Source organism: Phymastichus coffea, unplaced genomic scaffold, assembly GCF_024137745.1.
Source record: "Phymastichus coffea isolate CEN01 unplaced genomic scaffold, Cenicafe_Pcof_1.1 PCOF00039, whole genome shotgun sequence".
Taxonomy (NCBI): Eukaryota; Metazoa; Arthropoda; class Insecta; order Hymenoptera; family Eulophidae; genus Phymastichus; species Phymastichus coffea.
This window is the reverse complement of record NW_026706850.1, coordinates 469,982-536,004: the sequence shown is the minus strand read 5'-3', so window position 1 is coordinate 536,004 and position 66,023 is coordinate 469,982. Positions and strand designations below refer to the sequence as shown.

Genomic DNA, 66,023 nt, shown 5'->3' with positions numbered 1-66,023 from the left:
GCGACGAAAGCGAAATCCCAGGCGAGAAGAAAGAAACGCGTCGCGCCCGCACTTTCGATTGCGCAACGAGGAGAGAACTCTGTGCGCGCACCTCGAACGCTCATCCCCGCGCGTATCTCACGCGGCGCGCGGTGTCGCAACGCGCACGGTCACAATGCTTTCGGACGAATCATCGCGGGTCGACTCGCTGCGAGAGCGCTTTCGAAACGCCGACGCGCAGCTTCTCGCGCGCGCCCGTCGCAGCCGCGGACCGAGCGGACGCGGATCGTTCCGACGTCGATCCGAAAACGGAGACGAGCAGTTCCGCCTTCGTGCGCGTTCCCGGCAATTACGCCCGGCCGCGGCACGCGCAAAAACGGATCGAGACCTGTACGAGTCAGTTGTAAAAGTATCGAGAATTCAATCGAACGGTGTAATTGACCGTAAATCTTCAAGTCCAACTAAAAATAATATCGGAGAAATCACTCAAGGATTTTACTATCGAATGCAATATACTGGAGCTGCGGATATTATAGAAAGTTTGAGAAGCTTTTTCTTTCCTTCGTTGTCGGATAAATTTTTATTCGCGATAAATCGTAAAACGAAGTAAGTTCGCTTAATCAGCTCGATATTTCTTTGGGGGGAAGTGTTGTCGACCTTCTCTCTAGCTTCGGCATTGGCTTTGGCTTTATCAATCGACGCGAGATCCGCGAGAGCTTGGTCAGCGAGCTTTCGAAGGAGGCTTGCGACGGACAATTTGCCGCGCGCAGTCGACCGACGAGAGCTGGCGCTCGCGACTGCGCGGCGACGACACCGCGGCGCACAATGCGCGCGATATCGCCGATCAATTAATAAACCATAGCGCGCAATTACGTAAAGGCAGCACCTGCGCGCCTCTTTCCCACGGGCTCGTCGCGGGCACGTCGTCTCCCCCAGCGAGATCGCGCACGTGTTGCTCGCGCGCCGCGTTTCGTCACTCGCGTGGTCCGTGCACGCAGCCGCTTTTTGTCTCGGCCTTTATCGCCCCACCGATCTAATTGAAAACCGCTCGATCGGCCAGAGGATTCTCTCGTGTACTCTCTCGCATTGTGTTCGACTTGTCAAACGTCGCGATCGGCATCGCTCGGCTTGTCCGTTGCTCAATGCGCACGAGCTTCTATCGTCGCGCTCGGGCGCAACAGCCGACGTTTTGCAATACGTGAAATTTATAACCGCGATTGCATAGCCCGCGGACATGCGGCGATTTGCGTACGCGCGCTCATATGCGACGCACGTTGCTCGGACGAACAGCGGCGGATAACGAAGCGGCAGACCCGCGACGCCGCGACGATAGAGATCGGAGAAAGTGACGATTCAGCGGCGCTCGTGTCGCGTTCATCGGCAACATCATGCTCGAGCCCAAAGCGACGCGGACGCCGGACGGGACTCGTGTCTCGTGGCGGACGAGATGGACTTTTCGAGCGAGTTATTGCGGGTGAAACCGTCTCCCGTGCGGCTCGCACGGGAATCAACGTCGTTCTCTCTTTCTCTCCTTTCCGCGCGGTTAATTTCCTGCGACACGAGAGTTTGTTATTTTTTTTTCCCGAGCGCGGGCTAATGCCCCTCCAAGTTTCGTCATCAGCTTAAGGCCGTACGAGTTGGCCGCTGCAAATTGGACTTTTCAAAAGAGCGCGCTTTTCCTAATGACCAGCGCGAGGCTCTCCCTTCCACTTTGCTCGATCGACCGACCTGGCAAACGTAATTTACGTTAATGATGTGTCGTAGCCTTGTTTTGGATTTTCGTCGTATTGTTCATTTTTGTGCACCGTGGACACGAAAATTATCCGCCGAGGGAAGAATTTACCGCTCTTGCGCGAACCGAATTTCACGGTAAGCTCGAAGGGCTCGTCAATGATAAACGTAATTTTTACAAATGAATTTAAAAACAGAAAGTCAAGTTTCATGTGTGTTTAAGAGATTTATCTTAAATTGAATTACTCAAAACTATAAAATCTCACTGGTAAAATTCCTATATTTCTAATAGTTGATCATGAAATTAACTCAAGCGAGAAAACTAAAACAATCTCGTTTTATAAATTCCTCTAATAAATTCGAAATAAAATTAACAGTCCGACGACAGTTAAATGATTGGAAATCGTAAAATACGAGGCCCGCAGACAAAGATGAGCCGAAAAAAAGGCAACAACAGCTCGACGCGGCTTTCGCGTTCTCCTAAAAAGACAATTAAGGCGTACGCCGTATATCGACGAAAGATTTCACTTTGTCCAAGCGGTAGAATTTCTTTTTGCCTCGTGTACCACTTTGAAAGTATCAAAATTTACGAGTCGGCTAATACTACGCGCGCGAACCCGTCTGTGAAATTCTGCGACGTAAATTTTCTTTTACGGAATAATTTCGGTCGTTCGGTTGACGGCACCTGTCAAAGAAACACACATCGCGTTGTGCAAATGCAGTGCGCGTAACTCTAGTCGTTGGTTTTGAATGCTCGAGAACGTTACAACTGCTTTGAAAGCGCGTTCGCTCTCCCGAAATGAGAAGCTCCGGTCTATCGATCGGAAATATTCGTCGACGAACGCGATATCCACTCTTCCGGTGGCTGTGCGCACGCAGTAGCAATTAGTCGATTGCTCGGCGCAAACTTGACCCCTTGACCCACGCGAATCCACATGGGCGAGGAAAGAAGAAGAGCCGCGACAGGTAGACAAAGGCCCAGCCCGCGACTTTCTCCTCGCGATCCGCGGTCCGCTCTAGTCGCCTCTCGGGCGTCGTCTGAAAAGAGCAACAGCAGTCGATCGCGAGGCGTCATCGACCGAAGATCGCGCGCGCGCGCGCGCGGCCGTGTCGACGACCTTGCCTCTGAGCCATACGGACGCGTGTCAGCGCTCGGGATTCCACGAAAATAACCGCGTCCCGTCGAGGCGGCGGCGCGGCTCTCTCCGCGTTTTTCCGCGCGCTCGCCGCGGAGCCTCCGGGGCGCGGGTAAAAGCGCTGCACGGGCGTCGCCGCGGCGCCGAGCTTGGGCTTGGACCGACTCGGCAGGCCGCGCGGCGACGCGCGCAATCGCGGGGGAAGCGTCGCTATAGCCAGAAGAATGAACATTCCTGCGCTGCCGCTCGTCGAACGCAGCCGTTCAAACGAGCCGAGCCTTGCGACATTTCTCTCGGCGGCGAGAGCTTGCGCAAGCTTCGTCGACGCGGGCATCGCCTTTTGTTCGCTCCTCCGCGAGGCGCACGCGAGCAGGCGAGAGCGGGATTTATCGCTCGCGACTTTGCAAAAGCCGCCGAGATTGTTTTTCTTTTTTTTTCTTTCCAGCGGGCCGAGGACAAGTGCCGGCTTGCGCCAAGCGACCGGCTTTCGTCATTCCGGCGATGACCCGAGCATTTCGGTCCACTCGAAGCGACACTCGCGCGGGCACGTCGAGCGACCCGCGCGCTACTCTAACGACAAACGCGACTACAATTCTAAGCGTATCGCGCTTCCTCAAACTTTCTTTTTCCAGGAGAGTCATATCCATGTTAATCTCGATACGGGCGTATTCCGCAAAACTAACGTGTATTACGTGACCTTTTATATCACTGCTCGACTGAAAAGCGACGCGAGCGACTTGGCTCGCGAGCCTAAGTAAATGCGCCATCGCCGCGAGAAAGTTATGGATTCGAGATTAATAAGCGTATTGTTACAACAAATTGTCCGCTATAATGAAGTCACTTTCCTCTCTATATATCCCGTGACCGCTTCTAATTCAATTACAAAAAGAAAAAAAAAAAAATTGCCCGAGAGGCCAATTTCACGCTAATCGCGAAGGGGAGAAAAAAAAGTTCGACTTTCCACGTTATTAATTCGCGATTCGCATGCCTAAACGCTTCACTTCCTTTATGGAAATAACAACAACAACAAAAAGGCGCTTTGTTGTTTTTTTTTTCTTCCGTTTATATCGGATACATCCGTATCTCAAATCAATGAAATCTCACTTTCGCTCGCTCGCCAACGACGTCGCTCGATTTTTCTCGACCGAAGCTTATAAAAATAATCCTCGGCGCGCGCGCGCGCGCGAGCGTTGGGCGGGTCGTTATTAGTCGTTATTATGCGGCGCGCAAGAACGAAAGTTCGTAGCGCGCCCACAATTGCGACTAACGGGCTCTTCGGGACGGAATGCCTCCTTTGACAAAATCGCAGTGAAATCCGCGAGAGAGGCCCGGCGCGGAGCCACGGCTTTTCGTTACATGAATTAATTCACCCGAGGAAAAAGCATTTCACCTCGATAGCGCACTTCGCTCTGCCTGCTGTTGTTGTGTGTGCGTGTGTTTTTTTTTCTTCTCTTTTTCTTCTGCTCGCCGAAGCGGCGCGGCAAAGTGTTACATCATTATCCGGTATTCCAGATGACCCAATTACGATCACAGTTACTCGGCGCCTCCTCGCTCAAGTTTGAAAAATCGAACGTCGCGCGTTAACAAAGCGCGCGCGGCGTCGCCTCTTCCGCTTGCGAAATCAAAGAGCCGGCTTCGCTGTCCGTCCTACGTATAGGAAATTCAGCCTGCCGTGTGTGGCTGTCGATCGTCGATTGGTGCACTCCCGAGCGCAACAAATCGCGTCGGGCGCGTCAGGCCGAGTGGATGTGTCGCGAGAGAGCGTCACACGGCGAGCGCAACGGATTCCAATCTGTTCATCGGCGATTCCGCGCGCAGCGGCTCATTTGGCGCGGAGTGAAAAGCCCATCAGCTGCTGCTGTTGCCGCTGCCGTCGCCGCGTGCGTGCGTATACCGTTCGCCGCTGGCCCACATAACACACCTCGCTCGACTTTCCAACGTGTACACACGTGCATACCTGCGCGGCCTTTTCGGGGTCGACCTCTCTCGCTCTTTCTCCCTCTCTCTCTCTCTGGGTCAAGGATCGTCGGCAATTTTAACAAACCCACTGAGCGAGACGGTTTCGGTGACACTTTGCACTGGCCGCGGTCTGCCCACCTCACGCGCGACACGCGACTAGTTTGTTCGGCAAAACCATTAGCTTGTACTTGCCTCGCCATCTCCTTGCAACCTGTAACCCAAAGCGCTGGTTGTTGACATCGTTTTGCATTATTTATGTCGATGACTCACCGCTCTTTTTTTGTCTTTATTTATGATTTTCAATTATGGCAATAGAAATCGCGGGATAGTCAACAAGGCGTACGTGAGAGGATACAAGGCTTCCCTGAAAGAGAAAAAAAATTACTCTTGCTTTTTTTTTTCTTGTTTTTTTTAACTAATTTTTCGTCATCTCGTCGGCTTAAATATTTCAAATTCGAAAAGTCACGTGAATTAGCGACTTTCTCGTCTAGGATTTGAAGAAACCAGAACAAACAAAAGTAATGAGATACAGGTTGTAAAGAAACGAGAGATTTCTGCGAAAATTATTGCTATTTTATTCTGTGTTTTTATTGACTTGCATTTAATGACAGAGGAAATATCGAATAACTATATACTTTGTCAAAAATGTATCAACATGCATAAATTGTGACGACGCATCTAGTAAACATTAAACGCGAAAGCTATTTAAATTGGTGTCGATAGCCATTGAAATTCAATGACAAAATTTGAAAATGTGCCACTTTTGTTTGCTCGTGGCGTAATACATTGTAATAACCTTCGAATGCCCATCAAAGGCTCCACTAAATTTATCAATCGGAATGAATACTACGAGATTTCCTCGCTGTACTTTGAGAAGCGCGCCGCCGTCGTTCTCTGCACGAACCCACAAACGCGTCAGCACTTAAAATTCCAGCCGCAAACCAAAACCAACACACGCCCAACGAACAAAGAGAGCAAAAGAGAGAGAGAGAGAGAGAGAGAGAGAGAGAGAAAGAGAGAGAGAGATATCGACAGCGGAAAAAAAATGGCACGCGTTTCTCATCAACACACGGCGGAAACGACAGCGGCTTCGCATATCGCGCTCGCGATTAAAATCTCGCGGATTTTTCGTTCGCTTTGACGCACCATGCCATTGTCGATGCGTATAGGAAACGAAGGAAAATGACATACGACCGCGGCGGCGCGCTCCCAGAATTGTCTCGCCATCCGCTTTTGCTTTCACCGAACCCGCGGCGCGGGTTAATAATCGGCTTCGGCGCGTATCGCCGGGATGCATCTCGCGAGTTGTCGCGGCGCCTCTTCCTCGGCCGCGTCCATGCGGGGAGACGCCGAGCGCGTTACGCGCCCTCGAAGGGAAAGTCCGCATTGTCTCGCGCGCCGGGGCCGGGCGGCCGTTTACGTGGCTCCGGGCCGCGTTCGTCGGACGGAGGTCGCGAACTGCGAAAATCTACGGAGCTTATCGCGGATCAAGGTCGCCACGCGATGAGGCATCCTCGCGCATCGGCAGGATGATTTCACCGAGTGAAAAGCGTCGAAATTTATGCGCGCGGCGGCGGCGGCGGCGGCGGCGGCGGCGGTCGACGTCCATATCGTCGTGAAATTTTTAGAAAACGTGGGTGCCCCCAGCGTGAAAATTTATTAACGCTGCTCGCAACGCGCTCGCCGACCGCCAAGATCGTGCGAAGCGTGACTGGCGGTCTGCGAGGAGAGAATCTAATAGCCAATGCGAATCTACATTCACGGCCCCGAAGAAGAATTCGTGTCAGCGACAATGACCACTGTCATTATATTTACCGTTGTGCAGCCGCGCGCGGACAGCGCGATATTAGCCCGTAAGATACAGAGACGCAGGGGAAAAGCTGATTGGAAGTCAGTGCGCGAGCGAGTTTGCCGAGTTATTAATTATGAATTGCGCGTTGCCTCTAATTATTCCGTTCTCTCTCCTTTCTCGGATAACTTTGTCAACCGCAATGTCATTGTCAATTGATCATTCCGCGATCGCCTGGCATTCCTTGCGTGTGACCCCTCGAATGAATATCGCGAAAAAAAAGTCTCGTATACCTAGCAGTGCAAATGTATACCATTTACTCGCAACCCGTCTGTCATTTTACGATGCTTATATTGTAGTACACGTCCAAAGTGCTTATTATTTCAATCATATGAATATATGGTAAGTTCATTTATTCAGTCACTATACCTACATTTATTATAGCAACTTTTACGGTAATACTTGTGAATAGATAGTTGAATTTTACCATAGCTGTCTATTGCGATAAAAACAATTTATTAAATTGGACGCCGATAAATATAGGACTTATAAAATAAAGCTTGTTTTTAAAATTAACAGATTTATTTCAGGACAAGTTTTTTTACATGAACATTTTCTAACAATAATAACAACACCAAAAGGATTAAACTATCACACGACTGCTATTGTCGAGTACATCGCTCGCTCATAGTAATTTAGAATGAAATGAATTCGGCGAGGTACGTATCATTCCCTACTTTGCCTACTTATGCTAAATAGCTTTCTCTCTTGATCATCAGAGCGGCGCACCGTTGCCGCCAACGATTTCAAATTATAAATTGATGATTAATTTTCTCACATAACAGTAGATTATTAATATCAACTTAGCCTTGGTTGTCAATTCTCACGTGCTACGGACTTATACCAATACATTCCCGCGGGTCAGGTACGTAATATACTATTTTACCCAGCGAGGCTAAAATTAATATATGTAAGCCATTTAATTTAGGATTAACCAATTTACATGTTAACTAAATTAGAATATTTCAGGTAACATGACGTATGATAATCGATGATAAAGCGCAAAATCCTCTTTTCAGCAGTAAGTACACGTTATCGTTGTTAAATAAAATTTTTGGATTATTTTTCTTGAAGGACCTAAGATTAGTAAATTATTATTAAAAATAAAAATGGATCTCAATCTACGGTTTTTTTGAGCCGACATAGACTTTGATATCTTAATGTAAGTATTTATGACTTTATTTCAAATGTAATTGCAAAAAATATAAACATACGTTATTTTAATCTTTTATATTTGCCGTTAAATTTTTTTTACCCGTAAACGAAACGTTGAAAAGAAAAAATTAGAGCGAACACTCCAAAATCAAAATGCGTCTCACCATGAGTTAAAATATTTTTTTTTAAATTGTTGAAATAATTTTGACAACAGTATTAATTGCCCTATTTGTCCCTCATATCGGTGATCATTTCCGATTTTCGATTTATCAACGGAAAATGTATGAAAATCACGATTTTCCTCAGTATATCAACAGGCTCGTTTACTCTAATAATTATTGCTAAATTTTTGTGTTTGATAGCTCAAAATTAAGGTTTTAATTTCCCTCGACAGCCCGTCAAATCGCATTTTCTATTTGTTGCACAATTTTCAAATTAAAATTATTAATGATTTTCGTGTCGCGAGTGGCGGGAAAAGGGTGTCAGTTGTTATTTCAGTATTCCATTTCCAGAAAGGGCCGTATAGTCAATTTCCCTTACAATCGAAGGGGCTACTTTTACAGTCCTATCAGAAATTACCATAATTACCAATTTAATGGAGTAGCGATAAAATTCAAACAAACTTTTATTTATTTTGTTAATAATCCATTCATCAATTATTAAATAACTCGGAAACTAAAAGAAAATTGTTTGGAGGACAAAAGGAAATTTATATACATTTAGGTTTAGAAGACAGGTGATCGTGGGAAATACATGTTTATTTATAACACATAGGAATCTTTGGTTTTTAAACATATATTATTTTTATCTTTTAAAATTCGCACACTCACACTTGTCTTTATGGAATCTCAATTAAACTTGCGGCTCACAATTTGTTTTGTTTTTTTATAACAGAATTAGTAGTAATAATCGTTAAGTATCCTCTTGATTTCTGTTGCAAATTGAGAAGTATCAAAATATTTTTTATGTATATATTTCCACCCAAAAAATTCGTTTTAGTTATTGTTGCAACGCTTTTTGTTTCTCTCCTTATTAAAAATACCCCTGAAAATGCATGCGAGAATACAACTATTATTTGATAATTTGTTGAATTGATGTAACATGTTAATTATAGATTGATATAACGTGATCGCTACGTGTTACTATTGCAAACAATACAACTTTTTTATGATAATTTATACTTTCAGAGATACTTTTTTAGTACTTTTCTTGCCTGTTAGAGCAATTAGATTTCTAATTAGGAAAGAACATGATTACTCATTTAAGGCCGTTTTATTTGGGTTACATCTGTCACAATGACAAATCCATTGTTGTAGTACGATTTTTTGATTTGAGATTACACTTTTACGCTCATTCAAGAGAGATATCAAGTTTCTTTTTTGCGGAAGGAAGAACATTATTGAAAATAACAGATGAGCGAGTTTTTTTTAATTTTCCTGCATTTCGCATGCCAATGTTTCCAGTGACATTAATTTCTTTTATATCTTCTTCGATCATCCACATCTACAACTTGTATCAACTTTCAAGTTGTTAGTTTCTTTTTTTATCAGTAATAACATTTACACCCCATTTTTAAAATAAGCTGTTTCATATTATAGGTACACTTAGGTATATTTTTTTACATGTATAAGCTCATTATAGTATAGAAATTGCGTCCTCTTGATCGAGTAGCGCAATTCGTCTATTCTATAGTTACGATTGATAATTACAATGTAATATTTAATTACAACTCACGATTAACATATCGTTGAAACATTCAATCCCTGTTTTTAACTTAGTCTATGGAGTTCTGACTAGTATGCAATGCCATTTTCATTTTTTTAATAAATAAATTCTTGCTAAGCTTATTTATTAAAAAGTATATAATGCTACATATGCGTTCATCACTAGAGTCGATTCTTCTTGATCGAGTAGTGATTCGTTAAGTACACAATGAACGAGTTTTTATAGAATAATGAAGAATCGTGAAAAAGCTACTAAAACGATTGTAAAAATAAATTTCACGTTTTTTTCTTCAAAATGTTCGATGTTTTTGGAATTAAGCTCTATCTCTAATTTTAATAATTAGTACCTTTGAATTCATGCAGATGTACATAAAGATACATACATCTCAAGAGTGCGCTTCGTACTTGAATTTAATCTTTCAAGTGTACTCACATGCAGTTAATATTGAGTGCCTATGCGCAGATATATAGTAAATATACAAAAAATAAAATTAAGTTTTTTCTGCGTTGAAAAAAAATTGTTTTTTTCCGCCTACTATTTATGAACAGCTCTAAACAAAATACATTTAACATGTATTATGAATTATGATTTAAACCTATCTTACAGTACGATGTTTTTTTTTAATGAGTACTTTTACGGTTTTTTTTTGACAATTAATTATAGCGTTCAGTCACTATCTTTCCATGATACAACAATTTTAACAACTGTATGCCTCAATATTTACAAAAACGTAAGAATTGTTTTTTGTACTTAACAAATTTTCTTTCTCTTATAAGAATCTTTTTGTTTTGAAATTTGTATTCCATTGCATTTATGATAAAAAATATCGATGCTTCGAGATTTATCGTTAATTTTTTATCTTAAAACATTTATATCATCTAGTTATACTCTTTTTCTAATTATGTAGGAATATTTTGATAAGTCATCGACAGGGCGGATTTGACGGTATTTCTGTAGATTCGCAAGAAGTTCTATGAATTTTTAGAACACAAGATTGAAAAAACAAGAATATCAAACTTATAACTTATTCAATAATTTTCAATTTTACCAGTAAAAAAACGTTCACACATCAATTATGAAAAACGAAACAATTTTTTTCATAAATTAAAATATTAAAAAATTTAAGTAATTTCACAACAAAACAAGCAATTATATTAATATAAATATACCAGTTATTAGGATGGACTTTTATTTTGAACCTGATCTATCAATGGTCCCAGTCTTGTGAAAAACTCAGAAAATCAAAACGCTGTAGTAACTTCCTATTATACCGAAAAAATGTGATGCGTATTTACGAAAAAATACGCGTAAGGCTTTTTAGTGTGATCGTTTATGTACTTTTACTTGTTATATCACATAAATTGATTAAGTAGCGTTATTTTTTAACGGATATCTAGTTGGTGGTGTGAGCGAAGTGTAGAAACGTTGGCTTTTGTTCGCACTTTTTGTCATAAAAAACGTTTGCGTTCAGGTGAGACTAGCTTGCATCAATAAATAGGCCTGTTTCGCAAAAATTTGTGCTAAAAATACACTTTGTCCAACAACTGTTCATCCTCGTCTACTAATTCTTTGAGCGTGTGTTACAGGGTTGGTTAGCTCATCTTCATTCGTTTCGATGGGTTCATGTTTGACGCATCTCCGTTTGATTCAAATGTATTCATCATGGAACCATTCTGGCTCTTCTAGAACAAAAAAAAAAAATGTCATTGATGCCACACAAAAATTTAAATAGTCGTAATATTTATCCATTGGCAAATTTGTTTAGTTAAAGCAATCATAATAAAAAAGAAAATGTCTTACATCTCCCATAACAGCTATCGGCGTGGTACCCGTAGAAAGGGCAACTTGATGTTCAATCAGATAAAACATGTATTCATCATAGAGTAATCGAATCAGATGAAATGAGCCAAAGCTTGCGGCACTGCGTAGTGTCAAATCCCTAATAACCATCGAACTGTAGAAAGACCACTTGAGCAGGAACTGTCGTGCTGCTTTAGCAAATGTTTGTTTGCCCTCGTAAGGCTGAAGCACCTGCGTTACTACTCCTTTCAACCAAACGGCCCATTGTTCCAACGAGTTTTGTTGTTGAAGTGTTACTTTGAAATCAGCTTCAAGGCGCTGTACAACTGCATAGTCGCATTGGCAAACCCAGGATGCCTGCAAATATTTGTTTTTTAGATTTTAAATTAAAAACTTGTAGCCTTTATTGGAAAAACTAATAAACATTAAATTACCTGCTCCTGTACATTATGGAAATCAACTCGATTAAGATCAGCCAGCATTTGATTAATCTGACTGTTGTTCTGCAATACGGCTCTTGCTGCTTGCGCCAAGTGGTTAAGGGATGTGTATCGTCGCAGAGTTTGAGCAAACGCTGATACAGCAGTTAACTATATCACAGAAGAAAATTATAAATAAAAACTTTTGTCAAGTTAATTTACATAATAAAGTAATTACAGAGTTAATTTCATTACCTTTATCTGCATCATTTCTTCAGGACAGTCATTCATGGCAGACGTCAACCACGATTCCAACCCTTTAGCAAAATTCCTAATGGATTGAGTTAAAGGACCTAAACAAGTACGATATTATAGAATACGTTTACAAATTGTTAATTAGTCTTTTTGTGAAATACTAACTTGGTATAGGCCTTAAAACGTCAGGCATAAGCACTTCAACGAGATTCTGATAAAACGTATAGTCGACTCTCCTGATAAAGTCTTGAACTTCAGGGCACTTGCACAATTGATAAAGTTTAGTTCTGTTGAACGGAAAAATATTCAATTATCATAAATGAATACACTTTCAATAATTACCAATTAAAAAATGATATTTACTTTGAGAGATACTTTTCCTCCTCGCACTCATCCCCGTTATTATTATCCTGACTACGCCAGAATTCACGCCATAAACTTTCAATCGTAGCAAATTCAAAGTTCAGTACAGCGTCGAGAAAAGCTTCGCAATGCTCTCTATAGATACTCCTAAAAGTATCGATATCTTCAAGAGTACAGTCTTCGTGAAGAGACCCGTGAACGATAATTTCGGGGAATTCAGGTATCGCGCAGCTTGCTTCACCGAGATATTGGTGATACTGCGGTGACGTTGCGTTCGGTGAAACGTTCGCTGCGTTGTTGTTCATTTGTGTATTGTTAGACTCATAAACTGTTTCCGACTGTTTTTGATTGACGAACTTGACTCGTTTGTTCGTTTGTGAATTTGATGTTGGCTGCTGTCGTGACGTGCCGTCCTCGTTTAAATGTACTAGTGGAGAGCTTGGTTTAACTCGGATACCATAGTAATGGTATTTTGAGTTACCGCTATTAATAAAAATTAATTATCATTGCATATAAACATCCGAGGAGATTTTTGTAGAAATGAGATAAAGTATTTACCGAGTTCCAAGACGTCTTGTGCGTAGACCCAAAAATACAGAGCGAATGAGTTTACCAAAACTAGCTGCATTCACCGGATCCAATTTGTTATCGGAACAGTGACGGAGATAGTGATTATAGAGCGTCGAACGTGGCAAAGACACTCCATCAGCTGTCTCGTAGTTTTCCAACAGCCATTGCACCTATATATCAGTCGGATAGATCTTTTCATTTTTTCGAAATGCATCACTCTATTGAATGTATGAACACTTGTGCATTATCAAAGAAAAAACCGTGCAAAAAAACTATTGTGTCGTAAGCTGAGTAACTTAATGAGATATATTTTCTTTGTATTCTTTAATTTCAATAATTATATTATTATTTCTCGAAATTAAGATGCGATTTAATTATAAGTTGTGATAAACTAGCAGTGTTTCAAAAGTAAATTCTCAATTATCAAAAGTATTCGTGAATGGATTTTTATTTTAAAACCCTAATAAACCCTCGTGTGCAATAAAAATATCTACTACAAAAACAACGAAATCTTGTACGTTTACTTACCTGAAAGTAAATTAAAAACCAAAATAATGTCATCTCTCCATACATCAAAATCAATAAAAAGTATTGAATGACGAGTGAAGAATAATGAAAAAAAGAAGAAAAAGCAGTGCAACCCCAAGCAAATGAAAGAAAACATACGTATACATGGCATGCTGAACAATGAACACAAAGAGAGATTGAGATAGCATGTGTTAGTGCGTACAAAGCAGAACGACGAATTGGTTATGTGGCTTACGGTGGCCTGGGACACCCTAGTCGCGTGGGTCATGTTAGCCGCGGCGGTGGCCGCATCCTCGACCGTCGACTGCGTCGGCTGAGCTTGCGGCTGTGGCGCACTCGCCGAATTGCCACTTATCAAGTACGCACCGCCACCACCACTCACCACTGCTTCCTATATATCCATTTCACGTCAAAAAAAAAAGAAGCAACAACTCATCCAACGTATCCGTCACTTTATCTTTTGTATTGTTAAAAGCACCCTCGTTGATCTCGCGCGCGGCTCCCTTTTAGTAATTGCTTTTCAATTACGGATCTTCGTCATATTGAATTAGGCTTGAAATCGATGGATTGGTTGAAGCAGAAACATTGAGATTCGGTAAACCGGTGGATAACATCGTTTTAAAGTGTTATACATACAGTTAAAAGTGTTAAATAGAAAGCCATGCTCGAAAGAGCAGTGTTTTAGTACATCGTTACTTCGTGTTACATACGAAACTTAATTATTTTTCAATATTGAAAGTTATTTCTTTTCTTTGATTAGTACAGATTTTTCCGTGAGTTTACTTAATGGTGGTATATACTTACGGCACTTTCAGTTTGAGGACTTGCGCGAGCTGCTGCAGCTGATATTAATGTATGAGTTGGGTCGCCTTCAACGACGCTTTGCTGGATCAGGTAGGTCCCGTTGCCTTGTGACAACAATTGACCCGTTGTAGTTGAGCCTGTGACCTGCATCAACTAATTAATGCGAAAAGAACAAATAAAAAATATCGTATATAAAACTTCAAAAACTTACTTGTGCATAAGTGACTGGGGTGGAGGCTGAAGTGTAATATTGGTTCGAGGCGGGAGTGTACATTGTTCCCGCCTCACCCACAGCATACACTGGATATGTCCTAAAATTAAAAAAATTGACATTAAATCATTCCTTATACTAAACAGAACAAAATAACGTTTATAAATAAGACTCACATCTGTCCATTCGTCGGTATATACGTGGATCCATCTCCCTCGACATACTGTACAAAGGTAGGATGAGCGACCGACTCGGACCCCACAGCGTCGGCGTCTCCTGGTACTAGAACAAAAACACATCTCGCATTACACTACAATCTTCGTTCAACGCTCACTCGCGTTATCATCATGTAAAAGGTATTGAAATACGTACATCAATCAACAAATATTATAACACATACACATACAAAAAAAAAACACGAACGCAATTTTGGTTTACAATCGTTTGACAATCAGGTTATTCATAAACATAAAACACCATTATGCATGTTGAATGTAACCCTCACCTACAGCAGTTGTGAGGGACGCGTATGTCGAAGGCTCGTTGGTGCCTATAGTAAATTCAGTATTGTGCAGTGAGAAAAGTACGTTTTTGCAAACTCTTAACTAAAGATTGTGGTTTAAACAATATAAACTAAAATTGATTTTACAACAATAAATATAAATTACCTGTAACAGTGATGTAATGAGGCGAACCACTAACTATTGTGCCAGTAGAGGTAGATGCAGCATCAGAATCTACTAGAGTGTGCTGACCTGAATGTGTAGTATTAACAACTACTTGTGCTGTTACGTGTGCTTGTGTACTAGAAGATCCATTTGATGAATCTCCTGTAGCATCCAGAGAATCTTGCACTAGTAACTGCAAAAAGAAAAACAAGTTTGTTTAGTAACAATGCAAAAATAAGTTATCTTGACTGACTTACATTCGATTGAGATGGAAAAATATTGGCAAAGTGTGTGTTTCTAAAGCCAGTATTATACTTTGATGCCATAATAATAAAGCAACCATAGCTTATCACACTCTCAAAAGGCAGATGTTTAGTTCAGACTTATCAAGTTTACCAGACAACACTATGAGATATAGGCACTGTAACTATTGATTTTTCTTTCATATCTCACTTTTAAGCAATTAAAAACGTGAAACTAGTCCACTATCTTTTTACAAATTTGAGAATTGAACAGTTGAAATTTCATCGTTCACTAATAACACTGACTTGAAAGAGAAACAATGGCAACCAAAGGGAAGAAAAAATGGAACAATCTTAATAGAAATTCACCTGAATAGGCTGTAAGCTATTAGGACTGGATGGATCACTGGTAACAACAGTGATCAGTTGTTGAGTACAAGTGGATTGTGACTGAGCAGCGCTTGCACTGCCATTAGAATTAGAAGTAGTGACAACTACGACACTTGGCTTTTCAACCCCCACTGCTGTACTGCCCCCACCAGTATTGCCAGCCCCAGTGGATGCTGCTAGAGCGTACTGGGCTCCTGTGGTAGTCATGGCAATAACTCCCTCACCAGTTTCAGCTTCCAACGTATCACCGCCACTTCTGCCTCTCCGTTTCTGCCGGGATGCCTCTGCAATTCAAATACAGAATTTACTAATACACTTGGCTCGATACGTGCCACACTAAAATGCCAATAATCCTTCCACTTTTGCTGCTGTTACCCCTCATTTCTCTTTGTTCTATACTTGTTCATTCTGTTATCCTATGTAGATTGCTAGCACACGAATGTGTGCATACAGTAAGATGATTAGTTGTTGATTTATAAGGTAGTCAAACTGTTGTAGTATGATTACATTGTATGGTCACGTATCAACTTACAAAGTAGGTACTCTAAGCAGATTTATTGATTGCCAACATTTGTATCCACAAGCCTTTCATACACACAGTGCTCACCCTCTGAGCATTCAAAGTACAAATCTATTGACACTTTGATAGACTCCAAGATGAGACGTAAATGGTTACATTAATTGTCAATTGAAAATAACGCGTGTGCTCGTATGATTGTGTGCCATATAAGAGTAGAGAGTGTACACATAACCAAGCTCTCGATCTCTTTGTCTCCTGTAGCCAAGCTTTAGCAAATCCGCGTTCATGATAATGTGATTCGCCTAATAGCGAGCATAATCGACAGCTGTGTAGCAGAAGAGAGCGGAAAGAAGTATCGAGTATCTCCGTAGCAGAAGACGAAGCTTGCCGACATCGACGAGTTATGCTTCTGCTCGTTCTCTCGTTCTCTCGTTCTCTCGTTCTCTCGTTCTCTCGTTCTCTCTCTCTCACTCTCACTCTCTTTCTTTCTCTCGCTTTCTGCAGGTGCAGTGCGTTTGTATTGGTGTGTGGCAGGTACCGAACGGCTTAAGAATAGAGGGTTGAAAAGATAAAAGGGGGACGGATTTGTGAGGGCGGTATATATCGCAATTAGATGGTATTACCGGCCACCTGAGTGATTCATGCGAATTAATTGCAGAGCAAGAGGCGCAGACTATATACGTATATAGTTTTTTGCATCTCTGTCTCTGTCTCTGTCTCTCTCTTTCTCTCTCTTAATATGAAAGCGAGCGGCAAGGGAGAAAGTGGCACATCTGGGGTGTTGCCCAGGTGACTCCGCCAACACCTGTACACCTATCGAGAGAGGAAAGAGAGAGAGAGAGAGAGAGAGAGAGAGAGAGAGAGAGAGAGAGAGAGAGAGAGAGAGAGAGAGAGAGAGAGAGAGAGAGAGAGAGAGAGAGAGAGAGAGAGAGAGAGAGAGAGAGAGAGAGAGAGAGAGAGAGAGAGAAAGAGAGACGAGGGATGAACGAAAGGTTGTTGTGCGAGTTCCTTTTCAACTTATATGCTGGGATATATAACCAATTTGCCGAAGAATCTGATATGTCGTAACATATACGATACTAGCGCGTATTACAGGGGTGGCTTATTTTGTGCGCAAGATATTCGTTAGTGTACGATGCGATGGGGGATATGAAGTATGTAGTTTTGCAATAATGAAGTGCACGATTTAATGTATTATTGTGAAGGTTAAAAGGATCGAAGAGGAAATTTGAATATTTTTACTTTTTTGGTAGGGCTCCGGTTGTTTTTCATTCTAATAATAATACGTTTTCGAACGCGAGAACATATTCCGTTGTTGCGCAATAACTAACTTCCAAGTTGACCATTGAATATGCTGAAAGCTACCTTCATTTGCATTCGCTTTAGTATGTTAATCGCCCAACGCATTTTTCGTATGTTTTCTTCGAGAGACGCTTTGGAAAAATTCCGCGTATGATTATTAGGATCATAATTCACGTAAATCAAAACGACAAAAAAATGAATGAATGTAAAGCTACGATTAATATGGGGGAAAGGTAAGATTCATCGTAATGACGACGTCTCGAAACTGAAACGGATTCTCCAATTGGCTGCGAGCCCACCTATCTAAATTAAAAAGCACCGGTCTCACGCTCGCCCGGCGGCAACAGAAGTAGAAGTCCGCAAGTACGCCCCTCGCAAAAGAAAAGGACAATACACGCGTCAGAGCGTACGCGTCTTCGACTCACCACCCCGGTGTCTTCCGAGCCGCTGCACCCTTCGCGGCACGCAACAACCGATCGGCGAAGCGACGAGAGCGCGACTGCGGGGCCCCAGAGCCGCGGCTTTCCCGACAGTCGCGGGGGAAAACGGTCGCCCGCTGGCAAGGTGCGCGCCGAGCGGGCACACATGGTGCAACGGAACACACCTGGTTCGTCACGCTCGGTGCACCCTTCGCCTACGCGCACGGCGGTCGCGCGGCTGCCACGTGTCGCGCGTGCATTATGTGCCCACACCTTCGCGCTCTTTTCTTTCCTGCCGCGCGCGTGCGACCGTTATAAGTCCATTTTAATTAAAGCCCGCGAGTCTGCTCGAGATTCAGCTTGCTCGCCCAAGCGGAAGATTGCTCGGATTATTACATTTCGCGTGGGATCGACCGCGCGAAATATTTCGAAGCGCGTTTCTCTTTCTCGAAAGCGCGCCAAACAGGGGTCCCGTATCTGCGGAGATAATGCGACGCGCACGCTTATTACTTCTCCGCGTTAACGCTCGGGGTCGGCGAGAGGAAGCTGCAAAAAGCTCGCTCGCTGATATGGAAAACTGTACGTTTCGCAATTTAATGTTGGCGGTCGCGGCGTTATCGAAAGAAAAACGTTCGGAGATGCGCGCCAACGCAGGAATTCCACGATTTGTCGATGATCGACGAGTTGATTCTGTCACAATGTTCATATCAGAAGTGAAGGCCGTACCGTTGCAGTTGATGCAAGCTTGTTGAGGAAACTGGATATTTTCCCCGACGCTTTTACTGATTAACGTACGAACGCAAACGAGGTGATTGAACTTAAATGACTGGCGATGACAACGAAGTTTGTTTTTTGTTTTTCGTCTGTTGAGAAAACAAAGAACAGATGAGCCGATATGGATCTTTAACAATTGCACGTGCACAAAGTGAAAATCAAGTTGTCTCAGCATGCAAGCTTCCCATTCGCTGCGCAATGTTTACGTGTGAACAAAAGAAGCAGATCGAATTACAGCCGCGCGCGTAGCTCTGAACATTCTTTCCCCGGCCGACTGTCCGTACGTACACACAACAAACGCAAACTCGAGCCTATCCCCGCGTGACCATCCGAGGGGAAACGAGCGCAGGAAGCAGACGAGGAATCGGATCGCAGCGATTTCGCGAGCGAAGCCCTTTGGCAAGCTACGAGCAGCCGGCAGACGTGCACGAGACGAAAAGCAACAACTCACCTGCAGCAGCCGGTGTGCGTACGAAGAACGCAACGACGACACGACGCGCTCGTAGAGCTTGCACTCGGAGAGCTACGTTGTTGTTCCACTCGCAACGAAACGAGAGCGAAAACAAAAAACGAGAGGTGTCGACGACTCGGTGGTCAGCAGCAGCAGGTCTCGGGAAAAAAAGCTATACGTATATCGGCCCGCTGCACTCGCGCGACGTATCTCGCGACACACGTACACACTGGTATTGTCTGCTACGTCGTCTCCTTGGCTACGGCGTCTCGCGTGTTGCCACACTGCTGCTGCTGCTGTCGTATCCCGCCGCAGCCGCTCTCGGCCATCTTTCGCCGCTGCTGCTGCGAACGCGGGGTTATGTCGGCGAGCTCGCGCCGCGCGGTTATTGATTTTTTAACTCCGGCCAAGCTCGTGCGTGTGCGCTGTGTCTACGTGAACTGTGTTGCGAAAGAGTAGTGGGGGTAAATGAACGCCGCCATGCGGTAGACGTATACACAAAGAATCACATCTGATTGACCGGCTGACTTCACTCCGAAATTTGCTTATAGGTTTTCTATTTAAAGCGCGGGGATATTTGCATGTTTTTATGTGATATGCGGTTTTCATTTACTTATTATCCTTTTGCACCGATTGATGAGGATACGCGAAATCGATGAATCGATGAATTGATGATTTTGAGTGCTCGCTTGAATTTTATCGGTTTCTGATTGATTTTACTTCTAATTTTTGTTATACGGCTTGATTGTTTACTATTGATTTAAATGAGATGTATTATTTGTTTTAAAGAAAGATGAAAAGTCTAAAGGTAAATTGGTAATGGTGTTGAATATGAATAAATGTAATTTTTGAAGACATGCTTGAAGTTATCAATCTTCTATAAAGAACAAAGTAGGAATTTTGAGCAAGCTTGCTTAGAATATTAAAGGCCATTTGATGAATTACATGAAAATAAAATCATTATATTTAACAATAATGGTAAAGTCAGTCAGAAATAGTAGTTGTTTAACTTTTAAAACAATGATTTTACAAGAACTTAGAAAACATACAAAAGTAACGTACTGATAGCAAATTAAAACAGTTTAATAATTAACAAAAATGGTATTTTCCAAGCTGTGAAATGTAATTCTTTAGAAAATAATTGATAAATAAACAGTACAATTAATTTTTACGATCAATAAACGAAAAATGCTGATGTAAGGCACACTCACAACAATACGACATTAAAAAGCGAAATAAAATAATGAAAATTATCGTACCGTGATTCTCGAAATCACCATTTTCGAGGAGCGAGTAAGAATCGTCGCTGTGCAGGCGATCAACGGCGGTCGCGTCGCTCTCGGGTGTATTGGGAACGATGAAGATGTGCTCGTCGTTAAGGAACTCTTCGAACGAAGTGTCGTCTTCCTGCCAGTTGCTCATCGGCACTGCGGTGCTCTTGGTCGGAAACGCGCCGCGGACGACACGAAAGAACGATTCTTGGGTATCCAGGAGACGCACCGTTTCCACGGGGAAAAATAGTTTTTATTTCCGCGCCCCCCTGTTCGCTTGACAGTTTGATTCCAGTTTTAGATTCATTTGTTCGCCTGTTTTTGTCGACTTTCTTTTTTTCTTCGTTTTCTCGTCGACAGGTTCAATAATATTGTTCGCCAGAGATGTTTCAAGAAATCATTTTGAGAACGGTGGATGATACTTTGATCGAGCTTTTGTGAATTTTCGGTTTCTTTTAAACACGCACAATTTTTTCGATGTATATAACACCCATGTAATATTCAACTTAAAGCCGCAAATTCAAATATAATTTGCTTCAGGAAGCATATAAGTGCGCGCTCGCATGCACGCACACACACATGTTACGGAATTCGGGCGACTTTCCACTATCTGTCACTGATTTTGCGATTTAAAGTCGATCTATTTGGCCAAGGCGAAACTGACCGGACCTTGCGAAGCGTAGGATGGGAACGATGCATAATGCCATCGATGAATTACATTCGAAGTCAGGTGCGAATACATCTTGATCCCGAGTACAATTGAATATTTATAAATGTGTAAAAAACAAATGTATTCCGATGTGATCGGTATTTATTTCACCTACCCGCAAGCGCGACTGCTTTGATTTTCAACCAGCGCAATTACGTGTTCGAATCTTTTCTAAGCCATTTGGCATTGATTAATAAACGAGGGACAGTCTATACGCTGAAATAATTACTTAATTGCCATGCGAAAGCGAGACCTTTCTACAAGATTTATATACAAACGACTAGATACACTGGAGACCATTTTTAAATTATTATGATTCAGCCAACCTTCATCAAACACAATGTGTACCTGGATTCCGATATTCTGTCCGTGAGAATGATCAATCGCATTGATCCTACAGTTTTATGATACGGAAACGTGATAATCAAGCTGTCATGATGGCAAAACTCAGAAAAAGGCTACAACCGCTTTCAGTGACTTAACTCGTTTGAATTACAAGGCGCGATAGTCTTTTTCTAGACGAAATAATTGGCTACTCAAGTAACGCATCGATCTGCAATTTTTGTGCGATATTTTATGGCCCTTTTTCCTATAAACGTGAAAGAAATTTACTTTACGTTTGGTCATTATTAAATCTTTCACGAGTCGATTATATCGACAAAGTCATTTTTTCAATTGCAATTTTTGAATAATACCTGAATTATATGAGCGCTGTGCATTTCCAATCATTGCGTGTCATGGGTATGATTGGTCAATTCCGTAATTGTTTTCACAATGAAGTTATTTAATCGTGAAAACACTTACGTAGCTTTTGATTGTCATTTACTAACTTGTTCCCAGCGTCATTCATAGTTTTTTTCGAAAGTCTATGATTTTACTTTAAATTACTTTGAACTTTGGCGCCATTTGAGAAAACGGAAGCTTATATATAGACATCGCAAATTCAAATATATTTAACGATTTAACTATATAATATTAAATGATTCAGCATTTCTATTTATAGAATTTGCTAGACATTTATTGTTACCAATTGAAATGACATCTACATAAAAGAAGTAAGTATACAAACATTCGCAAGCTACTTTGACTTGCTCCGTCAAACGTCTCAAGTATAGTCAGTCTTGTGATAAGGAGAGATTCGCAGCGGCGGTGGTGAGCGGTCGCGATTGCCGTGAATGTCAATCGATATATACAAAACATTGTCATATCTCATGGATTAACTTTAAACTCGATTTTGCCAGTAGGTATTAAAAATTACATCTATGCCTTGTTGCAATTAAAATTTGCGCCAATAATTTACCAATCGTTCAATGAATACTCATTCGCGGATTGTGTAATTTAAGGTTGGTCCGAGTAAGAGTGTGAAAAGAGTGCGAGCAGCAACAGTTTGTCAACATGATGACACCCACCGACAATGAAACGGCAGAAGCTGAGCAAAAATTGACTGCCGATTCATCTGCCGTCCTCGAGGTCAGTTTAATGTTGACGATGAAACAACAGGATGAAACCGCCTCCAACTGCAGCACTTCAGTCGAGGGATCTGTGGTAAATGCTTATAACCTTCAATATGCTACTTGTTGTGTTTACATGCATTGCTCATTGATTGAGTGAAAAAGTTAAGATTGTCTACATTCCTTTATTTTTTAAAGGTTGCTTCGCCGTCGATAGAGAGTTTTTCGACTTTTCCAGATCAAGACATGTCTGAGTGCAATACTGACCTAAGAGATTTGCAGGTGAAAGTTGATAATCCGCAGAAGCACGTTGAAACTCTGGAGACTTACATCACATTTAGGATTACCACTAAGGTGATTATTAAGTTTTCCACTGCAGATCTAGAGATCAGATTATTAAATTGACACTTCTATTTATTTTTCAGTCAACAAGATCAGAGTTTGAAGAAGGAGAGTATGTTGTTCGAAGGAGATACAATGACTTTATATGGTTGAGGCAAAAACTGGTGGAAAGTTACCCTGCACATATTATTCCAGTGAGTTATTATGTTTATTATTAGAATGTCATATCCTTTCGCAGAATATTAATAGATAACATATTTACAGCCTATGCCTGGTAAACATTCTCTTCTAGCTCAACTTGATCGATACTCCAAAGAATTCATTATTGCCAGAATGAAGTTATTGCATATATTCCTAAATCGCATTGCAAATCATCCGATTCTTAGTTGTGATAAAAGTTTACAAATTTTTCTTACTGTCAAACCAACTGTAAGTGACAAAATTATAATATGTTCATAAATATTCAATTCGAATTTGATTAATCAAAATTTGATTTTATTTTTCAGGAATTTTTAGTTCATCGAAAAAATCGTAGTTCTGTAATGAACAAAGTGAGTGACTCTATACCAAGTATAACCTCCAGTGTAAATTTAAAACAACGACATTTAGAATTCGAGCAAGCCCGAGATTATTGTACATCTTTAAGTGAAAAATTGATTACTGTAGATAAAATAAGTCGACGTATACAAAAAGAAAGACAAGGTAATCAATGCCTTTCTCATTAATAACTAAAAATTAGATTATCTTTAATGCAGACTTATTTTTTTACTAGATTACTTAATGGAATTGAATCAATTTCATCCAATTTTCACACAATGGGCATCAACAGAGCCAGAATTAGAGACAATTTTGCAAGCCATTGCAAGTGCCATTGAAGGAAATACCTCAGCTCATCAAAAGCTGTTAGACTCAACTGTAAATGATGAAAGAGAATACGTCGCCTACGTTGATGCTGTGAAAGATGCATTAAATCGACGAGATGCCATTCAGATGGATTATGAATTGACAGCCGAAGACCTGAATAAAAGGAGAGCTGAAAGAGAGCAAGTAAGCATAGTTGGCTATAATTGATAAACAACTTTTGGTTTGTAGTTGATAACAAAGTTGTAACTGCTATTTTTTTATTTTACAGATCATTGAATCTAGTAACGGACCAGCACCTCGATGGGATAATTCATTTTGGAAAAGCGAATCGAACACGGAAAAATTAGATAGATTATCTCAAACGATACCTCGTAAGTCGAAAGCTGTTGAAGTATTGCAAGACAGATTAGAATGCGCCAATGAAAATTTACGTAGTGACTTGGAACGATGGAACGCTGAAAAACGAACTGACTTAAAGAATTTACTCATTGCTATGGCTGATCAACAAATTGCTCATTATCAACAATGTACAAATGCCTGGGAAGAAGCATTGTCTATAGTAAAAACAAATGGTAACAATGAAACTGATTCCGCAAGCACGGTAGCTAAAGTACTTGTTTAAGTATTTGTTAAATGTTTTTGTTTTACGCAATACTTTGTTTAACGTTGATGTTTTACAAGTGTATGACAGCTGGTCTTTTGATTGATCATTGTTTGTAAAAAAATGTTAGAGAAGGCTAGCGGTCGTGCGAAAAAGAATTACCATGTATTATAGTAAATGAAAACTCAGAACAGTCATTATAAAAGAAAAATATTTATTTGAAAATCGTTTTTTATCTTCGTACGTACTTTTTTAACACCAGTTCAAATCAATTTATTAAAATTATTGCTATAAATGTACACATTTTATTAACAAATAAACCTTGCTGTGATAATTATATCAGCTAGATGTTATAATTTGCAAGTAATCATTTGGTAGACTGAATTTTAGATGCCAAAGGCAATTATTGTATCACACATACGTACATACTTTATTTTGTTGGGACCAAAATATTTCAGTTCTTTTGGTATAGTTATTGTACCATAAAATTATAAGACAATCCGCGATAAGATTAAAAACCCAATTACAAGTGGTACTTGCCTGATATAGCTATCATGTATTATAAGACACTGTTGATTACGTAAATTAAGCTAAAAAAAGATGAAAAAAGACATTTTTTCATTCACATTTTTATATCTAAACATAATCGCATATGATCTGAGAAATCGACTTTTTAATGAAATAAAAAGATAAAATGTACAAATCACGCTTACAAAAAAACTTTTACAACAAAAATTACTAAAAATTATATAAACTTATGTTAAATTAATAATTTATTAAATCTACTGCATCGGTTACTTAAGAACAATTAGGCAGCGGCGTTATGTAAATTTCGATGAGATTATCAAAGTCCTTCAGTCGCGTTATGGACTCATCTGAAAATAATTAATTAATTGTAACAATGAAATATTTATAACATTTGTTACTATACATTGAACGATAAATAAAAAACTTAAGTTATATGAGCTTCAGACTTTTTATGTACACATACCCGATAAAGTTAATTCGTTGCTTAGGTAACGAATCCGTCGAGCGTAAGGTTGTTGGATTTTTTCTCTCATTTGTGATGCAATGAGTTTCGTTGGATTCCATGAAACAGTTGAGCATTCAATCGACGATTTTTCCATACGTATTGGATCGGGTTTAACTTCTTTCATTTTCAATATGGCCATGATATGGTATAGATTGGTATCAACATTCCATGTGAATTTACAGCCGGCTACATACTGTTTTCTATCGTTAATGCTGAAAAATCAAGTTATATTATTATAAAAATTCATAAGATCATTAAATTATTAGAACACACCTCAACCCTTGACTGGATTGTTCACTGGTTTGAATTTTCATGATGAGTAACAGTGTTACATCGCCGCTAAGTGCACATATATCAATGATTTCTATGTCGTAATCGCTACAGTGCCAATATTTCTTTTTGAATAATTTGCACTGCCAATCAGCGATGTGGTGAGAAAAAGTTTCAATGTCAAAACTCATTTGATGAATGGCGACGAAAGGTATATTCTAAAATTTCAAGGCAATATTTAAATTCCAACTAAAACATTTAATTTAATTATTTGTTTGTTTACAAACTTACCAATTTTTCAGCTTTGGCATTACTTATCATCCCCATCTGTGCGTAATCTGCACCATGAACCTGCATAGGTAGCACGCATTGATAACTTGCGTAACAACCAGTTTCTTCATCTACAAAGAGCATTTATTTTTCAAAAATAAATAGAATTTTCAAATAGCAAATGAATTATACCTTCAACGTCAGTAATAACAGAAGTTCTTTCATCATCTAAATCTATATAACTCCGCTTGAAGTGTGATGTGCACTTAATAATAGGATACTGCAAATTGGCTTTAGGAACCACCGGTGTAACGTTATTTACGCATGGTTTGTTTGTTCGTTCTCGGCAAAGATTAGGCAGCTGATTCTGATTTAGTGGCCTTAGTACATTTTTTTCAGCTAAAAATTAGAAAATATCGCATTTATTTTCAAATATTGATTTCTCAGTTGTTTTTCGATACTTCGTGCGCAAAGTGCGTCTTTTCCGCACGCTCGGTAGAAAACGTGTGTTGAAAATTGCACTTTCCACACGTCGTATCAAAAAATATGTTCGGGAAAGAGTTTCTCGTCTTGTATATCTTTCCACCCTCGCTTCACTCGGGCGTAAACGCCACACGAGACAAGAATCTACTTTCCCGCACTTGTATCGTAATGTACTAATAAACTCACTCATTTCAAGTATTGAAATATCACTATGTACGTGATCCTGTCCATTCAATTCATCGCTTTCGCTGTGTTCCGAATCAAGCCGATGTCTACGTCCATTAGGCAGTGGTGAGGCAACCGGAGAAATCTGATAAATCGTGCATCCACGTAATTTCGATTGATCGCGAATGTGTTTAAAGGGTACAATGTTTTCAGCATCTTCAGTTTCGTCGCAAAACTCATACTTTTTATCGGCAAGTCGTCGTTTACGAAATGAGCTCAACTTTTCACACGTTTCTTGAGCATCGTCCGTAAACTCGTAAGCTTTTTCCGCTTCCAAGCTTACTTTGTGGCTGGCTCGTGTTCTTGGCTGCGGTGAGATAATGTTGGCACGTTTTCGACTGGTCGAATGTCTGAAATGCAGATAATTTATTTGTTTAAAGCTTACATGCAAACATTTAGATTGAGTAAAGATATAATCATTAATTATGAAATTTTGAGATAACAGCCACTCTTTCGACTCAAACTACGATAATTACACTCAATTTTAGCTTACAGGTAGGTTAATAAATCGTTAGATTAGTTACATTTACTTGGCGAGTTTCCATTGTAAATAGCTTAAAATTCTACGTTATATTTTTATAAAGTACATAAAAGTTTAATTCAGCGATGACTATTTACAGATAATTGAATAATTGTTTACCTGAAGGACCTAGTTATTGGTGGCGACATCAAACGTGGCGAACCAGGTGCAACGTTACCTTGGGACGCACCAGGTTGCGGTGAATTTCTGTGACTAGAATCGGAATTCCGGGTCTTGAGAATATCAGAAGGTGGCGTGAGAACGGGTGACGACCACGTGAAAGGTTTCAAATCCAATGGTATTCTCTGAGGTGTTGACCTCGGAGAACATGGTGGATGCTTAACTAATGCTATGATATCACTACTTATACTCAATTCCTGAGACATGTCTTCGCAGAAGTCTTGCAATATTTTGTCCCTAACGGATATTGCTTGTGGTTCGGACTGATGATGATTATTACACTGGCACTGTAATTCTATGCAGTGACATGATTTCTCATAATTACTAGATTTTATGTTATCACAGACGCTGTAGCTTTGATTGCTGCTGCACGAGGTATTTTGAATACTATCGTTATCGACTTTGCACTGGCTCTCGTCATTAAAATCGTATTCTGTCAGTGCGGTTTCGCACTTTGGCGATACGACGGACATACTTTCTGGAGTTAAACCTTTGTCATCTAAACTATCATAGTTCTCTGCTTTTGAGGTTCCCACTTCGTGAACGCTAATATCTAATTGTTCTATGCCAATTGCCGACGAATCTTGTCTCTCTATTGATCTCTGATTTTTTAGTTTAATGTTTTCCAAATCAACCCTCAGAACGTGTAAAAAGTTTCCTGAATTAACTACAATGTGGTTAGCATAATTCAGGCACACAACAGCACGAAATTTCGGATAAGGTGAGATCACTTCATAGGTTGTATGAACTGTGAGGCCATGTTGCAGACAATTGCAACGAACGCAAGTATCCCAGCTAGCTGCTAAATCTGACAGGAAGAAATGCAAGTATATGTGAACACTGAGAATAACGTGTTTACAATTAATAATTTACTAAACTGACCTTCTTCTTCATAAGAAGAGGCTATAACTTGGCAATCTGCACAATTACTAAGAGATGGGACTGTTGTTATAGTGACATAAGCTTTGTCAGTTTGCTGACTTTGTGACTGGAAACTAGAACTATAAATATTCAATTAAATTAAATGCTCAAGATTGAATAAGAAAAATTCAGTGACTTACCAAAGACCATGTATAACTAACTTGTTTCTTTCAGTTGGCCACTGAGCAATAACAATACTAAGCTCTTTAGATATACTATAGTTACCAAATAGGGTAACTTCAGCTACTTTTCTCGCTACTTTGGTAGGTGTGAAAGCCCACCAATGTAAAAAATATTTGAAATAACTTCCTGGAGTGCCTACATCTATTGTGTAAGTATATGATAGTAAAAATCGTCCACACTGTGTGAGCCCCATAACAATATGCCTAAAATACATTTTAAATTAACAATGTAATTTTCAAAAACACTCGAATGATGCAAATTAATTTGTAATTTTTATTACCCTGCTTGGAGAGCAGATTTGGGGAAAATTTGTAATAAAGATAAGTGACGCCATGAAGGTATTGTAGTAAACAGTCTTTCTTCTGGGGCATAGTTGTGTTGGGTTAAGGAGCCTCTTGTCTACCAGTGCAAATAAAAATTTTATCAAAATAATTCTCACTTGACAGAGTAGCTTTATTATTTATTGTTTTATAAAATATTACAGGGATACAAATGAATATTTCCTAGTAATGCCAAAGAAAACAAAATTAATTGTCATTGCAGTTCAACTGAAGAGTTATTGCAAGCTAATTGGGATAATTGACAGTATGAAACTCGAGTCTCAGAAAATAATCTCGAGTAACAAAGGTCCTTGCGAGTGTAAGGACAACGTCCTCTGATTTTTTTTATTTGGAAAATCGATGGAGCTTACCTCGCGGCTAAGAAGTTTCTGCAAAAAATTTCTTTCGACACGACGGTTGATGAGACTTATTCTCTGGCTGTCGACAACGTATTCTGTGGACTTCTCCGAGGAAATATCCGAAAAATATTCACTGGAGCAATCTGAGGTAGTGTCGGAAGACGATGCGTCCGCCATTTTTAAATAACCATCATCTCTGCACCGTGTACGACGATTTTTAACGCGAAAGTCAGTGAACCAAGGGACGACTCAGATGGTAGACTTGCTACTTGGATTTCGAATGTGTGATCAGTATCCGATCAGTATTGAGTCGTGGAAACTGTGTTTCACTACAATACATTTTTTGATTTGTAACGTTCTTTCATTAAAAACACATGTCATAAAAATGCAAATGATTGTTTACTATTTCAACTATTTTAAGTTTTACTACGTAGTACACACATATACATACAAAATATGAAAAATTGTTTATATAAATAATAAATTAATTAATTGACAAATGTTTTTAATGTTTATTAATTTTTAATTTTATTTGTAAAAATTCAATTAACATATATATAATACAATGTAGTTTCGATTTTGAGAAAAAGCAATTATATATTCTTGAATTCGTGATTACAATTAGCTCCTGAAAAGGTGACCAATTTTTCTGAAACTTTTTGAAATTTGGTATAAATGCTATCTATATAGTGGTGAATTGCAGTAGAAACTGTTGAGCTATATAATGAGTAGATTATTTATTTAATATTGTGTGTGTGTGTGTGTTCGTGTGCGCGCGCGCGCGCGCACGTGTGTGTGTGTGTGTGTGTGTGTGTGTGTGTGTGTGTGTGTGTGTGTGTGTGTTACGCGCTAGTGTATGCGTATGCGTGGGGACTGAGTGGGGATGTTGATGCCCTTTTTCTTCGTTCCACCTGATGCAAGGGCCACAAACAGCATTGAGTGAGAGTACCCACGCGACGCTACATCGCCGCTTGGCATTCTGGATCATATCCGATCACCGATTCGTTTGCCTCTTATATTTAGTTATTCTTTATTGTAATAATTTTTACGTTACCTAAAATTCAAATCAGCTGGAGTCACGCGCCATATCTCGACTGATGATATTATAGAGCATAATAAGAGGAAACGGCGAGGGTGCAATAGAAGCGTATGAGAGAACGCGCGGCACTATATCGTATGTGAGTCCCTTGAAACAATCTAAAAAGACTTGTTTCTTTTTTAATTACCTATTTGTAAAAATGGGTCGTCGAAAGAGTAAAAGAAAGCCACCCCCAAAGCGGAAAGCCATAATGCCTCTGGATACGCAGTTCAACTGTCCGTTCTGTAATCACGAGAAGTCGTGTGAGGTTAAAATGTAAGTATATATATATATATATAGACAAATACATACATATATACACATATACGTGCTATTTCGCCGATTCGAGAAATAAACTCTCCCTCCCCTACCTTTCTCATTTTCTCATCATCTCCCCACTCGGGACGCCGCGGCCTTCGAGAGCTGACAAGCATATAGGTTAGCTATTATTTTTGCTATATAGCTAATACTTTTGCACATCCACGACATATCTCGTTCAGGTAAATCTTCTTTAGATGACTTGTTAGACTGTTAATTGTTGTCACAAGGTTAACTCTTCAGGTGTGTTGAGAATTATTTAAGACGGAATCATCATTAAGTATTATTTTTATTAACATTTATTTTATTCCAGGGATAAGGCGCGGAGTACAGCCAAAATTACTTGTCGCGTTTGTCTCGAGGACTTCCAGACAACCATAAACCTACTATCCGAACCTATCGATGTATATAACGATTGGATCGATGCATGTGAAACTGCTAATTAACTTTCAACGAAGATTTGGACTTTGAAGAAAAGTGTCTTTCTTATATTTTTTTCAAATAGTTGACAATGGTTTATATATAGATGTGAACTAAAAACTAAGTGATAATTGTGCAAATCTTCCTTTGCAGTGTTCTAAATGCTTACATTTTAGAGCTGTAGTTACAGAGCACATACTTTATGAAACTATATATATCTATTCAGTATCAACAAAGAGCTTACAATTGTTTTGTGAAAACATAGGATTTGTTAACATGACTTCTTAAATTTTATTCTTGATAGTTGATAAACAAAAGTTTACATACAGCAACATGAAAATGTAAGTGTATTGTTTTTTCTTAAGGGCCAAGTTTATTATAAATAACAGAGAGTTCAAGTATTTTAAAAATGTCTTTTTTGCAAAAAGAAATGATCAAGTCCAAAGCAAACAGTATGCATGATCCATCAAGATTGTCATCAAGACTTTTGCAACACAGAGGTCCAATTCAAAAAAGAGATTATGAACCAGTTTCATGGACAGAGTACTTTAGTGAAAGAAAACCAGTTGATGTGAATGGTGATATTTTTCATGTCTACCAGCAAGGAACCGAAGGACCTTTATTAGTATTATTACATGGAGGTGGTTACAGTGCATTGACATGGTCTCAATTTACAAAATGCATAATTGGCTTAGTAACATGCCAGGTTTTGGCAATTGATATGAGAGGTCATGGTGGTACCACTACTAAAAACGATGATGACTTGTCAATCAATACTTTATCCACTGATGTTGCCAAAATATTAGAAATTGTATCAAATAATCAGCCAGTGATTCTTGTTGGTCATAGCTTGGGTGGCGCTGTTGCAGTCAGATCGGCTCCTCTCATTCCAAACATTGCTGGTGTTGTTGTGATAGATGTAGTGGAAGGAACAGCTATCGATGCTCTTAGATCAATGCAAGGTTTCTTGAGATCCCGCCCTTCATCATTTTCATCCATATCCAAAGCAATTGAGTGGTGCGTTCGCAGTGGCCAAATAAGAAATAATCATTCAGCAAAAGTTTCTGTGCCAGGACAAATAAAAAATGTAGAAACTGAAGTCTTGGGAGCTGATGATTTAGAATCAAAGTCTGAAGCTGAAGATATCAACACAAACTCAGCACCGCTTGGTGGACCAATGGGAGTTATACCAGAAGGTGAATTGAGTACCTCATCTGCACCTACCGATGTCAATACAACCAAGTACACATGGAGGATCAATCTTGCAAAGACAGAAAAATATTGGAACGAATGGTTTGAAGGTTTATCTGCAGCTTTTCTAGATATACTTGCACCAAAAATGCTTTTGCTTGCTGGTGTTGACAGATTAGATAGAGAACTCACTGTTGGCCAAATGCAAGGTAAATTCCAACTGCAAGTTTTAACTGCCTGTGGCCATGCTGTACAAGAAGATTTACCAGACAAGGTAGCAGAAGCTGTGGCTACATTTTTAGTCAGACATAAGTATGCAAAACCTACAGCAGATTTTACTTGGACAGTACCAGCTTGTTGAGAGATCACCATGAGCAGATCATAAGATGTTATGCATTTCCATTTCTTTGAGGAAAACAAATAAGCTATGAAATTTTTGAGTGTCTCACGAAAGTGATTTTTTATAATAATTTTGCAATTAAAACATGTTACACTTATAGAGTTGAACTCCACATATAAACATGAGTACTGTAATTAAGTTGTTTTTTTATTGATGAGAGAAAATCAATTCTTAAAATTAAATCATTTTCACTTGTATACATAAGTTTCAAAAAGCTGTGGATAAATAATACAAATTTGAAATAGTCTTTTTTTTATAATTGCTAAAATGGCTCCAAATAAAAGAAAGCATTTATGTAAAGCAATTAAAAATAAATTATTTTCTTTTTCAAATTCTTTATAAACCTTAACAATTTTAAATATTTAACTGAAATTTAGAAAAAAAATTGTATGTATTTTTAATACAAAAGTAGCATGAAATGTGAATTAAAATTAAAAGTATATTAAATTTGGAAACATTTTAAATAATTCTAATTAGAAAAGGAAAAAATATGGCAGTCAAGTGACAATCGTAAGATTTTCATAAGAGCAGAATGAGCGAGCTTTATATATTGGTAGTGGAGAAATATATAGAAAAGAACGGAGGTCATGCAGTGAGGGGGGCTGAGAGTGGGTGGCATTAATTACCCAAAAGTCCTCTTTCTTTCTCTTTTCTGTGTGCGTTGCAACGGCACATATACGAATACGAACGTTTCCCTTTATAATACCCTGGGCTCGCGCGTCACTTTGCTAGATGTCCCTAAACTCCGTGTGCCAAGATGGCGGTTGGTTGCGGGTAAAACAGAGACAGCGATGATACGAAAAAAGTAGCTAGACGGAGAAAGACAATATATACGGTAACAGACTACAGGACATTGGTCATTCATTGCCTTACAACAACGAAGGAGGGTAAAACAGCGTCAGCGGGGCGACGGAATTATCTCTTTCTAATCCTTTGCCCACATACACGCATACACACAACAGGAAAAGAGAGAGCGACGTTAAATTAATCCGCCGCTGACTACAAAGTTATAGTGGCGGGGGTGGACGACGCCAGGTATAGAGAGAGAGAGTGTCGTGTCCTGGCTTTTTTCTCTTGCCTGTTACAAGCGGAAGCTGCGGTCCAGCGCGCTCGGATAACCCCCAAAGCGTTCTGCTGCTCCAGAGCTATTAATTTTTATTGTCGTCTATCTCAAATGGTGCTTCGTAGTTAATATGCGAGGGTACGTCGAGTGTGTGTTTACGTTCGTGATTCCGTGCTGCTATTGTTTACGCGTTGCTCGTGAGTGCACGAGGTTCTAACGTAAAACGGAAATTGGTTCTCTTCAAGAGAGTCGTGCGTGAAAAATGTGAGGTGGCACTGGCTCAGTTTGTCTGTGATGGCAAGTTTCAACGAGCAACATGTCCGATAGTTTTAATAGTTATTTAGCAAACTTAGGAGATGTCACCATAGATCAAGTTCCCCAAAGGGACCATCCTGCAAATACAGCACTGGATGGTAAACAAATTGAGCCTGAAAGTATAATGGATGGTCATCAGACCATCAATCAACAAGAAGATAATATTGTTGATGCCAGTGATGAGCAGAGAAAAAAAATATCGTCCAACAGGAACAATGATATCAAGGAGATGAGAGCAGAAGGCTCTGCTGATGATATGGAATTGGATGAGACTATTGATTCACGTATTGGAATGAGAATGGAAAGCGAAAGGCAGCACTTAAGGGGGGTTCGCTCTGATGAGGAGTTGGAAGATGATGATGATGGCATAGATGCTGTTAATTTATTGGATTCATTGCCGCTTGAAGGTATATATTTTGGTTTGTTTATTGATGTGTGAATATAAATTTAATTCTTCATGTATAACAATCGAATGTTGTACATCTGATTTGAATATTATATGTATCTGGCTATTTTAGAAGCACATAGTTAATAGAGAAAAAATTTTATTATTGTTATCAAACATAAGCTATAAGATATTATTTTCAAATGTTTATTTAAATTAAACTGGAATGATTAAATAATCAATTATTTAAGGTTCACAAATTTTAACAACCCATTTGTTTACAGGTGCACCGATAGAAGGACAAGAGGTATCAGAAGCCTTCCTTCTTGGCAAGGAAGAGGACGAAGACGAGGTTGAAGAAAAATCTTCGACGCGATCTGACGAAGGAGACAATTTGGAGACAAGTAAACGTCTTGCTGAGCACGACGATAATTTCGATTCAACTAAGAAGAAGCAAAAGAAAGAGGATGGTTCTGAGGGTGCTAATGACGCTGAAAACGATAAGAAAATGGATAAAAAATCGGCTAACATGAGGAGAAACATTCGAGAGGTGATGGACGAGACGCAGCTTGACGAGGCAACTTTGGCTGCACAGAGACAGGAAATGGAACGTCTTAGGAGGGTCCAGGAACAACAGAGGATCATTAGAGAGGTACAACGAAGACAGACTAGCCTTTTACGAAGCAATGTTGGTGTAGAAGATGAGTCTGAGGTGGGCAGTGTTTTGATAAAACGTTTTTCAGAAAAATACTTCTTCAATTAATTTTCAAAATTTATTCATTTATACAAACAAGTTTCAGTCACACTAAATTCCATAGTGGAAACTTGTAAACGTTCAAAATGAGAATTTTTTGAGCAATAGTTTTTCTTTATTTTCTTTATGTAAATTGATTATTTGCATTAAAATTTAGAATGTTGTTCGTTTCTGTTTACATAAGAGAGAATTAAAACTGCCACTTTTTTAATTTTGGTGCAGAAATTAACAGCTGCTTATCACAGAATTATGAAGCAAAACATGCAGCTTTGGTGTAATCAATTGTTTAAATGTTCTTCTATAAAGTGAAACAAATTTACAATTACCTACACTGAACCATTTAATATTTTATTTAAAAAACGAATTCGTTGAAATAACCAATTTTTTACAAATATTCTTAGGTTCGACTTCCTAGCTCTGTACAGTTAAAAGTAAACTCAAATCTGTCTACTGGTGGACAAGTCTCAGTCACACAACAATCGAATTTAGCACCACGTCGACCAATGTCCGAAAACTGTCGCTGGCAGAAAAGTGGTCGAGGTGGTTTCCAAAGTACACAAACATCTATCTCTCGAATACCATCTCGGGGCAACACTCAACAATCTAACGCTCAACAACGCGTTCGTATGATGACACCTTCAGTCAGCATTTCACCTGTGGTAGCAAAGAAGGAACCAGTCGAGCATTTAGAATATTACACTGATTCGGATTTGTCTGATGTGGACATCGACTATGCCGACGTTGAGGATGAATCGATGTCTGATAAACAGATGATTCAAGCTCGAAAGTTATCGGCTGCTACAAAACCAGTACAAAAAGTAGGTAAAGGTAAAGATGTGGTAACGATATCAAGTTCCAGTGATAGTTCCGATGACGATTGCATTGTACTGAGCGATCCTAGCGAGACCGAAGAAACGGACAATGATGAAGATCCAGCCAATTCAGGAATGCATACCAACGATCGATATAACGTTCCAGATGCGCAAGGCAGAGTATTAGGTAACTTACTCTTATCTCTTTCTTTCAACTCTTGCAAACATTATAAAATTATTAAAATTACGTTCGCTTTTTCTATAGTCAATGTTGGTCATCCAGAAGATGAACCAGACGTGTTCCTCGCACCACAAATCGCTCGCATAATTAAAGCTCATCAAATCGGTGGCATTCGCTTTCTTTATGACAACATTGTCGAAAGTATCGAAAGATTCAAAACAAGTACAGGCTTCGGTTGTATTCTCGCTCATAGTATGGGCCTTGGAAAGACTCTGCAAGTCGCATGTTTTTGTGATATATTCTTTCGTTGCACCGATGCTAAGACTGTACTTTGCATTATGCCGATTAACACGCTACAGAATTGGCTGGCTGAATTTAATATGTGGCTGCCGTACGAGGATCCTAATAAGCCTAAAGTAGGTTTGAGTTTTCAATCTTCATTGATAATCTAAATACAACAAGCTTTCTAAAATAAAAAATGTTGTATTTGTAGGTCGAAGAGAAAGCGAACATAAAAGAAGAAAGTAACCAAAGTGACCTTGGATACATGTCGCGGCAAAGTTCCGAGCACGATTCATCGAGCCAACATCCACCGCCGTCAACCATAACACCTGAATCATTAACGTATCCACCATCTCATCCAAGTTACAACCAAACCTACAATCCTTACGTTCCAGCAGGTAACATGTACGATCCCCGCTTTGGTCAACCATACTCAGGTTATAAACCTGATCCTTATGGCATGCCTCAGTACACTTATCCACCACCAACAGCACCAACTTATCAAGATCCTCATAATCCTTATCCTGGTTATGGAGTTCCCTATCCTACTTATGGCTCTCAACCTCCATCACGTCCCGATGTACCTCCGGAAGTGAAGAAGGAAAATCCCTCTCCAACAGCAATAATGCCAGCATCAACGGAGAATCAAGTAAAATCGGAACCCAAGGAGGAGACAAAGAAGGAAACTGAAGAACTGAAGAAAGATGAGAAAGATCCCGTGACGGTCAAAACACCTTTTAGTGTGGCTGCTCCGCCTGATATGGAAATACGCCCGCGACACTTTGCTCTACATATACTCAATGACTCTCATAAGACAATGGCGGCAAGAGCTCGTGTGATTCGGGAGTGGCAAAAAGTCGGTGGTGTTTTACTTATCGGTTATGAGCTGTACAGACAGTTGTCGCTGAAAAAGCCAAATAAAGCAAAGAGAAAACGCGGACAGCCATTTAAAGATCCTACAGCCGACGATGACGATAAGAATAAACCGTTACTCGATGAGATGCATACTGCACTGGTTAATCCCGGACCTGATTTGGTTATTTGTGATGAAGGTCACAGGATCAAGAATTCCCATGCAAGTATTAGCTTGGCATTAAAACAAATGAGAACAAAGCGAAGGATAGTATTGACAGGCTATCCTCTGCAAAATAATCTTCTGGAGTACTGGTGTATGGTGGATTTTGTACGTCCAAATTATCTAGGTACGAAGAGCGAGTTTTGCAACATGTTCGAGCGCCCCATTCAGAACGGACAGTGCATCGATTCGACACCTCAGGATATAAGACTAATGCGTTATCGTGCCCATGTGCTACATTCACTTCTTGAGGGTTTCGTTCAGCGACGTTCCCATTCCGTTCTGCAAGTCTCTCTACCTCGTAAAGAAGAGTATATTCTATTAGTAAGAATGACGCCGCACCAGAGGAAGCTATACGATACTTTTATGAATCAAGTGGTTAAAACTCGAGCTGTACCGAATCCATTGAAAGCTTTCGCCGTATGTTGTAAGATTTGGAATCATCCTGACGTGTTATATCACTTTTTGAAAAAGCGACAAGCCAACGAAGAAGATGATTTAGATCTTGAGGAAACGATAGCTGACAAGGCTGCCGCTGCCGCAGGAATTAAACGTACACCAAAAGCGAGAGCACCCAAGGGGGAAAGTAAAAAGTCCAAGAAAGGCAGTCCGCAGAATAAACCTGCAGCCAGTGTACAACCGAATGCTTCAGATATGTCGATGGAAAATGGTGAGGCTGGAGAGCAACAAACTCAAGGTTTTCAGAATTTCAATGCACCACCACCACCACCACCACCGCCGCCGCCACCACCACCACCACCACCACCACCACCACCGCCACCACCACCACCACCTTCAACAGTTCAAGGCTCGGCATTCACACAACAACCGCAAAATAAGTATCAACAGTCACAGCAAGGAGGCTATCAGAATTATCAAACTGGAGAGTACAGCAATTACTACGGCAATCAAAATCAACAGTCGCAGTATTCAGCGCCTAATAATCCGAATCAACAATCTCAGTCTGCGTTCTCAGCTGCTGGGAATCAGCCAACGCAACCATCTTATCCACCTAATGGGAATCCTACTCAGCAAGCTCAATCAGCATATCCACCAGCTAACAATCAAAGTCAGCAAACGCAGCAGCCTTATCTACCGAATGTCAATCAGCCTCAGCAAAATCAACCACAGTCATACCCACTGACTAACAATCAACCTCAGCAATCATATCCACCAGCTAGCAATCAAAGTTTTCCACCTTACGCACAAAACTCGAGTTATCAACCTGGCAATCAAAATCAAACATCGGAGCAATATCAAGCACAGCAACCACAACAACAAAATTACACTGAGAGATTCCCAGGGCCTTCGCCTACAGGCCCAAGTCCATCGTCGAATACACAGAATTATCGGCCTGAACAGAATCAATCAACAGTGGCTACACCAGGAAGTACAACAAATTATCAACGCCCTAATTATCCTTACCAGAATACGGAGAATACAAGTTATCAAGGACAAACATACTCGCAGGCGGGTGGTTATCAAAATCAACAGTCAAATCAGATGACATCGTCAAATTACGGTTCTTATCCACCGACTAATCAGGGGTACGGTAGTACAAGTCAGCCAATGCAAAATTATCCTGCTGGTTCTCAACAACAGCAACAGCCACCGAGTCAAAGTACGAATTACCAGCAATCGCAACAACAGCAAAGTCAAATTGGAGCTGGATATCAGCAACAATCCTCAAACCCACCTGCTCCGAATTATCCACAGAACCAACAAACTCCTGGTCCGTACTCGCAGCCATTAAGTGCGCAAACAAATCAACAATATTCCAGTCCGACTCCGCAAAATCAATCATACGCTAACGTTGGAACACAATTATATGCGAATTCAACGATACAACCACAGAATCAACAGTATTCGGGTGCAAATACACAGCAGCCTAATCAATCGTACTCGAGCTCGACACCACAACTACATCAGCCGTACGCTAACAGCACGGCACAAAGTGGTCAGCAGCAAAGCTCTTCAACTCCTATGCCAAATCAATCTCACTCATACACTGGAACTCCAAATGTAACACCGAATCCAGTTACTTCGCCGAATATGGCATATAATTCCAATCAAGCGCAGCATCAGCAGCAGCAGCAGCAGCAACAACAGCAGCAGCAGCAGCAGCAGCAGCAGCAGCAGCAGCAGCAGCAGCAGCCAAATCAACAACAAGGTTATCAAACGAAAGGATTAAAAGGAGGACATCAAGATTCGACTTTGAGCTATCCACAGAATCAGGTACCACCTAGTACAGTGCAGCAAACTCAATTTGGTTATGGCAATCAACAACAAAAACAACAGTCTTATCAACAATCAACACAGCAACAACAATCGCAGTCGCAACAGTATCAACAACCTGTGCAGCAGCCACAACAGCAGCAGCAACGACAAACACAATATCAACCACCGCCTGTACAGCAGCAGCCGCAACAGCAGGCACAGCAGTATCAACAACCAGTGCAGCAGCAACAGACTACACAATATCAACAACCTCACGGTTACAATCAACCAGTTCCAGCTTATCAACCGACAAACCAGGTAATTAATATTTTTTTAATGTACGCGAGAAAGGAAAGATCACTTTGATTATTACTTATTTTTTAGTCACAGCAAACGCCGCAGCAGGGTTCAATCGGTTATCAACAAAATCAAGCAGGATCGACTAATTCATCTGTCCAAACGACGTACAACTATCAACCGCAATCAAACCAGCCAGTTCAGAATTATCAACAACCTTCTCAAACAATTAAAACTGAACCAGGCTACAGTTATCAACAAACTGGAAACAATTTCTCATCAACGACAAATAATCATACTCCAATGCCAGCATCCAATCAAACGCCCAATACTCAGCAGCCACCAACGCAAGGACAAAATCAATATTGGCAAGGAAATTATCAGAATCCAAACAATCCTTACTACAATCAAAATCAATCTAACCAATATCAAACAAATTATCAAGCTGAAACGAGTGGTAATTATCAAACAAATCAGCAGCTGAGCCAGTATCAAAATTATCCGCCCGATACGAAACCACCTCAACAAAATCAAACGTCTCTACAGCCTGTACCGAACAATCCTGGCACTAATTATAATAATACAACATCTGTTCAAAGTATTCCAGAACCGTCGAAAGACGAAGAAAAATGTATCATTGATCAAGATAAAAACAAACTGCCAGATAAAGATAAAGACAAAGAAGATAAATCCGACGACGAGACTGTTCTTAAAGACGATGTGGAAAAAGATAAATGTTCGCCTACTGGTTTACCTAACTCGATGAACGTGTTTAAAGATCAAGAGCCAGGAATCCCTTATGACTGGGCAACAGAATTAATGAAGGGTTACGTACCTGGTTTGATCGATGCTTCAGCTAAAATGACAATTTTCTTTTGTATCCTTGAAGAGGCAATTCGCCTTGGCGATCGTATTCTTGCATTTTCGCAATCGCTCTTTACGCTTAATCTAATCGAAGACTTTTTAGCAAGAAACGATTTCAAATACGCTGATGGTAAGACTGAATCTTGGGCGAAAAATACGAACTATTACAGACTGGATGGTAGTACTAGTGCTTTAGAGCGAGAAAAGCTCATCAACGAATTCAACGCTAATCCTAAGATTCATTTATTCCTCGTATCGACAAGAGCTGGTTCGTTGGGAATCAATCTTGTTGGAGCTAATCGAGCGATAGTATTCGACGCATCGTGGAATCCTTGCCATGACACTCAAGCGGTGTGTCGAGTTTATCGTTACGGTCAGCAGAAAAATTGTTACGTCTATCGTCTAGTAACGGACAATTGCCTTGAACGAAAAATTTACGATCGCCAGATTAGTAAACAAGGCATGTCAGATCGAGTTGTAGATCAATGTAATCCTGATGCTCACTTGTCTCTCAAAGAAGCTACAACATTAAATTGGGATTGGGAGGAAGATAGTGATCCTCAAGACTTTTCTGAAGCCAAGGACAATTTTCCTGATGAAGTGATGCATATTGTTTTGGAGAAATACTCGACTTTATTGACGAAACAACCATTCCATCATGACAGTTTACTAGTCGATAGGAAGGATAAGAAACTTAGTCAAGCGGAGAAGAGACTGGCTAGGAGAGGATATGAGCTTGAGAAAATGGCTGCTACATCGAGACCGAGTTATAATTATGTACCTGGAAATACTGCGGCTAGAGGTAATTTTTTTTATAAATCTACTTTTGTTGTATAATACATTATTTTGATTTACTACATTTTACAGTTATTTTGCGAATATTATATTAGACAATATTATGAAAATCTCAATTTATTTATCAAAGACAAAACATAACAAACTACTGTTTTTTTTATTCTCAGTGTCCGTACAATCAGGCAATTTACAAATAAGGCAAATCCGTGACGGACCAACGCCTAAGCCCGTTGCATCAGTACGACCAATGCAACAGCGTGGCGCTGAAGGACTATCACGTAATCCCGGCGGTAGCAGGTGGATTCCCGCAGAAGTCTGGCAGCGTCAAGGCATGAGCGCTCAAGAAATGACTCTACCACTTGATGTTGTTATTCCAACAAATTCACCCGATAAAGGCAGTATTGTGTTGAAGGCTGGACAAAGAGTTATGGTGTTGAAGAGTCCTAAAGGAATTTATATGCAGTTAGAATCTGGTAAAATTATTGCCATTAGGACTGCACTTAAAGTTAATCAGGGAGGAAAGAAAGATGAAGAACCGTCGAAAAAGGGTACGTTTTTAAATCATGATAGCAATATATTTTTGTAAAATAATACTGATTTTTTATTCACGACTACATTTTTTTTCATTTTTACAGGTATTACTCCGGTGCCACATAGAAACAACGTGAACAAAGGAGAAGTAAGTTTTCCTTTGCGAAACAACTCGGCGATTTCAATCATACCCAAGTCTTCAACGTCCAGTGTACCATTACAACCAAGTCGTCCAATGGCCATGAGAACGGGTGTGAACTACAGGCCTTTCGGTGAAAAAGAAGTGGTGAATCGAAGAAAATCAGTGGCAACGGCAACAGCCAAACCTTACAATAGTCAATTCAACTCAAATCAGGTTTCCATGTCGCGAATCAGTAAATCTAAGCATGACGATATAGGTGACAGTTCAAACTCATCAGATGGTCACAAAGTTCGTCCAGAACAAAGGGTGGAAGAAGTACGAATCGAAGATGTTGTAAGTGAAAAGGGATCGAATTCAGATTATAGTCCAGCTTCAAGTAGACTATCGAATTCGGATACTGATACGAATTTACCAAGACCGATGATGGAAACCAAGAGAAGTCCAAATTTCCCTTTGGACAATTCGAGATTGCACGGCATGCATCCAACTCCGTACGGAATCGAGCCGAAGATCAATATTCCACGCAAGCTCGAGATAAATAGGCAACAGGAGAGGAAGATTGACAACAGTGACGACGTAATAATAGAAGATCCATCGAAGCGATTGCATCAACCGTATCAGCCGTATCAACAGCAACCAACAAGGCCACAACCGCGTCCAGCCGCACCTCGAGCTGAAACGAGCAAATCAACTCCTGCTCCAACGGGAGCAAAACCAACAATGGAAATGGAGAGTCAACCGCTTTCTGGATATCCTTATGCGCAATACCCAAGATATTATGATTATACGGATCCAAGAACGAGGCCACTCGCTGATCCTTATGCTTCATACTATGCACAAACGGCAACGAAACCAACAGATGAGAAGCCAACGAAAAGTAGTAACAGTGGCGAGGCAGCGACTTTCTCAAGGCCGACGAAGGAAACTACGCCCGCTAAACCTTCAGATACAACGTCCACTACTAGTAATAGTAGTACGCCAATGAGGGAAGATCCTCATGGACCAACTGCATTTAGTCATCCGTCGAGCGTCAGACCGGCTTATGCACCTGGACCTTATCCACCTTATGATCCTTATGCTCAGCATTATCCTGCACCTGGTGGTAGTGCGACTTATTCTGCTGGAGGTGAGATTTATACGAGAAATATTTTTAAAAAATCTGTTAAAGGAAATTTTTCATTTCAACGATAAAATAACCTTGTCGTTGTTCATTTCACAGCAGCGGCAACGGCGGCAACTTATCCAGCTTACGGTACAGCAAGTTACAACGCTGATTACGCACGTATGTATCCAGCCTTTCCACCGCCACCACCGACAGCAGCAGATCCGTACAGAAGTTATGGCCCACCACCTCCATCTGCGGCAGGACCACCGTCGAATTACTACGCGCCTTTTCCACATCCACCGCCACCTCCTTATCCAAACTACTCATTCTTGCCACCATATCCTAACCCAGGAGTTCCAGCTGAGCCACAACCGCCGGCTTCTTAATCTTTTGGGTGGTTACGATACTTAAGTTTTTGCGATGGAGTTTGGTAAACTTTATACGTTGAGAAGAAATCGAAAATTTGCGGTTTGATTACTTGAAATGCGTCTCAATGATACTGAAGATAATATTTTTTAATATCAGTTTTTTTATGCATAAAAAATATTCATAATGAATTTAATAGGAAACGAGTTTTTGGTAGAAAAGGAATTGTAAATGAAAGAATGCTGCTTCTTGTCAGCCATCAAATTTTCTATTTGTTAAAATGGATTAATTTTAAAGATAAAGATTTTACCAAACTCCTAATCGTACCGACTGATTTGTAAGATCATCATTCATTCTCCGACAGAATTGAGATTTTCTTTTTTATCAAGTAATCAGTGGTTAATAAACTTGATAATGCACAAATTATCTCGAAAGTCGAAGACCGAATGATACCAAGCTGTAAGAAAAAAAAAAGCTTCAGTATAGGAATCGGCATAGAAGGGCAGCCGCTATCGGCTTAGTTAATTATAATTAAGTGTCAGTTTCTTTTTATATGTATACTCTTAGATAGTGCGATTAAAAGTTGTACATTATGATGCGAGCGAACACACAAGCAAGTATAAGTAAATATAGGTAGATTATATTATAGGCTTTATATCAGAGTTGACGAATTTCTTACTTCACAAAGAACATTGAGTGCAATTAGTTGACAAACAAGTAACATTTTTCGTCGTTAATATTATAAGTGTGAGGCAATACAAATGCCTCGCCAGAGGTCGAGTCACTCGCCGACTTTTAATTCTCATATTTCGTTTTTTCAATATATTCTTTTTTCTGTTTGAGCATTGATGGTAATCAAAGCCTAAGAGAATGAAACTGACCGTTTATATATACATATATTAGAAATCTAATATATACTCAAAAGTATATAAACAACTTGTCCAAGTAGCTGTAACTGTTACGTGTTACTCGTCGTAATGTTGTCGCAGACATTTTTTACAAGCATATTATATACGTTTCTATTCGTGAACGTAAATAGTAAAAAACTTACGGGAATAAAAAAACAGTATTCGTTATAGCCAGCCAGTAACAAAAGTGCTTTGAATTGACAAACTTACTGTAATAAAAAGTATATAAAAAAGTAGACACGTCGTCGCTTGTTTAGAGACAAAATTCGCGCTGTACGAGAATGGAAAACTCGAGGATTATTGAAGTGGCGGCCTAAAAATCGTCATCACTCGCGTTTTTGAATACTGTGATAATTTTTGTTTTTTGTCTCGCAACTTGCGATCGATCACGACTCTTTGTTGAACTGTCCTCTCTTTTCTATGTTCTCTTTTCTTTATTGAAACACAATTCACGACCTGTTACTAACGTAAGGCAGCTGTAGGTGCATGATTTTTCCTATATTATACATGTATGTGTGTGTGTGTGTGTGTGATGAGATGGTGAAAATTGATAGTGTTGTAAGAAAAATACGTGGAGATTCAGAGTTTGTTAATTTCTTCTCTGTTATCTTTATAAGAATGTGTTATGGAGTGAAAGATTTTTATTGGCACAGTGGTCGTTAGGTTGGGTTTTATAGTATTTCTTTTTGCAAAGATTTCTTTTGTTATACGACGTTGTTTAAAGATTGCATATTTTATTTCATAAGAAATAAAGAAGCGTATTTATTCGGGTACGAATAAGATTTTGTAAAATTTTCTTATTTGATGGAAACTCAATTGAAAAAACAATCTTCTTTTGCGAATTTTTATCGAGAGACGAGTAATGATAATTAGGTAAATTTTATCAATGTTAAATGATTATTAGATGAGTATGTGAAAAATACAATTTACTCTAATGCATTTATCACATGGACTTTTCAGTGGAAAACACAGGTAGCTTTGAATGAAAATCGTGCTAAAAGAAACGTGGTGACTCGGCCCATCCTGGCTTATTAATTTTTATTTGAATTGAGAACTATACACAGTAACAATGTAACAAAAATATTCAACGTTTTACATTTAAAATGTACATATATATAGAAATTATCTTGTACTAAAATTCTAATTTTTTTGTGAACAATTAGCCTGTTAAAAAATATGTTAAAAATTGAATTGTCTTCTAATGCGTGGTATTTGTCCTTTTGAATGCGTCATAGATTACTTAGATAATATTTAGTTCAATGATTTTTTTGGAAAAAAAATTAACCGCCGAAATTGGCGTAAAAGGTAAAAAGAGAAAGCGCGATACTTGCAATGATTGTACAGACATCAGTATCCTGAATAATTAGGCTATACAAAATAAACGTACAGTAAGAGTAAGTAAAAAGAATTTTAGTAATAATAAGTATAATTGAATGATAGTATATAACGTTTATTGAATTACATGAGTAAATGTGTATAGTCCGACAACAACAACAAAATCAGAAAAGATAAAACAATTTTTACTCTATCGACGAATGAAGCGGTCTCTTTTCCTTTTTCATAGATTATTTGCCATTTGCGTATTTTGTAAATAGCCATTATTTACATTTCATACTTATTTATTATTGACTCTGCGTCGTATGCGATGTCGAAAAACGACTGCGACGATGTTAACACAATTATCGCTTTTCTCGATGTTGGAGTATCTTATGTAAAATAAATTGTTTATACCATATGCCTCACCTCTATTTTTTGTACGTACCTTTTGCTAATATAGAACTATTTTTCTTCTATTATAAAAATTTTCGAGGTTCATATTGAATTACCATAACTGAATCAGTGAACACGCATACCTGTTAAATTACAACTTCGATTTCGGACAATTTTTACATTGAAAAAAAAACAAAGTAAAGCTCTTTATAAAGTGCGGCGTTGTCTATAAGATGGGTTTCGATAGACAATGACAAGCATACAAGAAAAATAACGTTGAATGTTAATGAAACGAATTAAATATTACTATTTTTACATTTAACTTTCATAGATAGGTCATTGAACAACTAGAGAAAAACAAAATTTATTGCCGTTTCATACACATATGCGTGACGACGTTGTAAGCTTTTTCCGGAAAAAAATCTCTGTATAAGATAATAATTTTTTTGGTGGTCTTTATTATGGTAAGCGCTTTCTTCTTATGTTTCATATTGCCCTTACGTTAGGTGTGATCTAAGACCTGAGATGGACAAGTTGTACAAGGGACATTTACAAAGCTTACAATTGCGTTAGCTCTCGAAGTATCGTGTACTCAATATATTTTATTCAATTGTTAAAACCAACTGTTCAATGGCTAAGGTTCGTTATAATGAACTGTGAATAAATTTTCCATTGCGTTAAGCTTCAATAAAGAAGAAAATAAATGAAAATATACATTGTTTGATCTTCAGCAATTATTCGTTATAAATAGCTGACCTTTAACAGATTAGTTAATTGTTTTTTTTCGAAATTGCTGAAAATTCTATTATTGCTACACAATTCCTATTTTAAATTATACTTTAAAACTTTTTATCGCTAGTGTCTTCCGATCGAAGTGCTATAGCATTTACTTGTGCATCAGTTTAATTTTAGCTTTTGAAATTGTCAGACGAGCCGATTTGAAATATAGAAAAATAAAGCTTTGTATGCTTCTCATGTTCATTATTTTCATTATTAGTTACTGTAATTATATTAATAGTAAGTTTTGCTTTGCGTATCTATCGACAACTTCTCTGTTTCATTGAGCATTGTCGATTTTCTATTTACATGATTTCAACTACCATTACTGATTCGTACGTGATCGATTGACAAATATTTTATATTTTAGGCGAAGCTTTATATAATTTTTGTAATGAGGCCGAGTGTGCAAAACGCTGCAATTGAGGACATTGCATATTGTACAAGCTGGACCACAGATTCATTAGAGACTGCTCGTGCTAACAATTATCAGCAATCAAAGCGCGAGATCGGTTGCAAATTGTAATACCAATAAATTCAATAAATTAATTTTTTTCCTCGTAATATTTTATTTCAACGTGACTTTCTTAAAATCTACTTGTTTAACAACGTGTAATATTTGGATATATATAGATAGGCTCATTCCATAAATGAATTCGAACGATAAACGAAATCAATAGCATCGATTTTCATTCAAACTCTGAAATTTTTCATCAATTTTCTTGAATTTAAATACACATTTTTACAGACCTACTGACGCCTTTTGAAAATATAAATCATTATTTCAGAAAACAAACATTTAAATTTAAAGTAGTAATTTAAAATCAAAATGAAAGTATCAAACGACAAAGAAACGATTTTAATCGTGTTATATGTAAGAAATAGATTTGACCAACACGTGAGAGGTGTATGAATAGTTTCTACTTATTTACTACATCTTAAACATTAAAACTCAATTACGTCTTGGAAAAACTATAAAATACTGTCTCTTCAGCATTTACATAGTTGTGTATGATGAGTTAGTCTTTGAAAAAAAATTGTCAATTTAGAAAAAATACGGGTAATTTTTTCAATGTTATTCAGTATAGTTGGCTTAATTTCTATTAGTCTCTAATAATTAACTGATGTAATTAATAAAATAGCAATAAATATTTTTTTGCAAATGCTTCTTTAAAATAATGCTATATTATGTCATAAATCGACTGATTAGAGGTTTACATAGCTGAGAAAAAGAAATATTTGACGTACATAGTACGTTCGTTTAATTATTATTGTTTTCTTGAGACGCAATTAAGAATATCAATATTTTTCGAAAATATTCTCTTTTATCTTCTATTAATTATTTGAATGTGGCTTTTATGGAAATTAAAGTTTATTATGAAATGAAATTCTATGTGGTCTGATAATTATAATAATTGATAAAATTGCACATGGCGAAGACAAAATTGAAAATCATTGAATTGTTTTTTATTGGTATAACTTTTATCTCGTTACTTTCTACGTCTATTGGCATTTAAAATTTAAGCGGCAAGGCGCCTGCGCATAATAGCCATCACGTGACTTTAAAATGCATAAAATGTAAACATACGCAATAACGTATAACCACAAATTTATTGTGTGCATATCTCGTGTAAGCCAATCGTCGGATATTTTGTCATTCCTTCTCCTTTTTCTGTGCGCGACAAATAGTATTAGGCATTTCGTATAATTACAACTCAAGTGATTTATTCTTAAATATGCAACAACAAAATCATAGGATTTTTTACAACAATGTATCACTCCTAGTGAATGATATGTTGAAAGACAAATGAAAAGGAAACTTACTGACAATTAAAACTCGTGCAGCACGAGTCGTCTCTTTGTAAGATGGCTGATATTTCGACGAGTGCTTTGAGCAAGAAGAAAAAGGTGTCTTTGCCGGTTGGTTGGTTGGAACGTTTCACAAAAAAACATCCTGATAAGCCATATTATTTCAATGTAAACACTGGCGAGTCCAGATGGACTCCACCAGTGAATGACACTGATAAGGTTACATAAATACACTTTTCGCTTTCATTTAGCTTGTTTAGTCTACAACGATTTTTGATTTTCCTTTTATTTCTAGACCATGGAGAAGCAAAGAGGTAGAAAGAGGAAAAACAGGGATGACGAGGAGAAGGAGACAATAGATCCACCTGCTGAACCAAAAAATAAAGACACTCCAGCTATGCAACAGTACAGAGAAAAAATGGCTCAAAGAAAAGCAGCTCTGGAAGCCAAAAAGAATACTTCGAAGTCAAAATCAAATCTTAACAAAATGGTTACTCCTCAAAAGATGAATGGTAATGGTAATATTTCAAAACCCAGTGTTCAAACAAGATTGAGACGAAGTTCAGTAGTGCTACTTAAGGATAATGATTCAACCTCTAGTGATGCTAGTATTGTTTCAAATGCCAGTATGGGATCCAAAATCAAACAGCTGGTGAAAATAGCTGAACCTGTATCAAAAACTCTGAGTATTTCAAACAAAGAAATCTCCAACTCTCCTCAGTCAATTCGTAACTTATCAAAGATACCTAAAGTTCAGATTACCAGAGCAAAATTACCAACTTCTTCTGACAGTTTATCAGATTATGGTACTATGTCTGATAATTGCCCAAACAATGTGAGTGTAAGCACTGGTAAATCTAAGTTTGGTACACCAAAGAGACTTAATAATAATTTGGCCAATGAGAGACTAACAAAATTGAGAAAAAGTTTAAGCACGGAAGAAAAAAAACCAGCACTTAATAAACGTGCACGTCGAACAATAGCAACAGACTGTAATTACAATGACTCTGAGATGATTGATCAAAGTAAGTTATTGGGTTCACCATTATTTATTCGTTCAAAATCTCAGAGCAGCAGGTTAAATGATTTAGAACGGCGAGTACAAAAAAACTCTTTTGTAGAAATGAATCAAATTAAGCAAGTTAAATCTGTCGAAGAAGAAGTGGCTATTGACGATAAGAAGCTTTTAGAGAAATGTGAAGTCGCTGATCTTTTTTGTGAACAAATGGATTGGGAACCAATTGAAGATGAGAAGATCACATTTGAAGTAAATTTACTTCTTAAATATTTGATTAATATATTATGCTACAAATTGATTTATTCATATAATTTTAGGTGTATTCAGTTCGGCATCAACTGTGTGAAAAACCAGCCAAAGCATTAAGTGAATTATCATGCCATATAATAAATTCAGGACATATTCCCAAGAAAACAAATGCTCTCTACATCATCATTGATACAAATGTTTTTTTGTCTAACTTACCTTTTGTAGAGGAAGTCCGAGATTCTCAGTCTGAAAAGTTTGGGCGACCATTTATTGTAATACCTTGGACTGTTTTACAGGTATTTTAAATACAATTGATAAGAATGAGATTATTCAATTTTGAATTAATTCATTTTATACATTTTTTAGGAACTGGATTATATTAAAGACAATAAAGACAATTCTAGATCTCATGCTTTGAAGCTCAATGCCAGAAAAGCTGTTGACTTTTTGAATAAACATTTCAGTGCAAAGCATCCTCGTTTTCTAGGACAGACGCCCACAGATGTTGAAAAGAATAAACAATTGTTTAGTGTTGAATGCCCTGATGATGAAATTTTGCAAACGTGTTTACAAGTAAAAGATTCTACAAGAACGGCAGTAAGCAATTTTATTAAAGTAATAGCAAACTTAAATTCTGCTAAATACATTTCATTAATTGTATTTCTTTAATTAGGTGCTACTCTCATATGATAAAAATTTATGTACAAAAGCAATGATTCATGATATCATTACATTAGGACGAGACGAACCACTTGAAAAAATATTTTTTTTAAAAGCAGCGGAAACAAAAGACTTTCTATCAAATAGTTTGCATACGCACATTGAAGAGAAAGCGGAAGATGTTACGATAGCGCAGAAAGAGATAATGGAGACTGATGATATTATAGAAGAAGCAAAAGCAATTATAAAGTCTGTGTTGTCTGAAGTAAGTTTGTCTTTATTTTATTTCAAGAAAGTCTGTATTAAGATGTAAATTATAATTTGTAACATAATAATACTATTAAGACAATAATATGATTATAGGTTGTATCTAAAGAAATGGAAACTCTGTTTGGTAACCGATGGGAAATGCACGTAATCATCCGACCACCGTGGTCTGTAGCCACAGTTCTGAAATGTGCTTTGAAACATTGGATGGGAGCTGTGAGTTTTTCATTTAAAACTAGGAAAATAGAGACGATGCTTCATGATCTTCTGGAGCAAATAAACAATGTACCAGAAGGGGGACGAAAATTGAATGATGCTAAACAGTTTTTGGAAAAATGTAATGATATAGTCCAAGGATTGGATTCGAGCAAGTATGATCAATTCAAAATTGAAGCCTTGGACAAATTAGAGGTAAGCACTTGAGTCTACTTCTTTCAAAAGCTTATTTTTTCGGGAAAATTTCAATGCTTGCTTATATTTTAGAAGTTAAATCAAAGATGTACAAATATCATCAATGAACTAAACGGCGAAAGGTTAAAGTTGTCTGTAGGACTAGAACCAAATGTCAATGAAGAGGAAAGGAGAGCTTTTATTGCTTTCCAAATCTTAGAAGATATCTACAATTATTCAAGAGATATTTGGTAAGCTATTATATTGCAAAGTACTCGTTTTCTATATATTTTTTGTATTGATTTACTGATATTTGGTTTGTTTGGTAGTGGTATAGCATCAGATACACTTGGGTTGCAGTGTTCAATTCAATACAACAAATTTAATTCAGTCCTTACACCAAAGATTGCGATTGAGCATGAGAAAGATGTCGGTGTTAATGTTAACAGACTGTGCCAAGCTCTGGAAGTGTGAGTATTTGAAATTTATCAAAACTTTCATTTGTTATTGTCCAATTTAAAAACGATTGAATTTTTATAGATCATTGGCAAGATTGAACGAAGATATTCAGCCAAACGATCAAATTATTTATGCACTGTATGAGACAATCATGCATTTTTCTTCAGATGTGAATTTCAAGGAATTACCACAGCTTACTCCTCTCGATTTGTTCTGCTGTTTGAAACATCGTAAACCACAAATCGAAAAAGGCATCGACCAATTACAAGAACTTTGCGTTCATTTTGCTCGCATGGCAAGTCATCAGTGTCTATCGTAATTAGCTCAAAAAGAAAAAATAATTAACAAATAACAAAAAAATTGTTTTTCTCGTGTATATTTTCGAAAAAGAAAACGATAATTACAATCCATCAATTAAGGTATAGTTTTGGGAATCCTTCCGGAGGTTGTTGCAACCAGTTATCCTTTGAGTAGTGTACGTGTTGCGTTTCAATCACGTGAAAAGTATATGCGTGTCTTGATTTGTCGCTTTTGTTTGGATTAGAAAAGTGGACGACTTGACCGTGTAACAATATGCAAGAACCTCGTCGTACTTCAACAGGTCTGAATGTACTAAGTTGATAGTAAGCCTCAGGCTTGTCGTAAACTAAAAGTTTCTTAGCATGAGGATCCTTGTTGCGAAGGTAACGTCTGTGGACTCCAGATTTGTGTGAACCAGCAGCGATCCAGAGACAACCATTTTCGCGTGTCGCATCGTCCAATGCTATCCAGAAACCTGTGAGTTTCATTGGATCTGTATACAGATAGCTGGCATCTTGGTGAACCTTAACTGCGGATGAAATTAACGTTATTATTTTTTTCATTGTGGATTGTACATTTAAATAAAATCGACTAATTATTTTTTCTTGTTTTTGTATTGAGCTTCTTTAAGTTATTAAATCCTATAAATTAAGCGTAAGTTCGACGTTTCTTTCAAATAATTATGAATTAATTCAATAATTTATTTGTTTATTTTTTATCTAATGCGATAGGTAAATTTAATATAAATTGTATTTTTGTTTTTTGAATATATAAAATAAAAAAAATATTAACTAGTGTTTTTTTACGTTATTTCTTAAAGAATTATTGAATCAATATTATAATAAAGAGGTTAGAAGAAGCTTGTAATTATTGCGACACATCATAATCGTAAAAGAATAATTTTTTGTACTAATATAATTCTACACGAAATAAAAGAAACAAATAACAGTTTATTAACTATGAGAGGAAATGAAAAGTTTTTGTTGTACCTTCCGATCCGATTCCTGAGTTTTTGTAGATATACATGGATTGGCAAACAGCCGGCTCGATCAGTTCCAGCTGGAATGCGATCTCTTTGACTTTTTCACTGAAGGTGTACTTTTTGAAAACTGGATGCTGCCAGTGCAACGCGTGTCCTACCTGTGAATTGAATTTTATTTTTTCTTATGAATTGTTCTCGATTTCTTATTTGGCGATTAAAAACTATACAATGACCTTGTTCAGAGATACACTGGGATGGACTTTCAATTTGCCATTGGATTCCAAAGCCTCCGATTCGAAAAAGTAGCTGATTTTGTTGGCACTGTCGAGGAAATACTGATCTTTGCTCTACAAAATAAGCAAATGTACATTTAGCATAGGAATTCCCAGAAAGCCAATATTTTTACCCACTTCAGAAAGGTGAAAGTTTTGTAATTTGACAAGGATTTTTTATATCTATATATCTGGAATGATTCAACTGATTTTGATGGGGATATAAGCTCATTTAATAGTGTATGCTAGTACGTAAGTCCTGTTTCGTTATCGGCAAAGTAATAAAATTGAAGTCGGTGCTGTTTGAAAAAATTGCTTGATGTAATATTTAATCTGTACCTGCTGTTGATCGATGGTATTGAAAATCTTTCTCTTCTTCTCAGGTGGTAAATTTGTGGTAAACTCTTCACCGGCAGACTTCAGCTCATCCACCTCCTCGGGCTTGAAGAAGTCTTCGATCACAACGAAACCATCCTTCTCAAACTGCAAGGAGAAAAACCAGCCACGCGTACATTTTGTAATTCAAAAGTTGGCCCACGGTCCCGGCCTTTTTTATAATGGGGTACTCCCGTAAGGCGGACCGAAAGTGCAATTGGTAAAGATCCGCGGCGATAAATCGCACGGCAGCGCGACACTTTCGCGTGGCCAAATAAAATTAATGACACCTAAATTGTCCTTCCGCTCGTGCTTCCAAGTCCGCGTGAGAGGGAATTTTGCCTTGGAATTCGCTGTACATCTTGGCGCGCACGCGAGCTCCGACGAAAATATGCAGGTGAGGCGCTTTTGGGGCGGAGGAGGGAGGGGCGGTTATTGCTGCCGCGCTGTTTCGCCGGCTGGGTAATGCGTGCCCGTATATTCACCGCGAGTACAAATGGGATCGTACAATTTTGACGATAGTCGGGCGCACGAAAATTCGTTGTCCCGCGGATCATCCCCGACGACGCGGCGGACGTCCCGGCACGAGCGCATAAACAACGGTGCCCCGGGCGAACTCCCCGTCGGACTGCGTGTATATATAGTCGCGCTTGTCCATCCGTCTCTCGCTATGCGCCAGTGCGCGCGTCCTAGCTGATTTAAGGTCGATCTGCGAGATTTCGACGGGCGGCGCGGCCGTGCTATTGTGTTGCCGCGGAACAATGAGAATTGCCGCCGCGCGCCGCCGCCTGCTACGTACGTTAATATATAGGAAGTGGCCCAGTTTGTGCTTCTTTCCTCCTCCCCCCACCCTCATTTTTTCATCGATTCGGACGACGATGGCATTGTTCGCGCTGCTGGAGAAATTCGCGCGTGATAATGACGATTTTGTTTGTGTGCGGAAGAGAATGTCGAGAGTTAAGCGGCGTTATGAATTTTACGACCAAACGAGATTGCTTATCGGGTGTACGTTTAATTGTCTTTCTTTGTTTTTGTGAAAGCGCGTTCGTGCGTTCTTTTCTATTCGCGTCTTGGTTTACATTGCGATTGGGAGTCTTTTTATGTTCGATTGGAATTTTCAATAATTTATTATTTATGAAAACGAGAAAAAAGACATTTGCAAGCAATACAATTTGGGATGGAAATAATATGGTTCACGAAAAAAAATATCGTCACTAACATTACCAGGCGAAAACACTATTACAGGCAATAAGCACGTGGGCTTTCGGTTTTCCAAATTTCTCTCCTCTCATCTCTAGAAAAACGATTGCACTGTCGAGTGAAACGCTCGACGACGACACGCATGCACATTCCTCGAGAAGCGAAACGAATTGTCAGGGAAGAAAAATGAAAAGATCGACGATTACCTGGCTGAGAACGTCCTGCATGTTGGCCGCGACTGTCTAGCACTGCTGAAAAGGCCGATCTGGGTTCGGGTCGACGTACCGACGCACTCGAAAAAGCTCGTGGGCCACAGGTCAGTCAGTCGGTCACTCGGTCCTCGCGTCAATTGCAACTCCGCCCGACTGACGCTTCCGCTTTACTCTCTCTCTGCGTTTCACTTTCGTCCCTCGGCCTTTGTCGTCGATCTTTCTCAGATTAATTACGGCGCACAGAAGTGTCTTTGTTTTCTGCACTCTGGCTTCGCTTGTCACGCCGACTCGATATCGCTTTAACTGCTCTCCCCCGCTATAATTGCACTACTCGCAAATGTCGGTCTTGGAGTCTTATCGCCGCGAATGCTCTGCAACGCTCTTTCTGAATGGCATCTCGTCTCGACCGATGTCTTAGCCGCGATTTCGGGCGCGTTCCTTTTTCGTCTGCCCCAACGTATCGTCTGCAATTAGCCAGACGAAGCGGCGCGATAACTGCACTGTTTGCTCAAGCGCCGCGCAGCGCCTTACCGGGTCGAAAAGTCAGGGAGCGATCGCCTCTGCATCTTCTTCGTCGCGGAGAGCGGCCGCTGGCATGAATAATGCATTCCGACGCCGGACTGACACGGCGAAAATCCAAAGCGCCGGAGCTCGTTCTCCCGCGAGAGCAGTGCCGATGCGCTTGGACCCGGGCCAATCGATGAGAAAGAAGACGGAGATAGAGAAGCTAGAATTAATTGGCGCATTGAGTCCCGACGTATGCGCTATTGTTTGCTGTTTATTTCAATGTTACGCGTACACCGCGAGCTGTGCCACGCTCGCGCCTAGTTCCGAGCCTGGCGTTCGATGACTTTCGGGGTGGCTACGTGCTACAGTGAATTCAGTGGATTTTTATAAAAGCACGATGACGTCATTTATTTGCCGAATTATTGCCAATTGCTGCAGTCATGGACGCGAGAATATTTCGAGACCGTACTCTATTACTCGAGCTGCAGCGCGCCATATGCTGCCGCGTTGATGAACTTTGATCTGTTGCTTCGAGATAGATATATGCCGCACGGACGTCCCAGCAAGTCGAATGGCAAATCTCGCATTTCCTTGATTACTTCGTTACCCCTCTTTAAAGTTCAATCATACAGAAATGCCTATGACTTCGAAATGAATGTAGCCTATGAAAGTATATGCACAACCATTCAAGACAATATTGTTTCGGTGACCAAAACGTTTTGTACTGATGGTTCGCTATAAAATTAAAGCCAGCAAATAAACAATACTAATTTAGTCAAGATAAGCGTATCTAGATTCAACAGCAGTTCTCAACTTACGATTCTCCTTTATAAAGCCAGAAAAATTGTAATAAACGTCGTATAATAACGTACTTCGTTTTGATTGTTTGCATAGGTTTCGCTATTGAACCCTGTGACAAGAAGGAATACAAATTTCAGTGTAAAACTAAATATCTGAGTGGCCACTGTGAGACTGAAATAGATAGTATTAGTACGACTGAGATAAGATACTATTTTACGTTTGCCGCGGAGAAGATTACGAAAAATGTATGGATGACTATAATGAATTAACGCATAATCAAGATCGGACTTGTGAATTGTATGGAGAGGTGTCGGCTCTTAATATAGAATGTTAATAAAAATGGCTTAATTAAAAGACTCTTAATTAAAATTAGTTATCGTCATTATTCCATTTGTATGTTTCATTTTTAGGAATCCCATTAGAGTTGTGTAATATTATTAGAAATAAAGGTATGGATCAATAAATGATTTTGGTATTTGTTCAAATGTTTATCTTTAATGAAATTTTTACGGTTACAATTTGTAAAACGATGGTACACTGAAAATATTGACGTTCAAATACAATGCCTAAAAGATATATAAACTGCTAGTTTTTGTAATACATGAAACAGAACATTACATTTTCTTATAAAAATAAAAAATGGTAATACAAATTCAAAAAAAATGATTATTATTCTCATTGTAAAAGTATAAAAATATACAAGTAAATCAAATTATTTCTAAAACATCACGCGTTATGCACGTTCGAACAAAGGTTGACATAGCAAATAATTTTATTCATACATTACGAAAAAAAAGTCACACAAACTATGGCTTCATCAAATTAACTTAATAATCTACTTGCAAAAAATCTCGACTTTACATATATCATCGCAATCATCAATTACACTATTAACAAACGTGAATGTTTCGTTATTCGATGCAGCACGATGGTAGTTTTGATCGATAACGACCGGAGTAGCCGTTGGACGTGGTTGCTCGCCGACGACTGACTAATAAGAATAAAAATAATCAAACTCCGGTGCCGCCTCCTCGTCATCCAGCGTGGTGTCCTCGCTCAAATATTTCTCGATCTGTGACATAAGCAGCGATCTAATCAAACTTGCTGTGTTGTATTCTTGAGTTTTCTCGGATTTCTTCTTGTTAGTGAAGATTTTGCGTTCGGCGATTTTCTGCACGAGCTTTTCTATCGCCGGGAGCTCCTGTTTGACAATGTCCATGGTCTCCGAGAATTCATTCAAAGATCCCATATACCCAAACTTGACGATCTTATCTTTCGCATTCGCATTATTCTTAACCAGATCTTGAATGAAGCGGACTTTTGCTTTTAGAACATACGACACAATCTCCATAAGCCAAGCTCTTACGTCGATTAGTTCCGCGGCAGCAAGTAGAGTCCTCTTGACGCGCACTAAGCTTTGTGCCTCATCCTTTTTGCTTTGAACGATATCTTTGACGAACTGTTGCTTCGTCGTTGTAGTATTCGACACAGCTTCGGCATCGTGGTCTTTCTTCTCGTGAACTGCGTCTACAACGGATTGCACTTTATCTTTCATACTTTGAACGATATCTTTGACGAACTGTTGCTTCGCCGCTGCAACATTCGACACAGCTTTGACAACATGGTCTTTCTTCTCTTGTACCGCGTCGCTGAGATCTTGTACCTTATCCTTACTGGTTGTCCTCTTGACGCGCATTGAGCTTCCTGCCTCATCCTTTTTGCGTTGAACCATATCTTCGATAAACTGTTGCTTCGCCGCTGTAAAATTCGATACAGCTTCGGCAACTTGGTCTTTCTTCTGGTGAACTGCGTCAATAACGGGTTGTACTTTATCTTTCATACTTTGAACGATATCTCCGACGAACGGTTGCTTCGCCGCTGTAGTATTAGACACAGCTTCGGCAACGTGGTCTTTCTTCTGGTGAACTGCGTCAATAACGGGTTGTACTTTATCTTTCATACTTTGAACGATATCTTCGACGAACGGTTGCTTCGCCGCTGTAGTATTAGACACAGCTTCGGCAACGTGGTCTTTCTTCTGGTGAACTGCGTCAATAACGGGTTGTACTTTATCGTTCATACTTTGAACGATATCTTCGACGAACTGTTGCTTCGCCGCTGTAGTATTAGACACAGCTTCGGCAACGTGGTCTTTCTTCTGGTGAACTGCGTCAATAACGGGTTGTACTTTATCGTTTATACTTTGAACGATATCTCCGACGAACTGTTGCTTCGCCGCTGTAGTATTAGACACAGCTTCGGCAACGTGGTCTTTATTCTGGTGAACTGCGTCAATAACAGGTTGTACTTTATCTTTCATACTTTGAACAATATCTTCGACAAACTGTTGCTTCGCCACTGTAACATTCGACACAGCTTTGACAACTTGGTCTTTCTTCTCTTGTACCGCGTCGACGACGCTCTCGACCAAGTTGTGATTGGACACGGCATCCACGATCGCCTCCGTCTTGCTTGCGAACTTATCAACGAGGTCTATAGTCTTGTTCAAAACGGCCTCCAACACCTGGTCTTTTTTGTGCTGTATATCACCGATGATCTCTTGTATGGTTTGCTGCTTCTCCTCCAACGTACCGAAAGTACGTCCGAACGTGTCGTGCTCCACGAATGGTTCGTCCAGCGCTTGCTCGCACGACGGCACGCCATCGATGCAGTCGCTCGTGACGATCATCGCCACGATCGGCAAATCGATCACCTTCGTGACGATAATAGACGACGGCTCGTCGTGCGCGTACAAACCGGTGTAACGGGGCTTCTCGTTGTGATCCACCGCATCAGGTTTCTCGTACATCTCCGGCATTGCAATGCTCGAGGGTTCCAAATCTTCCAAGAGGATTACGCTGCGTATCTCGCGAACATTCACCACCTTCTCGTTGCCGGCTTGGGGCGGTCGGTAGCACGGACTAGCTGTTGCGCAGACCGGCTGGCGCCAGCGAACCACCTCTATGGTACGGGGCGGATAGCTCAAGTTCATGCCGACGACGGACAAGAACAGTTGCACAAGCACGATAGGTATCCACAAGAATAAAGCTGCCATGGCGAATGTGTTCAGTTCACTCACTGACTGATTCGACTGACTGACTCGACTGACTGTCGAGGGTTGGTTTATATAGGATAGCAGGTCAGTTTTCCAGAAGCCCCGTAGTGGGAAAACGATACAGCGCTTGAAGGGCCATGGGCACCGCCCATTTGCCAGCGATGTCTGTCGGCTGTTTTCACCGGTAACAATATAGTTATGGACGTCAATGGGCTTTTAAGTAGGCGTCATTTCGGCTAATCGCTTTTTCTGTGCGTACCTGTGGGAGTGAAATGTTTCACGAACGTGCCTTGGAATGAATTGAAATTGTTTTGTATACAATGTTGGACAATAAAATAGGGCCACAAGTGACTAAAATCAGGTAAAATTCAAGGTTTTGTATTTCGACTAATAATAGTCGTACAGATGTTAACGAGTGCTCATTTGAAAGGTATTTCTAGGTAATTTACGAAAATTTATTAACTAATTTTAATCATTTTATTACTTTGAAATGGACGTTGAGAAAATGTAATATCTTAAATTCTGTTTAAACCTGCACAATTCAATAAAATAGTCATTTATAAAAGTTGGACGAATGATTTTCAAGCTCTCTCCAAGAACTTGTTAATCATTTTTTAATTACTTTTTTCCAAATTAACAACTAACCGAGTTATGGTGATTTTTGTCAAAAAAATAGTAACTTTTTTTTATCGCTTATATTTCCTACAGTAACTAACATACAACAAAAATATAAAGAGAAAAACTGTTCATATTTTTATCAAGAATCACTGAATTTTTTCAGATTTTTTTCAAATACATTTTTGTCTCGTTTTTTAGATTTTCGAATTAATATTCTTATAATTGATGGAAATCGAAGTTGAATAAAAAATTCAAGAATATAAATGAACCACAATCTTCTATTTGTTTGTTCAAATAACGTATAAAAGTAAAACAAAAATAATAACATAAATATTCTACAGTCTGAAAATTGTATAAAGTAACATAATAATGATTTTTTTACCTGTGCATGTACTTCAAAATAACTTAGAATAATAGGAAAGCATCCTTCAAATTCTTAGAAAATGGAAAACAAATTTTTTTGAAAAAAATTCTGAAAAAATGTATATCAATTCTTTACCACAAAAAAAGTTTTTCTCTTGGGATTTTTGTTGTATGCTAGTTACTGTAGAAAACAAAACGATAGAAAAATGTACTATTTTTGTGACATAAATCACTGTAACTCGGTTAATTTTGAAATCGGGAAAAAAAAGTTGAATAAAACTTTACAAGTTCTTGGAGAGAGCTTGAAAACCATTCGTACAGAATTTTTGTAGATGGATTATTTATTGTGTTCGGGATAAGGAAGAGTGAAATGGTAGTTGATTGACAGAGTGATGGTGTATTTAAAGGTATAAATGTTGTCATTTAATGGTCGAATAAATTCATTACAAAACAAACTTGATTAAGTCCCTAAGTACATGAAACACTTAATACTAATGCGAGTTGAGACGAACGTTAATCTCATTACAAACTAAGCCGCGACGGAATTACTAATACACGGCCGCTCTGAGCAACAAAACCACCCGATCGCTCGAACGTCCGAAAGAGAGAGCGCAACTGAACTTTTCCGGCCGCCGAGAGAGGTCTTTTTTCGCCTTCTCTTTCCATTCCGTCTCCCTGACTAGGGCGTGTCCTGTTTTCCGCCGGATTTTCCGCTACGAACCTCGATCGCCCTGGCCCCTTCTATATGGCCCAAATAGGTGAGGGCGTATTTTTCTTCGGCCGTTTGACCAATTGTGCGCGCGGCCTACCACTCCGCTCCTCGTGTGACGCTGCCGATCGGCCTCGGTGAGGCCCGATTTGGCCCCCCGTTCCGCAGATTCGAGTGATGGGAGCAACGGGCTCCCAATCTTTGCGGGTATCGGACGCGAAAACCGAGATGTTATTGGCCCAATACCCAAACACGGCCGCGAGCTCGCTTATTTATATGTGCTCACGGCGCGTGGTGGCATGCGTCGAGGGCGGTGATAGTGGCGTTGCGTCTTCAACGACGAGGCAGGGCATTAGCCACTGCATGACGTGGGCATACGAAGGGAATGAAAGCGTGGGAGACTACTCAGCGGCCGGCGTTATTTGTGAAGCTGCAAAAGGCCCAAGATAACGAACAGAAACTCGGGAGCTCGCGCGATAGAGTGGTTTCGCTTCTCGCTATTTACATTTTTATTGAAGTGGGAATGACATACAATCGCCTCTACAATCTTTGGATATGCGAAATGATAATTTATGAATTACGAAATAAGAACAATACAACTTCACTTATAATCAATCGTTTCATTTGTTGTAGTGAAAAGTGGAACAATGACAAAAAAAAAATAAAGCCTCCATTTATGATTTATACAATGAAAAATAAATATCTTTTTCTCGGATTTTCTAACAAACGCGACCGTGAATCTAAATTTAAAACTATAACTACGCTATCTCGCCGTGACATCGTCGTGAATCAGAAACGTGTGGCCCATACGCTCTCTGCCTGCACCCTCATTATCTTCTCCGCATTTCTCTTTAGCTCGATTGTCTGTACAACCCGCGCGCGATCCATCGACCGCGCCAAACTCCCTGTAAACGTGTTGCACACATTTTCGGCATGTGCTAGAAAAACCCGACTTCTTCGAACTATAACGCGCGCTAATGAATGTCTATTCCCGAAGCAGTTACTTGTCCGGAACATATTGATATATTATTATAATTGAATTATAGGCAATAAGCGCGCGTGCTTTTGGTTTTTCTAATTTCTCTCCTCTCATCTCCAGAAAAATAATTGCACTGTCGAGTGAAACGCTCGACGACGACACGCCTGCATATTCCTCGAGAAGCGAAACTAATTGTCAGGGAAGAAAGACGAAAAGATCGACGATTACCTGGCTGAGAACGTCCTGCATGTTGGCCGCGACTGTCTAGCATTGCTTAAAAGGCCGATCTGGGGATTCGGGTCGACATACCGACGCACTCGTAAAAGCTCGTGGGCTACCGATCAGTTAGTCGGTCACTCGGTCCTCGCATTAATCGCAACTCCGTCCGGCTGACGGTTCCGCTTTTCTCTCTCTCTCTCTCTCTCTCTCTCTCTCTCTCTCTCTCTCTCTGTCTCTCTCTCTCTCTCTGCGTTTCACTTTCGTCCATCGGCCTTTGTCGTTGGTCTTTCTCAAATTAATTACGGCGCACAGAAGTGTCTTTGTTTTCTGCACTCTGGCTTCGCTTGTCACGCCGACTCGATATCGCTTTAATTGCTTTCCCCCGCTATAATTACACTACTCGCAAATGTCGGTCTTGGAGTCTTATCGCCGCGAATGCTCCGTGACGCTGGGCACTTTTCGAATGGCATCTCGTCTCGACCGACGTCTCAGCCGCGATTTCGGGCGCGTTTCGCTCTCGTCTGCCCCAACGTATCGTCTGCAATTAGCCAGACGAACCGGCGCGATAACTGCACTGGCTCCTCGAGCACCGCGCAGCGCGTTACCGGGTCGAAAAGTCAGAGGGCGATCGCCTCTGCGTCTTCTTCGTCGCGGAGAACGGCCGCTGGCATGAATAATGTATTCCGACGCCGAACTGGCACGGCGAAAATCCGCGAGAGCAGTACCGATGCGGTTGTCCCCGGGCTAATCGATGAGAAACAAGGCGGAGATAGAGAAGCTAGAATTAATTGGCGCATTGAGTCCCGACGTATGCGCTATTGTTTGCTGTTTATTTCAATGTTACACGTACACCGCGAGCTGTGCCACGCTCGCGCCTAGTTCCGAGCCTGTCGTTCGATGACTTTTGGGGTGGCTACGTGCTACAGTGAATTCAGTGGATTTTTATAAAAGCACGATAGCGTCATTTATTTTGCCGAATTATTGCCAATTGCTGCAGTCATGGATGCGAGAATATTTCGAGACCGTACTCTATCACTCGAGCTGCAGCGCGCCGTACAGTCGAATGGCAAATCTCGCATTTCCTTGATTACTTCGTTAACCCTCTCTAAAGTTCAATCATACAGGAATGCCAATGATTTCGAATTGAATGTAGCCTAGGAAAGTATATGTACAATCATTCGAGACAATATTATTTCGGTGACCAACAACCGTTTTGTACTGATGGTTCGCTATAAAATTAAAGCCAGCAAATAAACAATAATAATTTAGTCAAGATCAGCGTATATAGATTCAACAGCAGTTCTCAACTTACGATTCTCCTTTATCAAGGCAGAAAAATTTTAATAAACGTCGTATAATAACGTACTTCGTTTTGATTGTTTGCATAGGTTTCGCTATTGAACCCTGTGACACGAAAGAATACAAATTTCAGTGTAAAACTAAATATCTGAGTGGCCACTGTGAGACTGAAATAGATAGTATTAGTACGACTGAGATAAGATACTATTTTACGTTTGCCGCGGAGAAGATTACGAAAAATGTATGGATGACTATAATGAATTAACGCATATTCAAGATCGGACTTGTGAATTGTATGGAGAGGTGTCGGCTCTTAATATAGAATGTTAATAAAAATGGCTTAATTAAAAGACTCTTAATTAAAATTAGTTATCGTCATTATTCCATTTGTATGTTTCATTTTTAGGAATCCCATTAGAGTTGTGTAATATTATTAGAAATAAAGGTATGGATCAATAAATGATTTTGGTATATGTTCAAATGTTTATCTTTAATGAAATTTTTACGGTTACAATTTGTAAAACGATGGTACACTGAAAATATTGACGTTCAAATACAATGCCTAAAAGATATATAAACTGCTAGTTTTTGTAATACATGAAACAGAACATTACATTTTCTTATAAAAATAAAAAATGGTAATACAAATTCAAAAAAAATGATTATTATTTTCATTGTAAAAGTATAAAAATATACAAGTAAATCAAATTATTTCTAAAACATCACGCGTTATGCACGTTCGAACAAAGGTTGACATAGCAAATAATTTTATTCATACATTACGAAAAAAAAGTCACACAAACTATGGCTTCATCAAATTAACTTAATAATCTACTTGCAAAAAATCTCGACTTTACATATATCATCGCAATCATCAATTACACTATTAACAAACGTGAATGTTTCGTTATTCGATGCAGCACGATGGTAGTTTTGATCGATAACGACCGGAGTAGCCGTTGGACGTGGTTGCTCGCCGACGACTGACTAATAAGAATAAAAATAATCAAACTCCGGTGCCGCCTCCTCGTCATCCAGCGTGGTGTCCTCGCTCAAATATTTCTCGATCTGTGACATAAGCAGCGATCTAATCAAACTTGCTGTGTTGTATTCTTGAGTTTTCCCGGATTTCTTCTTGTTAGTGAAGATTTTGCGTTCGGCGATTTTCTGCACGAGCTTTTCTATCGCCGGGAGCTCCTGTTTGACAATGTCCATGGTCTCCGAGAATTCATTCAAAGATCCCATATACCCAAACTTGACGATCTTATCTTTCGCATTCGCATTATTCTTAACCAGATCTTGAATGAAGCGGACTTTTGCTTTTAGAACATACGACACAATCTCCATAAGCCAAGTTCTTACGTCGATTAGTTCCGCGGCAGCAAGTAGAGTCCTCTTGACGCGCACTAAGCTTTGTGCCTCATCCTTTTTGCTTTGAACGATATCTTCGATGAACTGTTGCTTCGTCGTTGTAGTATTCGACACAGCTTCGGCATCGTGGTCTTTCTTCTCGTGAACTGCGTCTACAACGGATTGCACTTTAATTTTCATACTTTGAACGATATCTTTGACGAACTGTTGCTTCGCCGCTGCAACATTCGACACAGCTTTGACAACATGGTCTTTCTTCTCTTGTACCGCGTCGCTGAGATCTTGTACCTTATCCTTACTGGTTGTCCTCTTGACGCGCATTGAGCTTCCTGCCTCATCCTTTTTGCTTTGAACCATATCTTCGATGAACTGTTGCTTCGTCGCTGTAAAATTCGACACAGCTTCGACTACTTGGTCTTTCTTCTCGTGAACTGCGTCAACAACGGATTGTACTTTATCTTTTATACTTTGAACGATATCTTCGACGAACTGTTGCTTCGTCGCTGAAACATTCGACACAGCTTCGACAACTTGGTCTTTCTTCTCGTAATCTGCGTCAACAACGGGTTGTACTTTATCTTTTATACTTTGAACGATATCTTCGACGAACTGTTGCTTCGCCGCTGTAACATTCGACACAGCTTCGACAACTTGGCCTTTCTTCTCGTGAA

General features: G+C 39.4%; 7 protein-coding genes across 12 annotated transcripts; 4 read left to right on the top strand and 3 right to left on the bottom strand.

Annotated features, from left to right (window-relative positions):
• Nucleotides 1-8,559: 8,559 nt before the first annotated feature.
• LOC131663987 (DNA-binding protein RFX2) lies at nucleotides 8,560-19,579 on the bottom strand. Its single transcript, XM_058934800.1, has 16 exons — nucleotides 19,514-19,579; nucleotides 19,251-19,422; nucleotides 15,764-16,068; nucleotides 15,153-15,345; nucleotides 14,990-15,034; nucleotides 14,661-14,766; nucleotides 14,485-14,584; nucleotides 14,274-14,417; nucleotides 13,705-13,860; nucleotides 12,930-13,111; nucleotides 12,372-12,854; nucleotides 12,174-12,295; nucleotides 12,009-12,106; nucleotides 11,769-11,924; nucleotides 11,335-11,691; nucleotides 8,560-11,216 (listed from the first exon to the last, which is right to left on the bottom strand). The coding sequence occupies exons 1-16, from the start codon at nucleotides 19,577-19,579 to the stop codon at nucleotides 11,127-11,129; spliced, it is 2,775 nt and encodes a 924-aa protein (XP_058790783.1). The 3' UTR covers nucleotides 8,560-11,126.
• Nucleotides 19,580-22,350: 2,771 nt separating this feature from the next.
• LOC131663928 (sorting nexin-30-like) lies at nucleotides 22,351-24,713 on the top strand. 2 transcript variants are annotated; one of them, XM_058934710.1, is made up of 8 exons: nucleotides 22,351-22,470; nucleotides 22,574-22,775; nucleotides 22,880-23,035; nucleotides 23,107-23,217; nucleotides 23,288-23,452; nucleotides 23,530-23,725; nucleotides 23,796-24,070; nucleotides 24,156-24,713. In XM_058934710.1, exons 2-8 carry the CDS (start codon nucleotides 22,626-22,628, stop codon nucleotides 24,507-24,509), a joined length of 1,407 nt encoding a protein of 468 aa, XP_058790693.1. In that variant the 5' UTR covers nucleotides 22,351-22,470; nucleotides 22,574-22,625; the 3' UTR covers nucleotides 24,510-24,713. The 2 variants fall into 2 exon arrangements, with proteins under 2 accessions (XP_058790693.1, XP_058790695.1); XM_058934712.1 differs by having other exon boundaries at nucleotides 22,368-22,474.
• Nucleotides 24,714-24,864: 151 nt separating this feature from the next.
• Nucleotides 24,865-30,529, bottom strand: LOC131663927 (uncharacterized). 2 transcript variants are annotated; one of them, XM_058934708.1, is made up of 12 exons: nucleotides 30,479-30,529; nucleotides 29,265-29,581; nucleotides 28,854-28,972; nucleotides 28,531-28,776; nucleotides 28,352-28,470; nucleotides 27,410-28,277; nucleotides 26,731-27,119; nucleotides 26,254-26,460; nucleotides 26,083-26,192; nucleotides 25,795-26,009; nucleotides 25,480-25,733; nucleotides 24,865-25,363 (listed from the first exon to the last, which is right to left on the bottom strand). In XM_058934708.1, exons 2-12 carry the CDS (start codon nucleotides 29,427-29,429, stop codon nucleotides 25,287-25,289), a joined length of 2,769 nt encoding a protein of 922 aa, XP_058790691.1. In that variant the 5' UTR covers nucleotides 29,430-29,581; nucleotides 30,479-30,529; the 3' UTR covers nucleotides 24,865-25,286. The 2 variants fall into 2 exon arrangements, with proteins under 2 accessions (XP_058790691.1, XP_058790692.1); XM_058934709.1 differs by having other exon boundaries at nucleotides 25,801-26,009.
• A 562-nt stretch (nucleotides 30,530-31,091) lies between these two features.
• Nucleotides 31,092-32,955, top strand: LOC131663929 (protein phosphatase methylesterase 1). 2 transcript variants are annotated; one of them, XM_058934714.1, is made up of 2 exons: nucleotides 31,092-31,409; nucleotides 31,497-32,955. In XM_058934714.1, exon 2 carries the CDS (start codon nucleotides 31,499-31,501, stop codon nucleotides 32,618-32,620), a length of 1,122 nt encoding a protein of 373 aa, XP_058790697.1. In that variant the 5' UTR covers nucleotides 31,092-31,409; nucleotides 31,497-31,498; the 3' UTR covers nucleotides 32,621-32,955. The 2 variants fall into 2 exon arrangements, with proteins under 2 accessions (XP_058790697.1, XP_058790696.1); XM_058934713.1 differs by having other exon boundaries at nucleotides 31,092-32,955.
• Nucleotides 32,956-33,343: 388 nt separating this feature from the next.
• Nucleotides 33,344-47,266, top strand: LOC131663843 (uncharacterized). 2 transcript variants are annotated; one of them, XM_058934545.1, is made up of 9 exons: nucleotides 33,344-34,444; nucleotides 34,707-35,074; nucleotides 35,578-36,175; nucleotides 36,254-36,585; nucleotides 36,663-40,061; nucleotides 40,128-41,706; nucleotides 41,867-42,247; nucleotides 42,335-43,498; nucleotides 43,592-47,266. In XM_058934545.1, the coding sequence occupies exons 1-9, from the start codon at nucleotides 34,039-34,041 to the stop codon at nucleotides 43,861-43,863; spliced, it is 8,499 nt and encodes a 2,832-aa protein (XP_058790528.1). In that variant the 5' UTR covers nucleotides 33,344-34,038; the 3' UTR covers nucleotides 43,864-47,266. The 2 variants fall into 2 exon arrangements, with proteins under 2 accessions (XP_058790528.1, XP_058790526.1); XM_058934543.1 differs by having other exon boundaries at nucleotides 34,707-35,134.
• A 1,596-nt stretch (nucleotides 47,267-48,862) lies between these two features.
• On the top strand, nucleotides 48,863-52,409 carry LOC131663874 (transcriptional protein SWT1-like). Of its 2 annotated transcripts, XM_058934601.1 has the most exons (10): nucleotides 48,863-49,266; nucleotides 49,343-50,072; nucleotides 50,169-50,314; nucleotides 50,383-50,610; nucleotides 50,681-50,911; nucleotides 50,988-51,239; nucleotides 51,338-51,652; nucleotides 51,725-51,882; nucleotides 51,961-52,101; nucleotides 52,172-52,409. In XM_058934601.1, the coding sequence occupies exons 1-10, from the start codon at nucleotides 49,105-49,107 to the stop codon at nucleotides 52,407-52,409; spliced, it is 2,601 nt and encodes an 866-aa protein (XP_058790584.1). In that variant the 5' UTR covers nucleotides 48,863-49,104. The 2 variants fall into 2 exon arrangements, with proteins under 2 accessions (XP_058790584.1, XP_058790583.1); XM_058934600.1 differs by having other exon boundaries at nucleotides 49,343-50,314.
• Nucleotides 52,410-52,500: 91 nt separating this feature from the next.
• LOC131663875 (uncharacterized) lies at nucleotides 52,501-55,610 on the bottom strand. Its single transcript, XM_058934602.1, has 5 exons — nucleotides 55,426-55,610; nucleotides 53,984-54,127; nucleotides 53,606-53,719; nucleotides 53,380-53,530; nucleotides 52,501-52,919 (listed from the first exon to the last, which is right to left on the bottom strand). Exons 1-5 carry the CDS (start codon nucleotides 55,444-55,446, stop codon nucleotides 52,501-52,503), a joined length of 849 nt encoding a protein of 282 aa, XP_058790585.1. The 5' UTR covers nucleotides 55,447-55,610.
• Nucleotides 55,611-66,023: the final 10,413 nt, after the last annotated feature.

What these genes read in the sequence shown, in the direction of transcription:
- LOC131663987 (XM_058934800.1), bottom strand. Translation starts at nt 19,579, where the DNA reads ATGGCCGAGAGCGGCTGCGGCGGGATACGACAGCAGCAGCAGCAGTGT. An exon ending in CGTTTTAAGGCCTATACCAA is followed by an intron (nt 12,107 to 12,173) that starts GTTAGTATTTCA and finishes GTACTTGTTTAG; the next exon opens with GTCCTTTAACTCAATCCATT. An exon ending in TCCATAATGTACAGGAGCAG is followed by an intron (nt 11,692 to 11,768) that starts GTAATTTAATGT and finishes AAATATTTGCAG; the next exon opens with GCATCCTGGGTTTGCCAATG.
- LOC131663928 (XM_058934710.1), top strand. Translation starts at nt 22,626, where the DNA reads ATGATGACACCCACCGACAATGAAACGGCAGAAGCTGAGCAAAAATTG. An exon ending in CATTTAGGATTACCACTAAG is followed by an intron (nt 23,036 to 23,106) that starts GTGATTATTAAG and finishes TTTATTTTTCAG; the next exon opens with TCAACAAGATCAGAGTTTGA. An exon ending in TATACAAAAAGAAAGACAAG is followed by an intron (nt 23,726 to 23,795) that starts GTAATCAATGCC and finishes TTTTTTTACTAG; the next exon opens with ATTACTTAATGGAATTGAAT.
- LOC131663927 (XM_058934708.1), bottom strand. Translation starts at nt 29,429, where the DNA reads ATGGCGGACGCATCGTCTTCCGACACTACCTCAGATTGCTCCAGTGAA. An exon ending in AGAAACTTCTTAGCCGCGAG is followed by an intron (nt 28,973 to 29,264) that starts GTAAGCTCCATC and finishes TTGCACTGGTAG; the next exon opens with ACAAGAGGCTCCTTAACCCA. An exon ending in CAATCCAGTCAAGGGTTGAG is followed by an intron (nt 25,734 to 25,794) that starts GTGTGTTCTAAT and finishes TTGATTTTTCAG; the next exon opens with CATTAACGATAGAAAACAGT.
- LOC131663929 (XM_058934713.1), top strand. Translation starts at nt 31,478, where the DNA reads ATGTCTTTTTTGCAAAAAGAAATGATCAAGTCCAAAGCAAACAGTATG.
- LOC131663843 (XM_058934543.1), top strand. Translation starts at nt 34,039, where the DNA reads ATGTCCGATAGTTTTAATAGTTATTTAGCAAACTTAGGAGATGTCACC. An exon ending in CTTATCAACCGACAAACCAG is followed by an intron (nt 40,062 to 40,127) that starts GTAATTAATATT and finishes CTTATTTTTTAG; the next exon opens with TCACAGCAAACGCCGCAGCA. An exon ending in TGAAGAACCGTCGAAAAAGG is followed by an intron (nt 42,248 to 42,334) that starts GTACGTTTTTAA and finishes TCATTTTTACAG; the next exon opens with GTATTACTCCGGTGCCACAT.
- LOC131663874 (XM_058934600.1), top strand. Translation starts at nt 49,105, where the DNA reads ATGGCTGATATTTCGACGAGTGCTTTGAGCAAGAAGAAAAAGGTGTCT. An exon ending in CAGTGAATGACACTGATAAG is followed by an intron (nt 49,267 to 49,342) that starts GTTACATAAATA and finishes TTTTATTTCTAG; the next exon opens with ACCATGGAGAAGCAAAGAGG. An exon ending in TAAAGTCTGTGTTGTCTGAA is followed by an intron (nt 51,240 to 51,337) that starts GTAAGTTTGTCT and finishes ATATGATTATAG; the next exon opens with GTTGTATCTAAAGAAATGGA.
- LOC131663875 (XM_058934602.1), bottom strand. Translation starts at nt 55,446, where the DNA reads ATGCAGGACGTTCTCAGCCAG. An exon ending in CCAGTGTATCTCTGAACAAG is followed by an intron (nt 53,531 to 53,605) that starts GTCATTGTATAG and finishes TTCAATTCACAG; the next exon opens with GTAGGACACGCGTTGCACTG. An exon ending in CTCAGGAATCGGATCGGAAG is followed by an intron (nt 52,920 to 53,379) that starts GTACAACAAAAA and finishes TTTCATCCGCAG; the next exon opens with TTAAGGTTCACCAAGATGCC.